The sequence below is a fragment of the Pararge aegeria genome, chromosome 13 (assembly GCF_905163445.1).
Source record: "Pararge aegeria chromosome 13, ilParAegt1.1, whole genome shotgun sequence".
Classification (NCBI taxonomy): domain Eukaryota; kingdom Metazoa; phylum Arthropoda; class Insecta; order Lepidoptera; family Nymphalidae; genus Pararge; species Pararge aegeria.
Window position 1 is genome coordinate 210,529 of NC_053192.1, and position 72,089 is coordinate 282,617.

Consider the following 72,089-nt stretch of genomic DNA (forward strand, 5'->3'; position numbering starts at 1 on the left):
TAAATAATATTCTTTTAAACGACTTTTGAAGATGCTTAATGATTTAGACTGTCTTATGTCTCTTGGCAATCCATTCCAGAGTATAACCACCTTGACTGTAAAAGAATTTCCATACGCATGCGAGTGACTGGCAGGAACATGCAACCTGTTGTCATCCTTAGCCCTCAAATAGCACTGAACATTGCTACCAAGAAAGTTGAATCGCTCTTTTAAATATGGTGGCGTCTGAGGATAAAATAAAATAGAATATAAAAGACAAAGAGCGTGCAAGTTCCTACGTGATCGAATTGGTAGCCAGTTTAACCGAGAACGATACTCGGACACATGATCAAACTTACGTATACCAAAGATAAACCGTATACATACGTTCTGCAGCCTCTCCAGTTTATCGAGCATGGTCTCTGATAAATCCAAGTAGCAAATATCAGCATAGTCTAAAATAGGTAATAGAAGAGAATTAGCTAAGAGAATTTTAGTTTTTAACGGTAGAAACTTCTTCCACCGTCTCAAGTATCCAACAGCGGCAAAAATTTTGCGACTCATTTCAGAAACTTGAGGTACCCAAGACATTGTATTGTCCAAAATTAGCCCAAGGTCTCTGACTGCACTATTCCAAGGTATAACAGTACCTTCAAATAGAACAGGTGGTAACCTGTTATATGATAGAGAGGAAAGGAAATAAGAGCTGCCTATTATAGTTACTTGAGATTTACCTGGATTTACTTGGAGACCAAATGACCGACACCAAGCCGCAATTTTATTTAAATCAGTATTAATATTATCAATGGCAACGGCAAGATTATCAATAGCCGCCGATGCATAAAACTGCAAATCATCAGCGTAAAAATGATAGGACGAAGATAAAACAGATGACACTGAGTTTATAAAAATTGAAAATAGAAGCGGAGAGAGAACACCACCCTGAGGTACTCCGGAAAGAAGTGGAAGAAAGGAAGATAGTTTACTGTCCGAACGAATACATTGCTGACGATTACATAAGTAAGACCGGAACCAGTTGACAACGTGAGGTGAAATGCTGACTGTCTTTAGAACAGCCAAAAGTAGATCAAAGTCTACGTTGTTAAACGCATTACTGAAATCTAAGAGAACTAATACGGTAAGGAGTTTATTGTCGACAGCGAAACGAATATCATCGCAGACCTTGATCAAGGCTGTTGTTGTGCTATGACCACGACGAAAACCGGACTGGAGGGGGCTTAAAATATCATATCTGGTAAGATAGAGGCTAAGTTGCTGATGGACAATACGTTCGAGAACTTTAGACAGAAACGGAAGAATGGAGATAGGCCGAAAGTTTGAAGGATTTACAGGGTTACGAACTTTAGGAATAGGAACTACATATGCTTTACACCACACGGTGGGAAATGCAGCTGAAGTAAGTGATGAGTTCAGTATGTGAGACAATACTGGCAAAACACCGTCAAGCGCTGCAATTATCATTCTCCTACTTATCCCATCAACCCCAGTCGCATCAGATTTAATAGCAAAAATATGCTTCTTAACTTCATCGACGGTTGTATCACTGAACTGGAATTCAGGTCTTTCGTGTGTAGGCAATGAGTAAAGATAATTAAGCGTCCCTTGTTTAATTAGCGCATTGAATGAACATTTGGCTATAAAGTGTTTGTTAAGGCTCTCCAAGTCAATGCTTTGCGAATCTTGCTGACGCTGACGACCGATTCCCAGTGAAGCCAGAAATTTCCAAGCTTTGTCGGCATTTTTTTGATCCACTGATGAGTGAATATATTCACGCTGAGCATCTCGACAAATTCTGCTACACCGATTCCGTAGCTTTTTATATTTTGTCAGGTTGGCATCTGTCGGATTTAACTTATATTTACTTTTTGCTTTATTGCGTTTGGACATAAGCAGCTTGATGTCATTAGTGAGCCATGGTGCAGGAAGATGCTTAATTTTGATTGGCCGGAGCGGAGCGTGTATATCAAAAAGTTGGGTCAAAAGTGAATTAAATATATTAAGCTTATCATCTACAGAAGGCGTGTCAAAAACAATATCCCAGTCAATATTATTAAGATCTTCCATAAATTTATCATTATTAAAATTACGAAAACTACGACGCATAACAATAGTCGGTTTTGCCTTAGGAGGACGAATTCTAAAGGAAACATAGACCAAATCATGATAAGAAAAAGCCTCCGCCGGCAGTTGTCCATGTGCGTCTACAAGATTTGGAGAAGAAACAATCATGAGATCTAATTGGGAAGGAAAACAGTTGGGGAAAAAATGAGTAGCATGCGTAGGTAATATTTCAAGATTAGAGCTGTTAATAATAGACAATAGACGTTTTGAACGATAGTCATTTTTAATAAGGCACGTATTAAAGTCACCCATAATGATAGAGTGGTCCACTGTTGTTAAATACTCTTCAAGTATAGTCTCTAAAGTATCAAAATAATCAATATGAAGCGAGGGACTATAAAAAACCCCAAGTAGAAGTTTTTTTTGACCACTTTGAACCTCAATTAGTATGTGTTCAGATGATTCAGAGTATAAAGATGGGGACTTATTTAAAATACGAAAAGGAATGTGACAACGTAGGTAAATGGCGACACCACCCCCTCCCTTGCCTGTTCGATCATTTCTAATGAGATGGTAGCCAGGCAAAGAATAGGAAGTTGATGGAAGGCAAGGTTTCAAAAACGACTCCGACACCAAGATAGCATGAATTGCTTTGTTATCAAACGTAGATAAAAAATCTGAATAGTGCGAGGGAATGCTCTGCGCATTGATATGAACTACATTAAAATTTTTAGGGAATGGTGTGAACGTATTGTCTAAAACAGAGCCAAGTGGAACATCTGTGCTATGGAAGCTGTCGCTGGATAAAGAGGAGCCTGTACAATAAACACCCTCACTATCTGAGTTATTGTTAGAAGAAGTCATACTTATAATAATTATGCTTAATATAATAATAAATATAATAAAAAAAAAAGAATACGTATATATAAAATAAAATACAATTTTACAATAAATATATATATATACACGAAAAAAAATAAAAAAATATATGAAGTTTACAAGCGAAAAAAAGGAAAAAAAAACAAATAAATACTCTTCCATTCACCAGCAAGTCTAATAGGAAATCGCTTAAATCACATTAAATTATCAAACACTAATAAATGTATGTTCTAATCGGCGGTTCTTATACATATTTGCATATAAATACAGCCACATACGCATCTAATTAAAAAAATATCAAAATACTCATACAGAAAAAAAATAAACAAAAACAAATTAAATAAAATAAAAAAAAAAATAGAATAAAATAAAAGAGAAAAAAGCCCAAAAAATTATTTGTAAATCAAAAAATAAAAAAATTAAACTAAACAAGGAAATCAAAAAAAAAGAAAAACCAAAATCTTAAAAATAAAAAAAAACTAATAGCTACACAATCAATATTTAAATTAATATGAGCGGTTAGTAATGGTACGCGATCGAACAAACCACAACTTAATGCTCTGCGGTAATGTTTATATACTCTTTGCTTTAAACGCAAACTGGATTGCAAAATCAAAACGTTTAGCTCGTCCTTGTCTGTGGTTGGAAATTGACAAAAAGACAAGATTGACATTGAACATTGTTGTGACTTGTGAATACAAAATGAAAATTGAAATAAAATTTATTGAGGGTACAATAGTCGAAAAAGAGGTTATGTCAAGTTTTAACTAAACGAGACTATAATTATTTAAGTACCTACACCAGTGCAAAATCAGCAAAGCAGACTTTCTGCAAAGGGAAGCAATAGTGAACAATACAATGTTTGAAACCAATTGAAGACTCTGGAAATCTCATAAAAGGCAGGCATTACCTTCTAACAGCTCGCCTAGGCTTTTCGACCTGAGGCTTGACTGTTTTAGACGAGGGAACTGCAGCATAAGAATGCACTGGCACAACACTTGCACTCGCTATAGCACTAGCTTGATCCGAAGCGGCAGACGTGGTTGCCATTGGGATATCACCGGACTTTACTCCAATCAATTTCACCTCTGCAACTGAAAAAACTCGATGGCGCTTACCATCAGCGCCAAGAACAATTATGGACCCATCCCGCGTCCAGCATCGAGAAACTCCAAACTTTTGCCTCGCTGCCTGAAAGGCGTCATGTCGTTCCTTCGTCAAAAACTCGGATAAAGTGACCCCAGTGCCTTTAAACTGTTTTTTTGAAAACCAAACTTGGTTACGGATAGACAAGTCACAAAACTTGATCAATACAACACGAGCCTTGCCATCCTTTAATTGGCCCAAACGCTTGCAATAACTGAGTTTGGCTTCGGTCAGTTCTGGCATGCTAAGATTGCTGGACAATGCCTCCGCAACTGTTGCGGGCAAACTCTTCTTTTGCACTTCAGGTACACCATGCAGCAGCAGCATTTTCCTCCTGGTTCGTGTCTCCATATTATCACACTGCTTAGAGAGCACCTGGACTTGTAATTGAAGGCTTTCAAGTGATGTCAAGACAAATACTCTAAATGCACCAAACTGTGCTGCAACATTGGAATTTGGACTGGTTGCTGGGATGGATGTCTGAATGACGCGCTGAAACTCAGCCATTCGTGCATTAAAGTGCTCAGTTAATGCAGAAATAGAGTGTTCAATGGATGCCAAATTCTCCATTTTCTTGTTGTAAATTCCGATTAGTGTTGATTACAATAAAATGTGAAGTTCTTAAGGATTTTTTATTTGGATTGCTTGCTGGTATGTGGAAGATATGTTAATATAACATTTCTAAGTTTAGATTACCTTTAAATTATATTTTAAACAAAATTAAAATCAGAGAACATTAAAAACACATGTGACGTTTTCTACACCTACCCGCTGCGTATATGTTATGTGTGTTTGCATAGTACTTTACTATAATGGTAAGCGGTTCGTGTAACGATCTTGCGCGTCTATATTTACAAGTGTGTGGGCAGTTCGTGTATTGATTATTCGATGACGAGAACTCGTAAGAGTCCCGTATCGTTATTTTTCGTCACTACCTACCAGTACCTCCCCCCCGTGCAGGGAGTGGGTAATTTGCGCGCCTGCTGCCTTCCTTGGAAGCGGTAGCAGTTTCTCAGGCTCCCTCACCGGAATCGAACCCTGATTCCCCGTTACCCGCGACAAACAATGGTAGTCGCAGAAACTCATTCCGATTACGAGACCTCGTAAGAGTCCCGTATCGTTATTTTTCGTCACTACCTACCCGTACCTCCCCCCCGTTCAGGGAGTGGGTAATTTGCGCGCCTGCTGCCTTCCTTGGAAGCGGTAGCAGTTTCTCAGGCTCCCTCACCGGAATCGAACCCTGATTCCCCGTTACCCGCGACAAACAATGGTAGTCGCAGAAACTCATTCCGATTACGAGACCTCGTAAGAGTCCCGTATCGTTATTTTTCGTCACTACCTACCCGTACCTCCCCCCCGTTCAGGGAGTGGGTAATTTGCGCGCCTGCTGCCTTCCTTGGAAGCGGTAGCAGTTTCTCAGGCTCCCTCACCGGAATCGAACCCTGATTCCCCGTTACCCGCGACAAACAATGGTAGTCGCAGAAACTCATTCCGATTACGAGACCTCGTAAGAGTCCCGTATCGTTATTTTTCGTCACTACCTACCCGTACCTCCCCCCCGTGCGGGGTACAATACTGATAGGTACCATTAATAAATAACATAATAAAAGACCACCACTTTTATAGAGACATAACGCCACTGTGTGGCACCGCCATCAGACTCCTTAGACTCGGTACTTTGTCGTCGCCGTCGACTTCGCACCTTCGCCCCATATAGTAGTGGCGCGGCGCGACGGGCCTAATGTGTAAGTGAAAAAAAAAAAAAAAAATTAAATTAATTTTTACAATATCTTCTAATATGAATAAGAGTACTTTGTATTGGTACGTTTTGTTTTTTGTTATTTTTTTTTTAAACAACGGAACTGAACCTATGGTACCGGCCTGTGGCCGGGCACCCGTCTTATTCATGTTCTAACCTAACCTAACCTATCCAAACCTTTTAAAACTAGTTTGGATTCCTTTAGACCTAAGCCCACCGGCAACTACGACTAACTAAACACTGATCTAGCTATCTGGCTTTCATCAGTGCATCAACAGCAGCATAACTAGTATTAAAATAGTAATGAGTTTTTATTAATGCATATATTCATATTAAATCTTGAATCTAAAGTCTAAAGGAATCAAAACTAGATTTAGGTTAGGTTAGGTTAGAACATGTATATGAGGGGTGCCCGGCCGCAGGCCGGGCACTTGGGTTCAGTTCAGTCAAAAATTATATATTATTTACTATTATTTATATTTGAACTAGCGACCCGCCCCGGCTTCGCACGGGTGCAATGCTGATACTAAATTAAATACACTACAGAAAAACTATGAACGTTGTATATAAAAACATAGCGGCCCGCTCCGACTTTGCACGGGCATAAAATATATATGCCTATGTCACTCAATGAAAACATGATTAAAATCGATCCAGTATTTTTGATTCATTCATTACTGCCCTTGGCCTGCACGCATTAAATTTGGAGTAAAACAATTCCTCTTTCCCTATACTTACTATGAAGATTTCCTGCTATCTTTGGAATATCTAAATTCATACAATTTTTATTACATTACAATTTTTATTACATTACATTTTTACCTAGGTAAGGTATTTATTTTATTTTTACAACAATTATTATATATTACAGGATGTCTTTATACACAACGTTCACAGCTTTCTTGTCATTAGACAATACAAACATGTTTTCTCTTGAGGTTACTCTTGAAAGAGCGACATACAGTTGGCCATGTGAAAAACAGTCAACGCTCAAATCTAAGCCTGCAACGTTGAAGGTTTGACCTTGCGATTTATTAATGGTCATTGCAAAAGATGTCTTTACCGGAAACTGTAAACGTTTAAATTGGAAGGGTAAATCCGATGGTATCAGAGGGATTCGGGGAATCAATACATCTTCTCCGGTACCACATCCTGTGAGTATTGTGCACTCTATTATGAAAGTTTTCAGTGATTTTATCAGCAAACGCGTGCCATTGCAAAGTTTAGGTGGATTCAGGTTTCTTAATAAAATAACAGGACAACCTACTTTCAACACCATTTTGTGAGGAGGGAGTCCAGACGGGTTCAAAGAGTTTAGAAACTCTGTAGGAAAATGAACAGCTTCTTCCAAATCGAGAACAGTATCCACCGAGTAGTATATTTTCGTCGGCGCCTCAATCTTTGAAAGAATCAAGTTATTTACCTTATCTACTTGTTCATTAGTTGGTGATAGAATCGCTCTTTGTTTAAACCAAGATATTGTCTTGTAACTTATGTCATCAATGTCAGGATAGACTTTGTTGACTAACTCTTGGATGTTGTCTATCAAAACACAAAGGTTTTCAAGGTTAATCCTTCCCTCACTTTGTGTTAATTCTCCATTGCCAACTTTTAGCAGCATCTCTGGAAATAGCCTGTTCTCACGTGAAGATGACGAAACCCTCATATTAGTTTTAAGCTCTAATTTATTGACATGTGGCCAAAGGTTTGATCTTTTTAGGGAAGCATTTATTTCGTCAGCACGTGTTCCTCGAGTCACAACTGGTAGGATTTGTCGAAAATCTCCTGAAAACAGAATTGTACATCCACCCATAGGTGAATTTTTGTTACGCAAATCGCGCATTGTCCTATCCAGTGCTTCCACAGACGACTTGTTTGACATGGTAGCTTCGTCCCAGACTATTAATGAGCAGTCACGCATCAATTTTCCTGTATTGCTCTGTTTAGAAACACTACAGACGCTGATATTGTCATCGGTGGCGATTTTCAGCGGGAGCTTGAATGTAGAGTGTGCGGTTCGACCTCCTTCTAAAAGCGTAGCGGCAATGCCGGATGACGCAACAGCTAACGCAATTTTTCCGGTAGATCTCACTTTTTTTAAAAGCAGATTGATTAAAAATGTTTTTCCTGTACCTCCTGGGGCATCAAGGAAAAACAATTTCCCTTCATTGTTATCAATTGTTGATAGTAATGCAGTGAATACTTTTTTCTGATCGATGTTTAATCGTGGCTCATCTTGAGCTATATTTTGTAAAAGTCTTGTTTGATCGTATGATATTTCTCTTGTGTATTCGGCACTGTTAGTTAAATCTGAGTTAGTAGTATTAGCTGGCATCGGCAGCCCAAAATCCTTGATCGATTTACCCGAAAGTAATTGCAGTACTTTATTCAATTCAAATAATGCTTCGTCAAATATGTGTTGATCATATTGTATATCATCTGGGTTTAACTCTCGCCGTCGTCGATTCAGAATATCACTGGCCATGTTTTCTTGAAATTTATTCCATAGATTAACAGAATCAGTTACTTGACAAAACGCTACTATGACAGCAAATAAATATCTTAATGATGTAGCTGAACTACAAACAGCTGCTTCTGATAATGTATTTTCCCAGTGAGAATCATCTTCCAAGAGCCCCATAGTTTTGCATGCTGCTTGATAAGTATTGTAAACAACACCTTGTACAGTTCTTAGGCGTGCAAAGGTTGTCGGGCCTTTTACAATATGCAGTAACATTCTCAGATAAAAGCATTCACTGTTGTTGGGATGAATCGTGTAGACTCTGCCAAGAGCATCTGTTTTTTTTACTCCGGGGAAACCATCAACCGCAGTACCTTGTTTTCGCCGTTGAAAAGTTTTAGAACTCTGGTTCCATGTATAGTAACTTGGAACTCTGTCATATGTCAGTGTTTTAGCGAAATCATCTTGAGCACATAACTTGAAAAATGCTGTCAATGTTGTATCCCGCGGATTTTTAACAACTTCTTGTATATTGTTCTCCATGAAATATACCCTTTGTCCATTTTCTAAATGAACTGCAAGGTGGACAATTGTGGGAGCCCGGTCGTGCACTTCGAATGATAATATCCTCCATACAGCTTCAGAGCTGCAGATGTAACGTCCAGACTGATATTTTTCCACTTCATTTGGTGATTGTATGCTGAAAGTAGCTTGATCACTACCTTTATTAATGTACTTAGTAACATATTGGATTGACTTTATCGAATTGCACAACTCTACGTTGATGTGGGCATCAAAAATTTTCAAAAGGAGCCGATTATAGGGGACGATCCATCGGTTATCAATATCACGGTTTCGGACGGTAGAACTTTTCCCGCCTTGTTCTGGCGATCGTCGACGATATTTGGGATATCCGTCATCGCTAGTGATTGTTTGAGTTTGGAATGACTTCGGAAATTTTTTGCTGCATTTAGAATCTCGCATACATGGAGAATTCGGATTTAAAGTCCCGCAAGGGCCGTGTACCATATTTTTCTTTACGATTTCGTACAGGATAGGATCTTCATCTTTATCCGGCAACTCAGCTGAAATGACCTTGTCAATTTGGTTTGGTCTAATTTTGTTCACTAACCACACCAGAAGGTGCACATGTGGCAACCCACGTTTTTGCCATTCTATTGTGTACATATGACAGCGCGGGGGACCGAATATATGAGACTTGTTAATGAGGTGCAGGAGCTTCTGTACTTTTAAATGGAAGACTCTGTTAACTATATCATATCTGTCTTGTGGACTTAAATTAGTGTTAATATTTTCTTTAATTTCCGGCCAATTTGGGTTACATGTTGCAGTTATAAATAAATCAGGTTTGCCGTAATTTCTGACGTAAGTCATGGCGTCTTGCGATTTTTCGTGTAAATATCGAGGTCCACCTGTGAATGATGAAGGTAGTATAACTAACTGACCAATGCCGTTGACATGTTCATTCGCCTGTAACGCATCCTGAAGATGAACGTAATTTTCGGCTCTCAATTTAGTTTGATTATTACGGATGTAGGCCAATCTCTCAGATTCAATTTTCGCATATTGATCAACCAAGTATTGGTTTGTTAACATTCCATATCTAAGCAAAGTGTTGAAATTGTTACGTCTTGTCATTATACGGTAGCAATAGTAGTTCATACATGACACTGTTTTACGCAGAGGTGTTCCACCGATTGGATCAACTTGAGAAATATTAATGGCATAACCATTTTCTCCACGACATAGTATCAAAGGATATTGTAAGCTGTCATAAGATCTGTGTAACTCTGAAATTTTTTGCAAATTATCATCACGACTATGCAATACAATATCTCTTTTGTCAAATTGCTGTCCAGCTATTACCACTGCTACCTCACTCGTAGAAGGCGCGTTATATCGTCCTCTGTGTTCTCCAACAGGAACTTTATTTGCATGGATTACGACATTAAAGTCAGGAGTATCTGCTGGAATACTCTCAATCGCAGTTTTGAAAGACTGTATATAGTAATTATGAGAATGTAACATATCTTGCAGAGATCTAATTAAATCTCTATCAATTGGTTGTGCAACACTTGAACACCGCGTTGATGCTTGTGTGTCTGGATCTGCAATAAAATATATTTGCAGAAATTTGTGATCATCGGTTCGAAGTGGTAGCAAGCTCCCAGCTAAGTGGTACACTTGCCCTTGAATTTTAAATGTAGGCATGAACCCACGCTCAACGACTTGCTTACTCTTAAAAGAGGTCATTTGAAATGCGTTATTATAACGGCGTATATTGCGCATGAATTGTTTGGATTTCTGATGATCACCCGTAAGAAGAGAGTGAAGTGGTTCAGGTGGAGGGAGAATTTCTTCTAATTTGACTTTTCCTTGTAAGCAACACATGCCTTTTGATTCGTCCTTGAATTTCAATGCCAAGCAATATTCACATACTACTGACATAGTACCTATTGATACTATACGATCGTCCTTGTAAGAAATCGAAGGATCGTAATTCATGGCAGAATTTTCTTTATTTACCCATGAATTAGTAACTCGTGCTGATGATTCTCTGGCTCTCTGTATTCGATGTCTATCCCTATCTCGACTGCGGCGAAACTCACGCTCTACTGAAGATTCTCTCTCTCTATCAGCTCTATATCTATCCCTAAGCTGACTGAGTCGAGCCTCACGCTCTACTGACGATTCTCTATCTCTCTGAACCGAATGCCTATCACGATCCCGGCTGCGGCGAAACTCACGCTCTACTGAAGATTCTCTCTCTCTATCAGCTCTATATCTATCCCTAAGCTGACTGAGTCGAGCTTCACGTTCTGTTGACGATTCTTCATCTCTTTGTGAACGTACTCTTTTAGCATTCACTGAACTACGACCTATGTTCGAACGACGACGTCTTCCAGACATGACTTTATAATTTCTGAACAAAGTTGACTCAGTTCTAGACTTATGTATGATTACCTATGAACCTATGAACAAATTGCCATATTATTGGTACCTATGTGCCGCAGTAAAAAACATCTAAATACTTACCATTTAGACACAAATGATAATCAACAATCATAAAAAACAAAAGATATTTATTCTATTCTTTTCTTTTTTTTTACTGAAATAACTTAAACTACGATTTTAATGAAATCAACTTAAAATACGATTTTAATTAAATTTAAACCACCTAAAAAATAATTTGCCATGCGTGTGACTAAAAACAAAAGATAATCTACAATCATCAAGAACAAAAGATAGCTATATTCTATTAAGTTTTTTTTCTGAACTTACTTAAGATTTTTGAAAATAATTTCCTTATTATTAAATTAATTGATTATTATTTATCGTAACTTATAATTATTAACTGATACGTTGTCGCGCTGAAAAGCACGTTTTTATCTAGTACTGTTATTTTCCTCGCTAGAGAGCTCCGATAATAAACGCGTCCGATTGCTGCTAAATTCAAAGTGCTATAGGGAGAACCGCGGCCTCCGACGCGCTATTTATAGGCATGCCTCCCCGCACTGCCCCGTCCGACCGGTACCGCCCGCCGCAAACGCAAATTTTAAATTTGTAATATCTCCGAAAATATTTGTTTAATTTGCATGCTGTAAGGAACCATATTGATCTATATTAATTGCACACTGTATTTAAGGTACTTAATTCGATAAGGATTAATGCCGTATTGCTTAAAATAGCTTCGTAAATAAGCCATTTTTTTCACGTAAAAATTAAACAATAAAAATGGTTAATGTGGGTTATCCCTAAAATATAAACACATACCATCGCGGACTTTTTTGTAGACCTTTTTATGGTGTACAATACTGTAGTACATTAATTTGATCTAACTCGTAGGGTTCAGGCAGCGTTTTTGCTAAATTGCTTAATAAGCCCAAAAAAATAGGTTAATTTACGACATCACGTTAGAAACCTCTAAAATTAGCAATGTTGCCTTAGTATATGATGCATGTATTATACATATAAACCTTCCTCTTGAATCACTCTATCTATTGGAAAAAACCGCATCAAAATCCGTTGCGTAGTTTTAAAGATTTAAGCGCACATAGGGATATAGGGACAGAAAAGGCGACTTTGTTTTATACTATGTAGTGATGAGAATGAAAAATAGCAATTATTTTGAATAGTTTTCAGAATGAGACAGACGGGTGTGGTAGGGTAAAATCTCCAATTTAAAGTTCCCTTATTGCGTATATGTTATGTGTGTTTGCATAGTACTTTACTATAATGGTAAGCGGTTCGTGTAACGATCTTGCGCGTCTATATTTACAAGTGTGTGGGCAGTTCGTGTATTGATTATTCGATGACGAGAACTCGTAAGAGTCCCGTATCGTTATTTTTCGTCACTACCTACCCGTACCTCCCCCCCCGTGCAGGGAGTGGGTAATTTGCGCGCCTGCTGCCTTCCTTGGAAGCGGTAGCAGTTTCTCAGGCTCCCTCACCGGAATCGAACCCTGATTCCCCGTTACCCGCGACAAACAATGGTAGTCGCAGAAACTCATTCCGATTACGAGACCTCGTAAGAGTCCCGTATCGTTATTTTTCGTCACTACCTACCCGTACCTCCCCCCCGTGCGGGGTACAATACTGATAGGTACCATTAATAAATAACATAATAAAAGACCACCACTTTTATAGAGACATAACGCCACTGTGTGGCGCCGCCATCAGACTCCTTAGACTCGGTACTTTGTCGTCGCCGTCGACTTCGCACCTTCGCCCCATATAGTAGTGGCGCGGCGCGACGGGCCTAATGTGTAAGTGAAAAAAAAAAAAAAAAAATTAAATTAATTGTTATTTTACAATATCTTCTAATATGAATAAGAGTACTTTGTATTGGTACGTTTTGTTTTTTGTTATTTTTTTTTTAAACAACGGAACTGAACCTATGGTACCGGCCTGTGGCCGGGCACCCGTCTTATTCATGTTCTAACCTAACCTAACCTATCCAAACCTTTTAAAACTAGTTTGGATTCCTTTAGACCTAAGCCCACCGGCAACTACGACTAACTAAACACTGATCTAGCTATCTGGCTTTCATCAGTGCATCAACAGCAGCATAACTAGTATTAAAATAGTAATGAGTTTTTATTAATGCATATATTCATATTAAATCTTGAATCTAAAGTCTAAAGGAATCAAAACTAGATTTAGGTTAGGTTAGGTTAGAACATGTATATGAGGGGTGCCCGGCCGCAGGCCGGGCACTTGGGTTCAGTTCAGTCAAAAATTATATATTATTTACTATTATTTATATTTGAATGAGAATGAAAAATAGCAATTATTTTGAATAGTTTTCAGAATGAGACAGACGGGTGTGGTAGGGTAAAATCTCCAATTTAAAGTTCCCTTATTGCGTATATGTTATGTGTGTTTGCATAGTACTTTACTTTAATGGTAAGCTGTTCGTGTAACGATCTTGCGCGTCTATATTTAATGATTAAACGAACTTACCTGTACGTGAAGTTCTATCATAATTATACTAGCGCCGAGTCCGAAGAGATTAGTAATGAAGATATTATTTACACATGTAGTTACGCATAGAGGTCACCACTCTGCACTTAGTTGAGAAAAAGTATTAATTTGACTAACCTTTTATGTGTTATTTTTTTTTTTTTTCTATTGCGGGTAGGTATCGTCCAGTTCCGATGTCCGGTGAATATCGCCCGTCATTTAGTTTAGAGTTAGAGGTCCTGCCATTCATTGATGTATTTCCGAGAAACTTGGGGTGTGTGTATACAGCGCTGGGCGGGCGGGATTACTAATCTCTTCGGACTCGGCGCTAGTATAATTATGATAGAACTTCACGTACAGGTAAGTTCGTTTAATCATTAATTATACTAGCGCCTCGTCCTCGAGATTAGTAATGAAGATATTATTTACACATGTAGACATTGAGAGTATTGCGGGAATATCATCAATAAGAAATAACGTTTTTCCAAAATATAATTTTATTATTAAATCTTTTGGTAAACGAAAATCACAACCAGAATCTACTTTATTTATTATAATTCGGATCATATTAACTAAAACCTAAGGATTAATTATTCTTATAATAACTATCATAGGTAGTTGTTAACATTACGTATGTATTTGGTACAATATACAATATACTTTGCGAGTGATTTCGCTATACATAATAGACTGAGCATAATTGTAATCAATTTTGGTTAATTATTGATTCTGCTAAAGTAGTGTCATCCTGAATAACAATATCTCTCTGATAATATTTAGCAAAAGTTGTGGAATTTCTACTCCAGCCTGCTGTTTTACGGATAGTGTCGAGGCTAACTCCGAGTGAGTGCGCGCGCGATGATGCGGCATGTCTTGTGCTGTGAGCACTGAACACGCTCGTGTCAACCCCACACTCACACAGTGTCCGCTTTATCCAGCGGCTAAGGGTTTGCGTTCCTACTGGTTTATGAGGATTCCTAATTCCAACAAATAATTCATCAGATGTCCTTAAAGGTGAGGTACGTTCTATATAACATAGCAGTGTACTGGCTGGACATATGGCTGTTTTTTCCATGAAAAATGGTAAATGAATAGTAGGTTGTTGAGACCCAGGTCTAGAGGTCTTTATAATGTCGGGAATTTTAATTGTGATACGCTGAGAAAGATTTTGGACATTACTAACTTTTATCTTCGATAGAGTTTGGACTCTTTGTGCGGTTGACAGAGCTAGTAAGGTAATGGTTTTACTTGTAAGCTTATCTAAGGTTAATTCCTCATTTGGGTACCATAGACTCAGTTTATCTAATACTAAGTTGGCATCCCAGGTAACGTCATATTTAGGTTTTGGTGGTTTTAGTCGAAATACCCCTTTTAGGAATCTTTTGATGCTATCATCATTAACAAGTTTTGGGCTCAGTATTAATGAAAGAGCGGATTTACACGAATTCAGTGTACCATATTGGCAGCCATCATTAAAAAATTGGGTTAGAAAAGAAATTAATGTGGGTACAGACGTATCATACATATTAATCGAATTTGTTTGACAGAAATACCACCATTTCTTCAAGTAAACGTCGTACTGCTTCACAGAGTTAGGTGCTAATGATGCCAACATTATTTCCAGGGATGATTCTGGTATTCCTTTGCTTGAAAATGCTTCCCTGACAATAAGCCTGCCACCAGGGTAATCGAGTCGTGTATTCGACGGGAGCTGGAATGAGACAATAAGGCATGGCTTTTAGGGGAAAATGTTACAGTATCTGATATGAGGAGGGACCTAAACAAGGGGTACCAAGGCTGTGTAGGCCAAAAGGGTACAACCATAATTCCTCGTGCCTTGTCTGTAATTATTTTCCTAAGCGTTTTTAGTATGACAGAAAAGGGTGGAAATGCGTAGAATTTATAATTTGACCATGAAACCGTAAATGAGTCTATAGCGAATGCGTCTGGGTCTCTGTGCCAGGATATGTATGTGGCGCATTTGTTATTGATCTGACTTGCAAACAAATCAATATTTGGATTACCGAATGTGCTGATCAGACTGTCGAAAGCCCAATCAGCCAGCTCCCATTCTATGTCTGGATGATTTCTTCGTGATTCATAGTCTGCTATTATGTTGTCACTAGATTTTATGTACGAAGCGAAGATGAAAAGTTGTTTGCTTTCGCACCATTCCCATATATCACGAGTAATTTTTGTAAGATGAGGGTACTGTATACCCCCCATTTTATTTATGTATGCTACTGCTGTTGAATTATCCACTCGTAGCAATATCTGACAGTTAAAAAAGTTTTTAGCAAAAATTTTTAAGGCAATAAATGCAGCAAGCAGCTCTAAAAAATTTATGTGTCGTTCTCGTTCGGTATGTGACCACTGCCCACTTGCAGACCTACCATCACATGCGGCCCCCCACCCCGTCGTTGAGGCGTCAGAAAATATCTCAACCTGGTACACATCAATCCTTATTCGATGAACAGAACGTTCTATTTTATTTATCCACCAGTTAAAATCGGGTTGAAGTGATTCCGGTAAATTCATAAAATTGTTATAATCATCATGACCTTTCAAGTTGAGATATTTACATCTTTCCATTTCTTTAGTGTGCAACCATCCGTATTCGATAGCTGGACAAGAAGACACTAATAAGCCTAACAGCTGAGCGAAAACCCTAATTTTGCAACGTTTTAATTTTGAAAACAATTCAACTCGTGTTTTTATTCGTAATCTTTTATCTGTTGGTAAACTAATTTGAAACTTCTGTGAATCTATGATCATGCCCAAGAACTTACATTTAGTTGACGGAAAGAGTACGCTCTTTACTTCATTTATGATGAAACCAAGTGATACTAGAAGTCCTTTAGTTAGACCAATGTTAGTTAGACATTCTGAACGAGAATATCCAAACAATAGCCAATCATCTAAATAGACGGTGGACAACAGATCCGCGGAGCGCAATAGTTTAGCTATAGGTTTACATATTTTTGTAAAAACGTATGGGGCCGTGCTCAGCCCGAAGGGCAAAACCTTAAACTCGAATAATTTATCCTCAAAAAAGAATCTTAAATATTTTCTTGATTCTTTATGTATTTTAATTAAAAAATAAGCGTCTTTTAGGTCAATTGACGCCATATGGCAATCATGTGTTACAATTTTTAGTGCTGTTCTTATATCTTCTAATTTAAAGTGATCCGTTTTAACATATTTATTAAGATTTTTTAAATTTAAAATAAAGCGCTTCTCGCCACCTGGTTTTGGTACCAAGAAAATACTTGATACAAATTGATTTTTACAAGGAAAACATTCTGATATGGCTCCTATATCAAGTAGGTTATTAATAGCTTCTAGGTAATGGGGTTTTTCACTAGCTGAGTAAGTCGGTCGAGCGGGAGGTATCAGTTGTACCACAGTTGATGTAAATGGTATCTTATAACCTTTTACCCAGGATAGTATAGTTTTATCGTTTGTAATCGAAGCCCACTGTTGATAAAATGTGGATAAACGACCTGCGTACTTAACTGCATCTAATGGCGGCGACGGGGATACGACGCCGGATGACCTCGCGATGATGCCCTGGATGCGTGCGCGTGCGGCGGCGGCCGGTAGTGCGGCGGCGGAGGGTATTGCGCCGGCGGCGGGGGAAAACGAACGCGCGGCGCGGCTGGCTCGCGGCTCCACGCTGGCCCCGCAGGCGGCCTGCGCGCCTGGGGGGGAGCCTTGCAGTTTAAAAAATCTCGCGATGCCAGTCGTTTATAATTGGTGTTCGCTGTCCTGTTACTGGATTCGGCTTTCAACTCTATTCCTGATTTATTTAAGGCCTTAGCCGATTTTAATGTATCGGTTAAATTTTCCCCAAACAGAAAAGTATCTATCTTCGTATTTTTAAGATGCTCCTTCATGTCGTTCTTCAGGGCAAATAAAATGAAATTTCTACGCGTGATAGAATCTGCATGTTGTATATCGCATAGCATTCTGCTTATATCCATTAATTTTTGCAACATGTCATTATTAATTGGCTTTGAATTCAATTGAGAATTTATGATATCAGCTAAACAAGCTATTGCACTAGACATTTGTTTTTGTTTGTTTTCGATGCCTTTATCACGCTTGACAGCCGTATCAGCAATTGCGGCTTTAATTTCCAGATTCATCTTAGGGGCATCTAGTTGAACACAATTGTTAGGCAATAGGTATTTTGTAATTAAGTTTTTTCGGATTTCCTTAGTGAGACCGTCTTTAACAATGTGTAATAAACGATTTGCAAGCTCGTTGCGTATCTCTGGCCCATATTTGTCTTTAGAGTTAGGATCATCGCCTAAAATTTCTAGAATTTCTGTATCTAGGTCGTCCATATTTTTATCAAAAACAGTAGGTTCTGCAGGGGCAACATCTGTGTCCGTACTCGGCCCTGGCTGAGGTTCGTGAGGGATATTCAAATTATGACCTGAATCTTCCTCAGTCTGCCATTCTAATAGCCAATCGTCTGGTCGCAGTGCGGGGGTATCTAAAAAATATCATAGATATGATAATTTCAGAATTCGTAAGCTAAATAACTTACATAAAACCTGGACCTTAATAAGTCCCTGACCATGCGATATACTTTTCTTTATACAAAGAATATACACATTTATGGTACATTATTAAGCTAATACGGTTGTAAATTTATCATTGTTATATTAGGTTAGGTTACAATCCCCAGCGGAAGGAACGCCAACCCTATATTTGTAATGCGTTGAAACAGTCCCAATGACTGCTCAGGTTGCATTTGAGTATGGTTAAATTTAGCACGTGGACACGTCCCTATAGGCAACGTAGATATTTCACTTTAAAACAGAAAATTGTAAATACCTGCTCCAATATCGTCGTCTAGTACAGCGACAGTATCTTCCAATTCCGCTGCACTTTCCGAAGTACTAATTTGTCGTTTACGAATTTTACTTTGTAACTTTCTTATTTTATTTTTATAATGGTTTATATCGTCTTCACGAGATCTAGAACCTTTACGTTTCGGCATTTTTTTGTTTTAAAACGAACAGTGCGAAAACGCTTAATAGTTGTATGAGTGGTTGAGCACTAGAATGCGAATGACGGGCGATATTCACCGGACATCGGAACTGGACGATACCTACCCGCAATAGAAAAAAAAAAAAAATAACACATAAAAGGTTAGTCAAATTAATACTTTTTCTCAACTAAGTGCAGAGTGGTGACCTCTATGCGTAACTACATGTGTAAATAATATCTTCATTACTAATCTCGAGGACGAGGCGCTAGTATAATTACAAGTGTGTGGGCAGTTCGTGTATTGATTATTCGATGACGAGAACTCGTAAGAGTCCCGTATCGTTATTTTTCGTCACTACCTACCCGTACCTCCCCCCCCGTGCAGGGAGTGGGTAATTTGCGCGCCTGCTGCCTTCCTTGGAAGCGGTAGCAGTTTCTCAGGCTCCCTCACCGGAATCGAACCCTGATTCCCCGTTACCCGCGACAAACAATGGTAGTCGCAGAAACTCATTCCGATTACGAGACCTCGTAAGAGTCCCGTATCGTTATTTTTCGTCACTACCTACCCGTACCTCCCCCCCGTGCGGGGTACAATACTGATAGGTACCATTAATAAATAACATAATAAAAGACCACCACTTTTATAGAGACATAACGCCACTGTGTGGCGCCGCCATCAGACTCCTTAGACTCGGTACTTTGTCGTCGCCGTCGACTTCGCACCTTCGCCCCATATAGTAGTGGCGCGGCGCGACGGGCCTAATGTGTAAGTGAAAAAAAAAAAAAAAAATTAAATTAATTGTTATTTTACAATATCTTCTAATATGAATAAGAGTACTTTGTATTGGTACGTTTTGTTTTTTGTTATTTTTTTTTTAAACAACGGAATTGAACCTATGGTACCGGCCTGTGGCCGGGCACCCGTCTTATTCATGTTCTAACCTAACCTAACCTATCCAAACCTTTTAAAACTAGTTTGGATTCCTTTAGACCTAAGCCCATCGGCAACTACGACTAACTAAACACTGATCTAGCTATCTGGCTTTCATCAGTGCATCAACAGCAGCATAACTAGTATTAAAATAGTAATGAGTTTTTATTAATGCATATATTCATATTAAATCTTGAATCTAAAGTCTAAAGGAATCAAAACTAGATTTAGGTTAGGTTAGGTTAGAACATGTATATGAGGGGTGCCCGGCCGCAGGCCGGGTACTTGGGTTCAGTTCAGTCAAAAATTATATATTATTTACTATTATTTATATTTGAATGAGAATGAAAAATAGCAATTATTTTGAATAGTTTTCAGAATGAGACAGACGGGTGTGGTAGGGTAAAATCTCCAATTTAAAGTTCCCTTATTGCGTATATGTTATGTGTGTTTGCATAGTACTTTACTATAATGGTAAGCGGTTCGTGTAACGATCTTGCGCGTCTATATTTACAAGTGTGTGGGCAGTTCGTGTATTGATTATTCGATGACGAGAACTCGTAAGAGTCCCGTATCGTTATTTTTCGTCACTACCTACCCGTACCTCCCCCCCGTGCAGGGAGTGGGTAATTTGCGCGCCTGCTGCCTTCCTTGGAAGCGGTAGCAGTTTCTCAGGCTCCCTCACCGGAATCGAACCCTGATTCCCCGTTACCCGCGACAAACAATGGTAGTCGCAGAAACTCATTCCGATTACGAGACCTCGTAAGAGTCCCGTATCGTTATTTTTCGTCACTACCTACCCGTACTTCCCCCCCGTGCGGGGTACAATACTGATAGGTACCATTAATAAATAACATAATAAATGACCACCACTTTTATAGAGACATAACGCCACTGTGTGGCGCCGCCATCAGACTCCTTAGACTCGGTACTTTGTCGTCGCCGTCGACTTCGCACCTTCGCCCCATATAGTAGTGGCGCGGCGCGACGGGCCTAATGTGTAAGTGAAAAAAAAAAAAAAAAATTAAATTAATTGTTATTTTACAATATCTTCTAATATGAATAAGAGTACTTTGTATTGGTACGTTTTGTTTTTTGTTATTTTTTTTTTAAACAACGGAACTGAACCTATGGTACCGGCCTGTGGCCGGGCACCCGTCTTATTCATGTTCTAACCTAACCTAACCTATCCAAACCTTTTAAAACTAGTTTGGATTCCTTTAGACCTAAGCCCACCGGCAACTACGACTAACTAAACACTGATCTAGCTATCTGGCTTTCATCAGTGCATCAACAGCAGCATAACTAGTATTAAAATAGTAATGAGTTTTTATTAATGCATATATTCATATTAAATCTTGAATCTAAAGTCTAAAGGAATCAAAACTAGATTTAGGTTAGGTTAGGTTAGAACATGTATATGAGGGGTGGCCGGCCGCAGGCCGGGCACTTGGGTTCAGTTCAGTCAAAAATTATATATTATTTACTATTATTTATATTTGAATGAGAATGAAAAATAGCAATTATTTTGAATAGTTTTCAGAATGAGACAGACGGGTGTGGTAGGGTAAAATCTCCAATTTAAAGTTCCCTTATTGCGTATATGTTATGTGTGTTTGCATAGTACTTTACTACAATGGTAAGCGGTTCGTGTAACGATCTTGCGCGTCTATATTTACAAGTGTGTGGGCAGTTCGTGTATTGATTATTCGATGACGAGAACTCGTAAGAGTCCCGTATCGTTATTTTTCGTCACTACCTACCCGTACCTCCCCCCCCGTGCAGGGAGTGGGTAATTTGCGCGCCTGCTGCCTTCCTTGGAAGCGGTAGCAGTTTCTCAGGCTCCCTCACCGGAATCGAACCCTGATTCCCCGTTACCCGCGACAAACAATGGTAGTCGCAGAAACTCATTCCGATTACGAGACCTCGTAAGAGTCCCGTATCGTTATTTTTCGTCACTACCTACCCGTACCTCCCCCCTGTGCAGGGAGTGGGTAATTTGCGCGCCTGCTGCCTTCCTTGGAAGCGGTAGCAGTTTCTCAGGCTCCCTCACCGGAATCGAACCCTGATTCCCCGTTACCCGCGACAAACAATGGTAGTCGCAGAAACTCATTCCGATTACGAGACCTCGTAAGAGTCCCGTATCGTTATTTTTCGTCACTACCTACCCGTACCTCCCCCCCGTGCGGGGTACAATACTGATAGGTACCATTAATAAATAACATAATAAAAGACCACCACTTTTATAGAGACATAACGCCACTGTGTGGCGCCGCCATCAGACTCCTTAGACTCGGTACTTTGTCGTCGCCGTCGACTTCGCACCTTCGCCCCATATAGTAGTGGCGCGGCGCGACGGGCCTAATGTGTAAGTGAAAAAAAAAAAAAAAAAATTAAATTAATTGTTATTTTACAATATCTTCTAATATGAATAAGAGTACTTTGTATTGGTACGTTTTGTTTTTTGTTATTTTTTTTTTAAACAACGGAACTGAACCTATGGTACCGGCCTGTGGCCGGGCACCCGTCTTATTCATGTTCTAACCTAACCTAACCTATCCAAACCTTTTAAAACTAGTTTGGATTCCTTTAGACCTAAGCCCACCGGCAACTACGACTAACTAAACACTGATCTAGCTATCTGGCTTTCATCAGTGCATCAACAGCAGCATAACTAGTATTAAAATAGTAATGAGTTTTTATTAATGCATATATTCATATTAAATCTTGAATCTAAAGTCTAAAGGAATCAAAACTAGATTTAGGTTAGGTTAGGTTAGAACATGTATATGAGGGGTGGCCGGCCGCAGGCCGGGCACTTGGGTTCAGTTCAGTCAAAAATTATATATTATTTACTATTATTTATATTTGAATGAGAATGAAAAATAGCAATTATTTTGAATAGTTTTCAGAATGAGACAGACGGGTGTGGTAGGGTAAAATCTCCAATTTAAAGTTCCCTTATTGCGTATATGTTATGTGTGTTTGCATAGTACTTTACTATAATGGTAAGCGGTTCGTGTAACGATCTTGCGCGTCTATATTTACAAGTGTGTGGGCAGTTCGTGTATTGATTATTCGATGACGAGAACTCGTAAGAGTCCCGTATCGTTATTTTTCGTCACTACCTACCCGTACCTCCCCCCCGTGCAGGGAGTGGGTAATTTGCGCGCCTGCTGCCTTCCTTGGAAGCGGTAGCAGTTTCTCAGGCTCCCTCACCGGAATCGAACCCTGATTCCCCGTTACCCGCGACAAACAATGGTAGTCGCAGAAACTCATTCCGATTACGAGACCTCGTAAGAGTCCCGTATCGTTATTTTTCGTCACTACCTACCCGTACCTCCCCCCCGTGCGGGGTACAATACTGATAGGTACCATTAATAAATAACATAATAAAAGACCACCACTTTTATAGAGACATAACGCCACTGTGTGGCGCCGCCATCAGACTCCTTAGACTCGGTACTTTGTCGTCGCCGTCGACTTCGCACCTTCGCCCCATATAGTAGTGGCGCGGCGCGACGGGCCTAATGTGTAAGTGAAAAAAAAAAAAAAAAAATTAAATTAATTGTTATTTTACAATATCTTCTAATATGAATAAGAGTACTTTGTATTGGTACGTTTTGTTTTTTGTTATTTTTTTTTTAAACAACGGAACTGAACCTATGGTACCGGCCTGTGGCCGGGCACCCGTCTTATTCATGTTCTAACCTAACCTAACCTATCCAAACCTTTTAAAACTAGTTTGGATTCCTTTAGACCTAAGCCCACCGGCAACTACGACTAACTAAACACTGATCTAGCTATCTGGCTTTCATCAGTGCATCAACAGCAGCATAACTAGTATTAAAATAGTAATGAGTTTTTATTAATGCATATATTCATATTAAATCTTGAATCTAAAGTCTAAAGGAATCAAAACTAGATTTAGGTTAGGTTAGGTTAGAACATGTATATGAGGGGTGGCCGGCCGCAGGCCGGGCACTTGGGTTCAGTTCAGTAAAAAATTATATATTATTTACTATTATTTATATTTGAATGAGAATGAAAAATAGCAATTATTTTGAATAGTTTTCAGAATGAGACAGACGGGTGTGGTAGGGTAAAATCTCCAATTTAAAGTTCCCTTATTGCGTATATGTTATGTGTGTTTGCATAGTACTTTACTATAATGGTAAGCGGTTCGTGTAACGATCTTGCGCGTCTATATTTACAAGTGTGTGGGCAGTTCGTGTATTGATTATTCGATGACGAGAACTCGTAAGAGTCCCGTATCGTTATTTTTCGTCACTACCTACCCGTACCTCCCCCCCCGTGCAGGGAGTGGGTAATTTGCGCGCCTGCTGCCTTCCTTGGAAGCGGTAGCAGTTTCTCAGGCTCCCTCACCGGAATCGAACCCTGATTCCCCGTTACCCGCGACAAACAATGGTAGTCGCAGAAACTCATTCCGATTACGAGACCTCGTAAGAGTCCCGTATCATTATTTTTCGTCACTACCTACCCGTACCTCCCCCCCGTGCGGGGTACAATACTGATAGGTACCATTTATAAATAACATAATATAAGACCACCACTTTTATAGAGACATAACGCCACTGTGTGGCGCCGCCATCAGACTCCTTAGACTCGGTACTTTGTCGTCGCCGTCGACTTCGCACCTTCGCCCCATATAGTAGTGGCGCGGCGCGACGGGCCTAATGTGTAAGTGAAAAAAAAAAAAAAAAAATTAAATTAATTGTTATTTTACAATATCTTCTAATATGAATAAGAGTACTTTGTATTGGTACGTTTTGTTTTTTGTTATTTTTTTTTTAAACAACGGAACTGAACCTATGGTACCGGCCTGTGGCCGGGCACCCGTCTTATTCATGTTCTAACCTAACCTAACCTATCCAAACCTTTTAAAACTAGTTTGGATTCCTTTAGACCTAAGCCCATCGGCAACTACGACTAACTAAACACTGATCTAGCTATCTGGCTTTCATCAGTGCATCAACAGCAGCATAACTAGTATTAAAATAGTAAAGAGTTTTTATTAATGCATATATTCATATTAAATCTTGAATCTAAAGTCTAAAGGAATCAAAACTAGATTTAGGTTAGGTTAGGTTAGAACATGTATATGAGGGGTGGCCGGCCGCAGGCCGGGCACTTGGGTTCAGTTCAGTCAAAAATTATATATTATTTACTATTATTTATATTTGAATGAGAATGAAAAATAGCAATTATTTTGAATAGTTTTCAGAATGAGACAGACGGGTGTGGTAGGGTAAAATCTCCAATTTAAAGTTCCCTTATTGCGTATATGTTATGTGTGTTTGCATAGTACTTTACTATAATGGTAAGCGGTTCGTGTAACGATCTTGCGCGTCTATATTTACAAGTGTGTGGGCAGTTCGTGTATTGATTATTCGATGACGAGAACTCGTAAGAGTCCCGTATCGTTATTTTTCGTCACTACCTACCCGTACCTCCCCCCCCGTGCAGGGAGTGGGTAATTTGCGCGCCTGCTGCCTTCCTTGGAAGCGGTAGCAGTTTCTCAGGCTCCCTCACCGGAATCGAACCCTGATTCCCCGTTACCCGCGACAAACAATGGTAGTCGCAGAAACTCATTCCGATTACGAGACCTCGTAAGAGTCCCGTATCGTTATTTTTCGTCACTACCTACCCGTACCTCCCCCCCGTTCAGGGAGTGGGTAATTTGCGCGCCTGCTGCCTTCCTTGGAAGCGGTAGCAGTTTCTCAGGCTCCCTCACCGGAATCGAACCCTGATTCCCCGTTACCCGCGACAAACAATGGTAGTCGCAGAAACTCATTCCGATTACGAGACCTCGTAAGAGTCCCGTATCGTTATTTTTCGTCACTACCTACCCGTACCTCCCCCCCGTGCGGGGTACAATACTGATAGGTACCATTTATAAATAACATAATAAAAGACCACCACTTTTATAGAGACATAACGCCACTGTGTGGCGCCGCCATCAGACTCCTTAGACTCGGTACTTTGTCGTCGCCGTCGACTTCGCACCTTCGCCCCATATAGTAGTGGCGCGGCGCGACGGGCCTAATGTGTAAGTGAAAAAAAAAAAAAAAAAATTAAATTAATTGTTATTTTACAATATCTTCTAATATGAATAAGAGTACTTTGTATTGGTACGTTTTGTTTTTTGTTATTTTTTTTTTAAACAACGGAACTGAACCTATGGTACCGGCCTGTGGCCGGGCACCCGTCCTTTTCATGTTCTAACCTAACCTAACCTATCCAAACCTTTTAAAACTAGTTTGGATTCCTTTAGACCTAAGCCCACCGGCAACTACGACTAACTAAACACTGATCTAGCTATCTGGCTTTCATCAGTGCATCAACAGCAGCATAACTAGTATTAAAATAGTAATGAGTTTTTATTAATGCATATATTCATATTAAATCTTGAATCTAAAGTCTAAAGGAATCAAAACTAGATTTAGGTTAGGTTAGGTTAGAACATGTATATGAGGGGTGCCCGGCCGCAGGCCGGGCACTTGGGTTCAGTTCAGTCAAAAATTATATATTATTTACTATTATTTATATTTGAATGAGAATGAAAAATAGCAATTATTTTGAATAGTTTTCAGAATGAGACAGACGGGTGTGGTAGGGTAAAATCTCCAATTTAAAGTTCCCTTATTGCGTATATGTTATGTGTGTTTGCATAGTACTTTACTATAATGGTAAGCGGTTCGTGTAACGATCTTGCGCGTCTATATTTACAAGTGTGTGGGCAGTTCGTGTATTGATTATTCGATGACGAGAACTCGTAAGAGTCCCGTATCGTTATTTTTCGTCACTACCTACCCGTACCTCCCCCCCGTGCAGGGAGTGGGTAATTTGCGCGCCTGCTGCCTTCCTTGGAAGCGGTAGCAGTTTCTCAGGCTCCCTCACCGGAATCGAACCCTGATTCCCCGTTACCCGCGACAAACAATGGTAGTCGCAGAAACTCATTCCGATTACGAGACCTCGTAAGAGTCCCGTATCGTTATTTTTCGTCACTACCTACCCGTACCTCCCCCCCGTGCGGGGTACAATACTGATAGGTACCATTTATAAATAACATAATAAAAGACCACCACTTTTATAGAGACATAACGCCACTGTGTGGCGCCGCCATCAGACTCCTTAGACTCGGTACTTTGTCGTCGCCGTCGACTTCGCACCTTCGCCCCATATAGTAGTGGCGCGGCGCGACGGGCCTAATGTGTAAGTGAAAAAAAAAAAAAAAAATTAAATTAATTGTTATTTTACAATATCTTCTAATATGAATAAGAGTACTTTGTATTGGTACGTTTTGTTTTTTGTTATTTTTTTTTTAAACAACGGAACTGAACCTATGGTACCTGCCTGTGGCCGGGCACCCGTCTTATTCATGTTCTAACCTAACCTAACCTATCCAAACCTTTTAAAACTAGTTTGGATTCCTTTAGACCTAAGCCCACCGGCAACTACGACTAACTAAACACTGATCTAGCTATCTGGCTTTCATCAGTGCATCAACAGCAGCATAACTAGTATTAAAATAGTAATGAGTTTTTATTAATGCATATATTCATATTAAATCTTGAATCTAAAGTCTAAAGGAATCAAAACTAGATTTAGGTTAGGTTAGGTTAGAACATGTATATGAGGGGTGCCCGGCCGCAGGCCGGGCACTTGGGTTCAGTTCAGTCAAAAATTATATATTATTTACTATTATTTATATTTGAATGAGAATGAAAAATAGCAATTATTTTGAATAGTTTTCAGAATGAGACAGACGGGTGTGGTAGGGTAAAATCTCCAATTTAAAGTTCCCTTATTGCGTATATGTTATGTGTGTTTGCATAGTACTTTACTATAATGGTAAGCGGTTCGTGTAACGATCTTGCACGTCTATATTTACAAGTGTGTGGGCAGTTCGTGTATTGATTATTCGATGACGAGAACTCGTAAGAGTCCCGTATCGTTATTTTTCGTCACTACCTACCCGTACCTCCCCCTCCCGTGCAGGGAGTGGTTAATTTGCGCGCCTGCTGCCTTCCTTGGAAGCGGTAGCAGTTTCTCAGGCTCCCTCACCGGAATCGAACCCTGATTCCCCGTTACCCGCGACAAACAATGGTAGTCGCAGAAACTCATTCCGATTACGAGACCTCGTAAGAGTCTCGTATCGTTATTTTTCGTCACTACCTACCCGTACCTCCCCCCCGTTCAGGGAGTGGGTAATTTGCGCGCCTGCTGCCTTCCTTGGAAGCGGTAGCAGTTTCTCAGGCTCCCTCACCGGAATCGAACCCTGATTCCCCGTTACCCGCGACAAACAATGGTAGTCGCAGAAACTCATTCCGATTACGAGACCTCGTAAGAGTCCCGTATCGTTATTTTTCGTCACTACCTACCCGTGCGGGGTACAATACTGATAGGTACCATTAATAAATAACATAATAAAAGACCACCACTTTTATAGAGACATAACGCCACTGTGTGGCGCCGCCATCAGACTCCTTAGACTCGGTACTTTGTCGTCGCCGTCGACTTCGCACCTTCGCCCCATATAGTAGTGGCGCGGCGCGACGGGCCTAATGTGTAAGTGAAAAAAAAAAAAAAACATTAAATTAATTGTTATTTTACAATATCTTCTAATATGAATAAGAGTACTTTGTATTGGTACGTTTTGTTTTTTGTTATTTTTTTTTTAAACAACGGAACTGAACCTATGGTACCGGCCTGTGGCCGGGCACCCGTCTTATTCATGTTCTAACCTAACCTAACCTATCCAAACCTTTTAAAACTAGTTTGGATTCCTTTAGACCTAAGCCCACCGGCAACTACGACTAACTAAACACTGATCTAGCTATCTGGCTTTCATCAGTGCATCAACAGCAGCATAACTAGTATTAAAATAGTAATGAGTTTTTATTAATGCATATATTCATATTAAATCTTGAATCTAAAGTCTAAAGGAATCAAAACTAGATTTAGGTTAGGTTAGGTTAGAACATGTATATGAGGGGTGCCCGGCCTGTAGCCGGGCACTTGGGTTCAGTTCAGTCAAAAATTATATATTATTTACTATTATTTATATTTGAATGAGAATGAAAAATAGCAATTATTTTGAATAGTTTTCAGAATGAGACAGACGGGTGTGGTAGGGTAAAATCTCCAATTTAAAGTTCCCTTATTGCGTATATGTTATGTGTGTTTGCATAGTACTTTACTATAATGGTAAGCGGTTCGTGTAACGATCTTGCGCGTCTATATTTACAAGTGTGTGGGCAGTTCGTGTTTTGATTATTCGATGACGAGAACTCGTAAGAGTCCCGTATCGTTATTTTTCGTCACTACCTACCCGTACCTCCCCCCCGTGCAGGGAGTGGGTAATTTGCGCGCCTGCTGCCTTCCTTGGAAGCGGTAGCAGTTTCTCAGGCTCCCTCACCGGAATCGAACCCTGATTCCCCGTTACCCGCGACAAACAATGGTAGTCGCAGAAACTCATTCCGATTACGAGACCTCGTAAGAGTCCCGTATCGTTATTTTTCGTCACTACCTACCCGTACCTCCCCCCCGTGCGGGGTACAATACTGATAGGTACCATTAATAAATAACATAATAAAAGACCACCACTTTTATAGAGACATAACGCCACTGTGTGGCGCCGCCATCAGACTCCTTAGACTCGGTACTTTGTCGTCGCCGTCGACTTCGCACCTTCGCCCCATATAGTAGTGGCGCGGCGCGACGGGCCTAATGTGTAAGTGAAAAAAAAAAAAAATAAATAAATTAATTGTTATTTTACAATATCTTCTAATATGAATAAGAGTACTTTGTATTGGTACGTTTTGTTTTTTGTTATTTTTTTTTTAAACAACGGAACTGAACCTATGGTACCGGCCTGTGGCCGGGCACCCGTCTTATTCATGTTCTAACCTAACCTAACCTATCCAAACCTTTTAAAACTAGTTTGGATTCCTTTAGACCTAAGCCCACCGGCAACTACGACTAACTAAACACTGATCTAGCTATCTGGCTTTCATCAGTGCATCAACAGCAGCATAACTAGTATTAAAATAGTAATGAGTTTTTATTAATGCATATATTCATATTAAATCTTGAATCTAAAGTCTAAAGGAATCAAAACTAGATTTAGGTTAGGTTAGGTTAGAACATGTATATGAGGGGTGCCCGGCCGCAGGCCGGGCACTTGGGTTCAGTTCAGTCAAAAATTATATATTATTTACTATTATTTATATTTGAATGAGAATGAAAAATAGCAATTATTTTGAATAGTTTTCAGAATGAGACAGACGGGTGTGGTAGGGTAAAATCTCCAATTTAAAGTTCCCTTATTGCGTATATGTTATGTGTGTTTGCATAGTACTTTACTATAATGGTAAGCGGTTCGTGTAACGATCTTGCGCGTCTATATTTACAAGTGTGTGGGCAGTTCGTGTTTTGATTATTCGATGACGAGAACTCGTAAGAGTCCCGTATCGTTATTTTTCGTCACTACCTACCCGTACCTCCCCCCCCGTGCAGGGAGTGGGTAATTTGCGCGCCTGCTGCCTTCCTTGGAAGCGGTAGCAGTTTCTCAGGCTCCCTCACCGGAATCGAACCCTGATTCCCCGTTACCCGCGACAAACAATGGTAGTCGCAGAAACTCATTCCGATTACGAGACCTCGTAAGAGTCCCGTATCGTTATTTTTCGTTACTACCTACCCGTACCTCCCCCCCGTGCGGGGTACAATACTGATAGGTACCATTAATAAATAACATAATAAAAGACCACCACTTTTATAGAGACATAACGCCACTGTGTGGCGCCGCCATCAGACTCCTTAGACTCGGTACTTTGTCGTCGCCGTCGACTTCGCACCTTCGCCCCATATAGTAGTGGCGCGGCGCGACGGGCCTAATGTGTAAGTGAAAAAAAAAAAAAAAAAATTAAATTAATTGTTATTTTACAATATCTTCTAATATGAATAAGAGTACTTTGTATTGGTACGTTTTGTTTTTTGTTATTTTTTTTTTAAACAACGGAACTGAACCTATGGTACCGGCCTGTGGCCGGGCACCCGTCTTATTCATGTTCTAACCTAACCTAACCTATCCAAACCTTTTAAAACTAGTTTGGATTCCTTTAGACCTAAGCCCACCGGCAACTACGACTAACTAAACACTGATCTAGCTATCTGGCTTTCATCAGTGCATCAACAGCAGCATAACTAGTATTAAAATAGTAATGAGTTTTTATTAATGCATATATTCATATTAAATCTTGAATCTAAAGTCTAAAGGAATCAAAACTAGATTTAGGTTAGGTTAGGTTAGAACATGTATATGAGGGGTGCCCGGCCTGTAGCCGGGCACTTGGGTTCAGTTCAGTCAAAAATTATATATTATTTACTATTATTTATATTTGAATGAGAATGAAAAATAGCAATTATTTTGAATAGTTTTCAGAATGAGACAGACGGGTGTGGTAGGGTAAAATCTCCAATTTAAAGTTCCCTTATTGCGTATATGTTATGTGTGTTTGCATAGTACTTTACTATAATGGTAAGCGGTTCGTGTAACGATCTTGCGCGTCTATATTTACAAGTGTGTGGGCAGTTCGTGTTTTGATTATTCGATGACGAGAACTCGTAAGAGTCCCGTATCGTTATTTTTCGTCACTACCTACCCGTACCTCCCCCCCCGTGCAGGGAGTGGGTAATTTGCGCGCCTGCTGCCTTCCTTGGAAGCGGTAGCAGTTTCTCAGGCTCCCTCACCGGAATCGAACCCTGATTCCCCGTTACCCGCGACAAACAATGGTAGTCGCAGAAACTCATTCCGATTACGAGACCTCGTAAGAGTCCCGTATCGTTATTTTTCGTTACTACCTACCCGTACCTCCCCCCCGTGCGGGGTACAATACTGATAGGTACCATTAATAAATAACATAATAAAAGACCACCACTTTTATAGAGACATAACGCCACTGTGTGGCGCCGCCATCAGACTCCTTAGACTCGGTACTTTGTCGTCGCCGTCGACTTCGCACCTTCGCCCCATAAAGTAGTGGCGCGGCGCGACGGGCCTAATGTGTAAGTGAAAAAAAAAAAAAAAAAATTAAATTAATTGTTATTTTACAATATCTTCTAATATGAATAAGAGTACTTTGTATTGGTACGTTTTGTTTTTTGTTATTTTTTTTTTAAACAACGGAACTGAACCTATGGTACCGGCCTGTGGCCGGGCACCCGTCCTTTTCATGTTCTAAGCTAACCTAACCTATCCAAACCTTTTAAAACTAGTTTGGATTCCTTTAGACCTAAGCCCACCGGCAACTACGACTAACTAAACACTGATCTAGCTATCTGGCTTTCATCAGTGCATCAACAGCAGCATAACTAGTATTAAAATAGTAATGAGTTTTTATTAATGCATATATTCATATTAAATCTTGAATCTAAAGTCTAAAGGAATCAAAACTAGATTTAGGTTAGGTTAGGTTAGAACATGTATATGAGGGGTGCCCGGCCGCGGGCCGGGCACTTGGGTTCAGTTCAGTCAAAAATTATATATTATTTACTATTATTTATATTTGAATGAGAATGAAAAATAGCAATTATTTTGAATAGTTTTCAGAATGAGACAGACGGGTGTGGTAGGGTAAAATCTCCAATTTAAAGTTCCCTTATTGCGTATATGTTATGTGTGTTTGCATAGTACTTTACTATAATGGTAAGCGGTTCGTGTAACGATCTTGCGCGTCTATATTTACAAGTGTGTGGGCAGTTCGTGTATTGATTATTCGATGACGAGAACTCGTAAGAGTCCCGTATCGTTATTTTTCGTCACTACCTACCCGTACCTCCCCCCCCGTGCAGGGAGTGGGTAATTTGCGCGCCTGCTGCCTTCCTTGGAAGCGGTAGCAGTTTCTCAGGCTCCCTCACCGGAATCGAACCCTGATTCCCCGTTACCCGCGACAAACAATGGTAGTCGCAGAAACTCATTCCGATTACGAGACCTCGTAAGAGTCCCGTATCGTTATTTTTCGTCACTACCTACCCGTACCTCCCCCCCGTTCAGGGAGTGGGTAATTTGCGCGCCTGCTGCCTTCCTTGGAAGCGGTAGCAGTTTCTCAGGCTCCCTCACCGGAATCGAACCCTGATTCCCCGTTACCCGCGACAAACAATGGTAGTCGCAGAAACTCATTCCGATTACGAGACCTCGTAAGAGTCCCGTATCGTTATTTTTCGTCACTACCTACCCGTACCTCCCCCCCGTTCAGGGAGTGGGTAATTTGCGCGCCTGCTGCCTTCCTTGGAAGCGGTAGCAGTTTCTCAGGCTCCCTCACCGGAATCGAACCCTGATTCCCCGTTACCCGCGACAAACAATGGTAGTCGCAGAAACTCATTCCGATTACGAGACCTCGTAAGAGTCCCGTATCGTTATTTTTCGTCACTACCTACCCGTACCTCCCCCCCGTGCGGGGTACAATACTGATAGGTACCATTAATAAATAACATAATAAAAGACCACCACTTTTATAGAGACATAACGCCACTGTGTGGCGCCGCCATCAGACTCCTTAGCCTCGGTACTTTGTCGTCGCCGTCGACTTCGCACCTTCGCCCCATATAGTAGTGGCGCGGCGCGACGGGCCTAATGTGTAAGTGAAAAAAAAAAAAAAAAATTAAATTAATTGTTATTTTACAATATCTTCTAATATGAATAAGAGTACTTTGTATTGGTACGTTTTGTTTTTTGTTATTTTTTTTTTAAACAACGGAACTGAACCTATGGTACCGGCCTGTGGCCGGGCACCCGTCTTATTCATGTTCTAACCTAACCTAACCTATCCAAACCTTTTAAAACTAGTTTGGATTCCTTTAGACCTAAGCCCACCGGCAACTACGACTAACTAAACACTGATCTAGCTATCTGGCTTTCATCAGTGCATCAACAGCAGCATAACTAGTATTAAAATAGTAATGAGTTTTTATTAATGCATATATTCATATTAAATCTTGAATCTAAAGTCTAAAGGAATCAAAACTAGATTTAGGTTAGGTTAGGTTAGAACATGTATATGAGGGGTGGCCGGCCGCAGGCCGGGCACTTGGGTTCAGTTCCGTTAAAAATTATATATTATTTACTATTATTTATATTTGAATGAGAATGAAAAATAGCAATTATTTTGAATAGTTTTCAGAATGAGACAGACGGGTGTGGTAGGGTAAAATCTCCAATTTAAAGTTCCCTTATTGCGTATATGTTATGTGTGTTTGCATAGTACTTTACTATAATGGTAAGCGGTTCGTGTAACGATCTTGCGCGTCTATATTTACAAGTGTGTGGGCAGTTCGTGTATTGATTATTCGATGACGAGAACTCGTAAGAGTCCCGTATCGTTATTTTTCGTCACTACCTACCCGTACCTCCCCCCCCGTGCAGGGAGTGGGTAATTTGCGCGCCTGCTGCCTTCCTTGGAAGCGGTAGCAGTTTCTCAGGCTCCCTCACCGGAATCGAACCCTGATTCCCCGTTACCCGCGACAAACAATGGTAGTCGCAGAAACTCATTCCGATTACGAGACCTCGTAAGAGTCCCGTATCGTTATTTTTCGTCACTACCTACCCGTACCTCCCCCCCGTTCAGGGAGTGGGTAATTTGCGCGCCTGCTGCCTTCCTTGGAAGCGGTAGCAGTTTCTCAGGCTCCCTCACCGGAATCGAACCCTGATTCCCCGTTACCCGCGACAAACAATGGTAGTCGCAGAAACTCATTCCGATTACGAGACCTCGTAAGAGTCCCGTATCGTTATTTTTCGTCACTACCTACCCGTACCTTTCCCCCCGTGCGGGGTACAATACTGATAGGTACCATTAATAAATAACATAATAAAAGACCACCACTTTTATAGAGACATAACGCCACTGTGTGGCGCCGCCATCAGACTCCTTAGACTCGGTACTTTGTCGTCGCCGTCGACTTCGCACCTTCGCCCCATATAGTAGTGGCGCGGCGCGACGGGCCTAATGTGTAAGTGAAAAAAAAAAAAAAAAATTAAATTAATTGTTATTTTACAATATCTTCTAATATGAATAAGAGTACTTTGTATTGGTACGTTTTGTTTTTTGTTATTTTTTTTTTAAACAACGGAACTGAACCTATGGTACCGGCCTGTGGCCGGGCACCCGTCTTATTCATGTTCTAACCTAACCTAACCTATCCAAACCTTTTAAAACTAGTTTGGATTCCTTTAGACCTAAGCCCACCGGCAACTACGACTAACTAAACACTGATCTAGCTATCTGGCTTTCATCAGTGCATCAACAGCAGCATAACTAGTATTAAAATAGTAATGAGTTTTTATTAATGCATATATTCATATTAAATCTTGAATCTAAAGTCTAAAGGAATCAAAACTAGATTTAGGTTAGGTTAGGTTAGAACATGTATATGAGGGGTGCGCGGCCGCGGGCCGGGCACTTGGGTTCAGTTCAGTCAAAAATTATATATTATTTACTATTATTTATATTTGAATGAGAATGAAAAATAGCAATTATTTTGAATAGTTTTCAGAATGAGACAGACGGGTGTGGTAGGGTAAAATCTCCAATTTAAAGTTCCCTTATTGCGTATATGTTATGTGTGTTTGCATAGTACTTTACTATAATGGTAAGCGGTTCGTGTAACGATCTTGCGCGTCTATATTTACAAGTGTGTGGGCAGTTCGTGTATTGATTATTCGATGACGAGAACTCGTAAGAGTCCCGTATCGTTATTTTTCGTCACTACCTACCCGTACCTCCCCCCCGTTCAGGGAGTGGGTAATTTGCGCGCCTGCTGCCTTCCTTGGAAGCGGTAGCAGTTTCTCAGGCTCCCTCACCGGAATCGAACCCTGATTCCCCGTTACCCGCGACAAACAATGGTAGTCGCAGAAACTCATTCCGATTACGAGACCTCGTAAGAGTCCCGTATCGTTATTTTTCGTCACTACCTACCCGTACCTTTCCCCCCGTGCGGGGTACAATACTGATAGGTACCATTAATAAATAACATAATAAAAGACCACCACTTTTATAGAGACATAACGCCACTGTGTGGCGCCGCCATCAGACTCCTTAGACTCGGTACTTTGTCGTCGCCGTCGACTTCGCACCTTCGCCCCATATAGTAGTGGCGCGGCGCGACGGGCCTAATGTGTAAGTGAAAAAAAAAAAAAAAAATTAAATTAATTGTTATTTTACAATATCTTCTAATATGAATAAGAGTACTTTGTATTGGTACGTTTTGTTTTTTGTTATTTTTTTTTTAAACAACGGAACTGAACCTATGGTACCGGCCTGTGGCCGGGCACCCGTCTTATTCATGTTCTAACCTAACCTAACCTATCCAAACCTTTTAAAACTAGTTTGGATTCCTTTAGACCTAAGCCCACCGGCAACTACGACTAACTAAACACTGATCTAGCTATCTGGCTTTCATCAGTGCATCAACAGCAGCATAACTAGTATTAAAATAGTAATGAGTTTTTATTAATGCATATATTCATATTAAATCTTGAATCTAAAGTCTAAAGGAATCAAAACTAGATTTAGGTTAGGTTAGGTTAGAACATGTATATGAGGGGTGCGCGGCCGCGGGCCGGGCACTTGGGTTCAGTTCAGTCAAAAATTATATATTATTTACTATTATTTATATTTGAATGAGAATGAAAAATAGCAATTATTTTGAATAGTTTTCAGAATGAGACAGACGGGTGTGGTAGGGTAAAATCTCCAATTTAAAGTTCCCTTATTGCGTATATGTTATGTGTGTTTGCATAGTACTTTACTATAATGGTAAGCGGTTCGTGTAACGATCTTGCGCGTCTATATTTACAAGTGTGTGGGCAGTTCGTGTATTGATTATTCGATGACGAGAACTCGTAAGAGTCCCGTATCGTTATTTTTCGTCACTACCTACCCGTACCTCCCCCCCGTTCAGGGAGTGGGTAATTTGCGCGCCTGCTGCCTTCCTTGGAAGCGGTAGCAGTTTCTCAGGCTCCCTCACCGGAATCGAACCCTGATTCCCCGTTACCCGCGACAAACAATGGTAGTCGCAGAAACTCATTCCGATTACGAGACCTCGTAAGAGTCCCGTATCGTTATTTATCGTCACTACCTACCCGTACCTCCCCCCCGTGCGGGGTACAATACTGATAGGTACCATTTATAAATAACATAATAAAAGACCACCACTTTTATAGAGACATAACGCCACTGTGTGGCGCCGCCATCAGACTCCTTAGACTCGGTACTTTGTCGTCGCCGTCGACTTCGCACCTTCGCCACATATAGTAGTGGCGCGGCGCGACGGGCCTAATGTGTAAGTGAAAAAAAAAAAAAAAAAATTAAATTAATTGTTATTTTACAATATCTTCTAATATGAATAAGAGTACTTTGTATTGGTACGTTTTGTTTTTTGTTATTTTTTTTTTAAACAACGGAACTGAACCTATGGTACCGGCCTGTGGCCGGGCACCCGTCCTTTTCATGTTCTAAGCTAACCTAACCTATCCAAACCTTTTAAAACTAGTTTGGATTCCTTTAGACCTAAGCCCACCGGCAACTACGACTAACTAAACACTGATCTAGCTATCTGGCTTTCATCAGTGCATCAACAGCAGCATAACTAGTATTAAAATAGTAATGAGTTTTTATTAATGCATATATTCATATTAAATCTTGAATCTAAAGTCTAAAGGAATCAAAACTAGATTTAGGTTAGGTTAGGTTAGAACATGTATATGAGGGGTGCCCGGCCGCAGGCCGGGCACTTGGGTTCAGTTCAGTCAAAAATTATATATTATTTACTATTATTTATATTTGAATGAGAATGAAAAATAGCAATTATTTTGAATAGTTTTCAGAATGAGACAGACGGGTGTGGTAGGGTAAAATCTCCAATTTAAAGTTCCCTTATTGCGTATATGTTATGTGTGTTTGCATAGTACTTTACTATAATGGTAAGCGGTTCGTGTAACGATCTTGCGCGTCTATATTTACAAGTGTGTGGGCAGTTCGTGTTTTGATTATTCGATGACGAGAACTCGTAAGAGTCCCGTATCGTTATTTTTCGTCACTACCTACCCGTACCTCCCCCCCGTGCAGGGAGTGGGTAATTTGCGCGCCTGCTGCCTTCCTTGGAAGCGGTAGCAGTTTCTCAGGCTCCCTCACCGGAATCGAACCCTGATTCCCCGTTACCCGCGACAAACAATGGTAGTCGCAGAAACTCATTCCGATTACGAGACCTCGTAAGAGTCCCGTATCGTTATTTATCGTCACTACCTACCCGTACCTCCCCCCCGTGCGGGGTACAATACTGATAGGTACCATTTATAAATAACATAATAAAAGACCACCACTTTTATAGAGACATAACGCCACTGTGTGGCGCCGCCATCAGACTCCTTAGACTCGGTACTTTGTCGTCGCCGTCGACTTCGCACCTTCGCCCCATATAGTAGTGGCGCGGCGCGACGGGCCTAATGTGTAAGTGAAAAAAAAAAAAAAAAAATTAAATTAATTGTTATTTTACAATATCTTCTAATATGAATAAGAGTACTTTGTATTGGTACGTTTTGTTTTTTGTTATTTTTTTTTTAAACAACGGAACTGAACCTATGGTACCGGCCTGTGGCCGGGCACCCGTCCTTTTCATGTTCTAAGCTAACCTAACCTATCCAAACCTTTTAAAACTAGTTTGGATTCCTTTAGACCTAAGCCCACCGGCAACTACGACTAACTAAACACTGATCTAGCTATCTGGCTTTCATCAGTGCATCAACAGCAGCATAACTAGTATTAAAATAGTAATGAGTTTTTATTAATGCATATATTCATATTAAATCTTGAATCTAAAGTCTAAAGGAATCAAAACTAGATTTAGGTTAGGTTAGGTTAGAACATGTATATGAGGGGTGCCCGGCCGCAGGCCGGGCACTTCGGTTCAGTTCAGTCAAAAATTATATATTATTTACTATTATTTATATTTGAATGAGAATGAAAAATAGCAATTATTTTGAATAGTTTTCAGAATGAGACAGACGGGTGTGGTAGGGTAAAATCTCCAATTTAAAGTTCCCTTATTGCGTATATGTTATGTGTGTTTGCATAGTACTTTACTATAATGGTAAGCGGTTCGTGTAACGATCTTGCGCGTCTATATTTACAAGTGTGTGGGCAGTTCGTGTTTTGATTATTCGATGACGAGAACTCGTAAGAGTCCCGTATCGTTATTTTTCGTCACTACCTACCCGTACCTCCCCCCCGTGCAGGGAGTGGGTAATTTGCGCGCCTGCTGCCTTCCTTGGAAGCGGTAGCAGTTTCTCAGGCTCCCTCACCGGAATCGAACCCTGATTCCCCGTTACCCGCGACAAACAATGGTAGTCGCAGAAACTCATTCCGATTACGAGACCTCGTAAGAGTCCCGTATCGTTATTTTTCGTCACTACCTACCCGTACCTCCCCCCCGTGCAGGGAGTGGGTAATTTGCGCGCCTGCTGCCTTCCTTGGAAGCGGTAGCAGTTTCTCAGGCTCCCTCACCGGAATCGAACCCTGATTCCCCGTTACCCGCGACAAACAATGGTAGTCGCAGAAACTCATTCCGATTACGAGACCTCGTAAGAGTCCCGTATCGTTATTTTTCGTCACTACCTACCCGTACCTCCCCCCCGTGCGGGGTACAATACTGATAGGTACCATTAATAAATAACATAATAAAAGACCACCACTTTTATAGAGACATAACGCCACTGTGTGGCGCCGCCATCAGACTCCTTAGACTCGGTACTTTGTCGTCGCCGTCGACTTCGCACCTTCGCCCCATATAGTAGTGGCGCGGCGCGACGGGCCTAATGTGTAAGTGAAAAGAAAAAAAAAAAATTAAATTAATTGTTATTTTACAATATCTTCTAATATGAATAAGAGTACTTTGTATTGGTACGTTTTGTTTTTTGTTATTTTTTTTTTAAACAACGGAACTGAACCTATGGTACCGGCCTGTGGCCGGGCACCCGTCTTATTCATGTTCTAACCTAACCTAACCTATCCAAACCTTTTAAAACTAGTTTGGATTCCTTTAGACCTAAGCCCACCGGCAACTACGACTAACTAAACACTGATCTAGCTATCTGGCTTTCATCAGTGCATCAACAGCAGCATAACTAGTATTAAAATAGTAATGAGTTTTTATTAATGCATATATTCATATTAAATCTTGAATCTAAAGTCTAAAGGAATCAAAACTAGATTTAGGTTAGGTTAGGTTAGAACATGTATATGAGGGGTGCCCGGCCGCAGGCCGGGCACTTGGGTTCAGTTCAGTCAAAAATTATATATTATTTACTATTATTTATATTTGAATGAGAATGAAAAATAGCAATTATTTTGAATAGTTTTCAGAATGAGACAGACGGGTGTGGTAGGGTAAAATCTCCAATTTAAAGTTCCCTTATTGCGTATATGTTATGTGTGTTTGCATAGTACTTTACTATAATGGTAAGCGGTTCGTGTAACGATCTTGCGCGTCTATATTTACAAGTGTGTGGGCAGTTCGTGTATTGATTATTCGATGACGAGAACTCGTAAGAGTCCCGTATCGTTATTTTTCGTCACTACCTACCCGTACCTCCCCCCCGTGCAGGGAGTGGGTAATTTGCGCGCCTGCTGCCTTCCTTGGAAGCGGTAGCAGTTTCTCAGGCTCCCTCACCGGAATCGAACCCTGATTCCCCGTTACCCGCGACAAACAATGGTAGTCGCAGAAACTCATTCCGATTACGAGACCTCGTAAGAGTCCCGTATCGTTATTTTTCGTCACTACCTACCCGTACCTCCCCCCCGTGCGGGGTACAATACTGATAGGTACCATTAATAAATAACATAATAAAAGACCACCACTTTTATAGAGACATAACGCCACTGTGTGGCGCCGCCATCAGACTCCTTAGACTCGGTACTTTGTCGTCGCCGTCGACTTCGCACCTTCGCCCCATATAGTAGTGGCGCGGCGCGACGGGCCTAATGTGTAAGTGAAAAAAAAAAAAAAAATATTAAATTAATTGTTATTTTACAATATCTTCTAATATGAATAAGAGTACTTTGTATTGGTACGTTTTGTTTTTTGTTATTTTTTTTTTAAACAACGGAACTGAACCTATGGTACCGGCCTGTGGCCGGGCACCCGTCTTATTCATGTTCTAACCTAACCTAACCTATCCAAACCTTTTAAAACTAGTTTGGATTCCTTTAGACCTAAGCCCATCGGCAACTACGACTAACTAAACACTGATCTAGCTATCTGGCTTTCATCAGTGCATCAACAGCAGCATAACTAGTATTAAAATAGTAAAGAGTTTTTATTAATGCATATATTCATATTAAATCTTGAATCTAAAGTCTAAAGGAATCAAAACTAGATTTAGGTTAGGTTAGGTTAGAACATGTATATGAGGGGTGGCCGGCCGCAGGCCGGGCACTTGGGTTCAGTTCAGTCAAAAATTATATATTATTTACTATTATTTATATTTGAATGAGAATGAAAAATAGCAATTATTTTGAATAGTTTTCAGAATGAGACAGACGGGTGTGGTAGGGTAAAATCTCCAATTTAAAGTTCCCTTATTGCGTATATGTTATGTGTGTTTGCATAGTACTTTACTATAATGGTAAGCGGTTCGTGTAACGATCTTGCGCGTCTATATTTACAAGTGTGTGGGCAGTTCGTGTATTGATTATTCGATGACGAGAACTCGTAAGAGTCCCGTATCGTTATTTTTCGTCACTACCTACCCGTACCTCCCCCCCCGTGCAGGGAGTGGGTAATTTGCGCGCCTGCTGCCTTCCTTGGAAGCGGTAGCAGTTTCTCAGGCTCCCTCACCGGAATCGAACCCTGATTCCCCGTTACCCGCGACAAACAATGGTAGTCGCAGAAACTCATTCCGATTACGAGACCTCGTAAGAGTCCCGTATCGTTATTTTTCGTCACTACCTACCCGTACCTCCCCCCCGTTCAGGGAGTGGGTAATTTGCGCGCCTGCTGCCTTCCTTGGAAGCGGTAGCAGTTTCTCAGGCTCCCTCACCGGAATCGAACCCTGATTCCCCGTTACCCGCGACAAACAATGGTAGTCGCAGAAACTCATTCCGATTACGAGACCTCGTAAGAGTCCCGTATCGTTATTTTTCGTCACTACCTACCCGTACCTCCCCCCCGTGCGGGGTACAATACTGATAGGTACCATTTATAAATAACATAATAAAAGACCACCACTTTTATAGAGACATAACGCCACTGTGTGGCGCCGCCATCAGACTCCTTAGACTCGGTACTTTGTCGTCGCCGTCGACTTCGCACCTTCGCCCCATATAGTAGTGGCGCGGCGCGACGGGCCTAATGTGTAAGTGAAAAAAAAAAAAAAAAATTAAATTAATTGTTATTTTACAATATCTTCTAATATGAATAAGAGTACTTTGTATTGGTACGTTTTGTTTTTTGTTATTTTTTTTTTAAACAACGGAACTGAACCTATGGTACCGGCCTGTGGCCGGGCACCCGTCTTATTCATGTTCTAACCTAACCTAACCTATCCAAACCTTTTAAAACTAGTTTGGATTCCTTTAGACCTAAGCCCACCGGCAACTACGACTAACTAAACACTGATCTAGCTATCTGGCTTTCATCAGTGCATCAACAGCAGCATAACTAGTATTAAAATAGTAATGAGTTTTTATTAATGCATATATTCATATTAAATCTTGAATCTAAAGTCTAAAGGAATCAAAACTAGATTTAGGTTAGGTTAGGTTAGAACATGTATATGAGGGGTGCCCGGCCGCGGGCCGGGCACTTGGGTTCAGTTCAGTCAAAAATTATATATTATTTACTATTATTTATATTTGAATGAGAATGAAAAATAGCAATTATTTTGAATAGTTTTCAGAATGAGACAGACGGGTGTGGTAGGGTAAAATCTCCAATTTAAAGTTCCCTTATTGCGTATATGTTATGTGTGTTTGCATAGTACTTTACTATAATGGTAAGCGGTTCGTGTAACGATCTTGCGCGTCTATATTTACAAGTGTGTGGGCAGTTCGTGTATTGATTATTCGATGACGAGAACTCGTAAGAGTCCCGTATCGTTATTTTTCGTCACTACCTACCCGTACCTCCCCCCCGTTCAGGGAGTGGGTAATTTGCGCGCCTGCTGCCTTCCTTGGAAGCGGTAGCAGTTTCTCAGGCTCCCTCACCGGAATCGAACCCTGATTCCCCGTTACCCGCGACAAACAATGGTAGTCGCAGAAACTCATTCCGATTACGAGACCTCGTAAGAGTCCCGTATCGTTATTTATCGTCACTACCTACCCGTACCTCCCCCCCGTGCGGGGTACAATACTGATAGGTACCATTTATAAATAACATAATAAAAGACCACCACTTTTATAGAGACATAACGCCACTGTGTGGCGCCGCCATCAGACTCCTTAGACTCGGTACTTTGTCGTCGCCGTCGACTTCGCACCTTCGCCCCATATAGTAGTGGCGCGGCGCGACGGGCCTAATGTGTAAGTGAAAAAAAAAAAAAAAAAATTAAATTAATTGTTATTTTACAATATCTTCTAATATGAATAAGAGTACTTTGTATTGGTACGTTTTGTTTTTTGTTATTTTTTTTTTAAACAACGGAACTGAACCTATGGTACCGGCCTGTGGCCGGGCACCCGTCCTTTTCATGTTCTAAGCTAACCTAACCTATCCAAACCTTTTAAAACTAGTTTGGATTCCTTTAGACCTAAGCCCACCGGCAACTACGACTAACTAAACACTGATCTAGCTATCTGGCTTTCATCAGTGCATCAACAGCAGCATAACTAGTATTAAAATAGTAATGAGTTTTTATTAATGCATATATTCATATTAAATCTTGAATCTAAAGTCTAAAGGAATCAAAACTAGATTTAGGTTAGGTTAGGTTAGAACATGTATATGAGGGGTGCCCGGCCGCAGGCCGGGCACTTCGGTTCAGTTCAGTCAAAAATTATATATTATTTACTATTATTTATATTTGAATGAGAATGAAAAATAGCAATTATTTTGAATAGTTTTCAGAATGAGACAGACGGGTGTGGTAGGGTAAAATCTCCAATTTAAAGTTCCCTTATTGCGTATATGTTATGTGTGTTTGCATAGTACTTTACTATAATGGTAAGCGGTTCGTGTAACGATCTTGCGCGTCTATATTTACAAGTGTGTGGGCAGTTCGTGTTTTGATTATTCGATGACGAGAACTCGTAAGAGTCCCGTATCGTTATTTTTCGTCACTACCTACCCGTACCTCCCCCCCGTGCAGGGAGTGGGTAATTTGCGCGCCTGCTGCCTTCCTTGGAAGCGGTAGCAGTTTCTCAGGCTCCCTCACCGGAATCGAACCCTGATTCCCCGTTACCCGCGACAAACAATGGTAGTCGCAGAAACTCATTCCGATTACGAGACCTCGTAAGAGTCCCGTATCGTTATTTTTCGTCACTACCTACCCGTACCTCCCCCCCGTGCAGGGAGTGGGTAATTTGCGCGCCTGCTGCCTTCCTTGGAAGCGGTAGCAGTTTCTCAGGCTCCCTCACCGGAATCGAACCCTGATTCCCCGTTACCCGCGACAAACAATGGTAGTCGCAGAAACTCATTCCGATTACGAGACCTCGTAAGAGTCCCGTATCGTTATTTTTCGTCACTACCTACCCGTACCTCCCCCCCGTGCGGGGTACAATACTGATAGGTACCATTAATAAATAACATAATAAAAGACCACCACTTTTATAGAGACATAACGCCACTGTGTGGCGCCGCCATCAGACTCCTTAGACTCGGTACTTTGTCGTCGCCGTCGACTTCGCACCTTCGCCCCATATAGTAGTGGCGCGGCGCGACGGGCCTAATGTGTAAGTGAAAAGAAAAAAAAAAAATTAAATTAATTGTTATTTTACAATATCTTCTAATATGAATAAGAGTACTTTGTATTGGTACGTTTTGTTTTTTGTTATTTTTTTTTTAAACAACGGAACTGAACCTATGGTACCGGCCTGTGGCCGGGCACCCGTCTTATTCATGTTCTAACCTAACCTAACCTATCCAAACCTTTTAAAACTAGTTTGGATTCCTTTAGACCTAAGCCCACCGGCAACTACGACTAACTAAACACTGATCTAGCTATCTGGCTTTCATCAGTGCATCAACAGCAGCATAACTAGTATTAAAATAGTAATGAGTTTTTATTAATGCATATATTCATATTAAATCTTGAATCTAAAGTCTAAAGGAATCAAAACTAGATTTAGGTTAGGTTAGGTTAGAACATGTATATGAGGGGTGCCCGGCCGCAGGCCGGGCACTTGGGTTCAGTTCAGTCAAAAATTATATATTATTTACTATTATTTATATTTGAATGAGAATGAAAAATAGCAATTATTTTGAATAGTTTTCAGAATGAGACAGACGGGTGTGGTAGGGTAAAATCTCCAATTTAAAGTTCCCTTATTGCGTATATGTTATGTGTGTTTGCATAGTACTTTACTATAATGGTAAGCGGTTCGTGTAACGATCTTGCGCGTCTATATTTACAAGTGTGTGGGCAGTTCGTGTATTGATTATTCGATGACGAGAACTCGTAAGAGTCCCGTATCGTTATTTTTCGTCACTACCTACCCGTACCTCCCCCCCGTTCAGGGAGTGGGTAATTTGCGCGCCTGCTGCCTTCCTTGGAAGCGGTAGCAGTTTCTCAGGCTCCCTCACCGGAATCGAACCCTGATTCCCCGTTACCCGCGACAAACAATGGTAGTCGCAGAAACTCATTCCGATTACGAGACCTCGTAAGAGTCCCGTATCGTTATTTATCGTCACTACCTACCCGTACCTCCCCCCCGTGCGGGGTACAATACTGATAGGTACCATTTATAAATAACATAATAAAAGACCACCACTTTTATAGAGACATAACGCCACTGTGTGGCGCCGCCATCAGACTCCTTAGACTCGGTACTTTGTCGTCGCCGTCGACTTCGCACCTTCGCCCCATATAGTAGTGGCGCGGCGCGACGGGCCTAATGTGTAAGTGAAAAAAAAAAAAAAAAAATTAAATTAATTGTTATTTTACAATATCTTCTAATATGAATAAGAGTACTTTGTATTGGTACGTTTTGTTTTTTGTTATTTTTTTTTTAAACAACGGAACTGAACCTATGGTACCGGCCTGTGGCCGGGCACCCGTCCTTTTCATGTTCTAAGCTAACCTAACCTATCCAAACCTTTTAAAACTAGTTTGGATTCCTTTAGACCTAAGCCCACCGGCAACTACGACTAACTAAACACTGATCTAGCTATCTGGCTTTCATCAGTGCATCAACAGCAGCATAACTAGTATTAAAATAGTAATGAGTTTTTATTAATGCATATATTCATATTAAATCTTGAATCTAAAGTCTAAAGGAATCAAAACTAGATTTAGGTTAGGTTAGGTTAGAACATGTATATGAGGGGTGCCCGGCCGCAGGCCGGGCACTTCGGTTCAGTTCAGTCAAAAATTATATATTATTTACTATTATTTATATTTGAATGAGAATGAAAAATAGCAATTATTTTGAATAGTTTTCAGAATGAGACAGACGGGTGTGGTAGGGTAAAATCTCCAATTTAAAGTTCCCTTATTGCGTATATGTTATGTGTGTTTGCATAGTACTTTACTATAATGGTAAGCGGTTCGTGTAACGATCTTGCGCGTCTATATTTACAAGTGTGTGGGCAGTTCGTGTTTTGATTATTCGATGACGAGAACTCGTAAGAGTCCCGTATCGTTATTTTTCGTCACTACCTACCCGTACCTCCCCCCCGTGCAGGGAGTGGGTAATTTGCGCGCCTGCTGCCTTCCTTGGAAGCGGTAGCAGTTTCTCAGGCTCCCTCACCGGAATCGAACCCTGATTCCCCGTTACCCGCGACAAACAATGGTAGTCGCAGAAACTCATTCCGATTACGAGACCTCGTAAGAGTCCCGTATCGTTATTTTTCGTCACTACCTACCCGTACCTCCCCCCCGTGCAGGGAGTGGGTAATTTGCGCGCCTGCTGCCTTCCTTGGAAGCGGTAGCAGTTTCTCAGGCTCCCTCACCGGAATCGAACCCTGATTCCCCGTTACCCGCGACAAACAATGGTAGTCGCAGAAACTCATTCCGATTACGAGACCTCGTAAGAGTCCCGTATCGTTATTTTTCGTCACTACCTACCCGTACCTCCCCCCCGTGCGGGGTACAATACTGATAGGTACCATTAATAAATAACATAATAAAAGACCACCACTTTTATAGAGACATAACGCCACTGTGTGGCGCCGCCATCAGACTCCTTAGACTCGGTACTTTGTCGTCGCCGTCGACTTCGCACCTTCGCCCCATATAGTAGTGGCGCGGCGCGACGGGCCTAATGTGTAAGTGAAAAGAAAAAAAAAAATTAAATTAATTGTTATTTTACAATATCTTCTAATATGAATAAGAGTACTTTGTATTGGTACGTTTTGTTTTTTGTTATTTTTTTTTTAAACAACGGAACTGAACCTATGGTACCGGCCTGTGGCCGGGCACCCGTCTTATTCATGTTCTAACCTAACCTAACCTATCCAAACCTTTTAAAACTAGTTTGGATTCCTTTAGACCTAAGCCCACCGGCAACTACGACTAACTAAACACTGATCTAGCTATCTGGCTTTCATCAGTGCATCAACAGCAGCATAACTAGTATTAAAATAGTAATGAGTTTTTATTAATGCATATATTCATATTAAATCTTGAATCTAAAGTCTAAAGGAATCAAAACTAGATTTAGGTTAGGTTAGGTTAGAACATGTATATGAGGGGTGCCCGGCCGCAGGCCGGGCACTTGGGTTCAGTTCAGTCAAAAATTATATATTATTTACTATTATTTATATTTGAATGAGAATGAAAAATAGCAATTATTTTGAATAGTTTTCAGAATGAGACAGACGGGTGTGGTAGGGTAAAATCTCCAATTTAAAGTTCCCTTATTGCGTATATGTTATGTGTGTTTGCATAGTACTTTACTATAATGGTAAGCGGTTCGTGTAACGATCTTGCGCGTCTATATTTACAAGTGTGTGGGCAGTTCGTGTATTGATTATTCGATGACGAGAACTCGTAAGAGTCCCGTATCGTTATTTTTCGTCACTACCTACCCGTACCTCCCCCTCCCGTGCAGGGAGTGGGTAATTTGCGCGCCTGCTGCCTTCCTTGGAAGCGGTAGCAGTTTCTCAGGCTCCCTCACCGGAATCGAACCCTGATTCCCCGTTACCCGCGACAAACAATGGTAGTCGCAGAAACTCATTCCGATTACGAGACCTCGTAAGAGTCCCGTATCGTTATTTTTCGTCACTACCTACCCGTACCTCCCCCCCGTTCAGGGAGTGGGTAATTTGCGCGCCTGCTGCCTTCCTTGGAAGCGGTAGCAGTTTCTCAGGCTCCCTCACCGGAATCGAACCCTGATTCCCCGTTACCCGCGACAAACAATGGTAGTCGCAGAAACTCATTCCGATTACGAGACCTCGTAAGAGTCCCGTATCGTTATTTTTCGTCACTACCTACCCGTGCGGGGTACAATACTGATAGGTACCATTTATAAATAACATAATAAAAGACCACCACTTTTATAGAGACATAACGCCACTGTGTGGCGCCGCCATCAGACTCCTTAGACTCGGTACTTTGTTGTCGCCGTCGACTTCGCACCTTCGCCCCATATAGTAGTGGCGCGGCGCGACGGGCCTAATGTGTAAGTGAAAAAAAAAAAAAAAAATTGAATTAATTGTTATTTTACAATATCTTCTAATATGAATAAGAGTACTTTGTATTGGTACGTTTTGTTTTTTGTTATTTTTTTTTTAAACAACGGAACTGAACCTATGGTACCGGCCTGTGGCCGGGCACCCGTCTTATTCATGTTCTAACCTAACCTAACCTATCCAAACCTTTTAAAACTAGTTTGGATTCCTTTAGACCTAAGCCCACCGGCAACTACGACTAACTAAACACTGATCTAGCTATCTGGCTTTCATCAGTGCATCAACAGCAGCATAACTAGTATTAAAATAGTAATGAGTTTTTATTAATGCATATATTCATATTAAATCTTGAATCTAAAGTCTAAAGGAATCAAAACTAGATTTAGGTTAGGTTAGGTTAGAACATGTATATGAGGGGTGCCCGGCCGCAGGCCGGGCACTTGGGTTCAGTTCAGTCAAAAATTATATATTATTTACTATTATTTATATTTGAATGAGAATGAAAAATAGCAATTATTTTGAATAGTTTTCAGAATGAGACAGACGGGTGTGGTAGGGTAAAATCTCCAATTTAAAGTTCCCTTATTGCGTATATGTTATGTGTGTTTGCATAGTACTTTACTATAATGGTAAGCGGTTCGTGTAACGATCTTGCGCGTCTATATTTACAAGTGTGTGGGCAGTTCGTGTATTGATTATTCGATGACGAGAACTCGTAAGAGTCCCGTATCGTTATTTTTCGTCACTACCTACCCGTACCTCCCCCCCGTGCAGGGAGTGGGTAATTTGCGCGCCTGCTGCCTTCCTTGGAAGCGGTAGCAGTTTCTCAGGCTCCCTCACCGGAATCGAACCCTGATTCCCCGTTACCCGCGACAAACAATGGTAGTCGCAGAAACTCATTCCGATTACGAGACCTCGTAAGAGTCCCGTATCGTTATTTTTCGTCACTACCTACCCGTACCTCCCCCCCGTGCGGGGTACAATACTGATAGGTACCATTAATAAATAACATAATAAAAGACCACCACTTTTATAGAGACATAACGCCACTGTGTGGCGCCGCCATCAGACTCCTTAGACTCGGTACTTTGTCGTCGCCGTCGACTTCGCACCTTCGCCCCATATAGTAGTGGCGCGGCGCGACGGGCCTAATGTGTAAGTGAAAAAAAAAAAAAAAAAATTAAATTAATTGTTATTTTACAATATCTTCTAATATGAATAAGAGTACTTTGTATTGATACGTTTTGTTTTTTGTTATTTTTTTTTTAAACAACGGAACTGAACCTATGGTACCGGCCTGTGGCCGGGCACCCGTCTTATTCATGTTCTAACCTAACCTAACCTATCCAAACCTTTTAAAACTAGTTTGGATTCCTTTAGACCTAAGCCCATCGGCAACTACGACTAACTAAACACTGATCTAGCTATCTGGCTTTCATCAGTGCATCAACAGCAGCATAACTAGTATTAAAATAGTAAAGAGTTTTTATTAATGCATATATTCATATTAAATCTTGAATCTAAAGTCTAAAGGAATCAAAACTAGATTTAGGTTAGGTTAGGTTAGAACATGTATATGAGGGGTGGCCGGCCGCAGGCCGGGCACTTGGGTTCAGTTCAGTCAAAAATTATATATTATTTACTATTATTTATATTTGAATGAGAATGAAAAATAGCAATTATTTTGAATAGTTTTCAGAATGAGACAGACGGGTGTGGTAGGGTAAAATCTCCAATTTAAAGTTCCCTTATTGCGTATATGTTATGTGTGTTTGCATAGTACTTTACTATAATGGTAAGCGGTTCGTGTAACGATCTTGCGCGTCTATATTTACAAGTGTGTGGGCAGTTCGTGTATTGATTATTCGATGACGAGAACTCGTAAGAGTCCCGTATCGTTATTTTTCGTCACTACCTACCCGTACCTCCCCCCCCGTGCAGGGAGTGGGTAATTTGCGCGCCTGCTGCCTTCCTTGGAAGCGGTAGCAGTTTCTCAGGCTCCCTCACCGGAATCGAACCCTGATTCCCCGTTACCCGCGACAAACAATGGTAGTCGCAGAAACTCATTCCGATTACGAGACCTCGTAAGAGTCCCGTATCGTTATTTTTCGTCACTACCTACCCGTACCTCCCCCCCGTTCAGGGAGTGGGTAATTTGCGCGCCTGCTGCCTTCCTTGGAAGCGGTAGCAGTTTCTCAGGCTCCCTCACCGGAATCGAACCCTGATTCCCCGTTACCCGCGACAAACAATGGTAGTCGCAGAAACTCATTCCGATTACGAGACCTCGTAAGAGTCCCGTATCGTTATTTTTCGTCACTACCTACCCGTACCTCCCCCCCGTGCGGGGTACAATACTGATAGGTACCATTTATAAATAACATAATAAAAGACCACCACTTTTATAGAGACATAACGCCACTGTGTGGCGCCGCCATCAGACTCCTTAGACTCGGTACTTTGTCGTCGCCGTCGACTTCGCACCTTCGCCCCATATAGTAGGGGCGCGGCGCGACGGGCCTAATGTGTAAGTGAAAAAAAAAAAAAAAAATTAAATTAATTGTTATTTTACAATATCTTCTAATATGAATAAGAGTACTTTGTATTGGTACGTTTTGTTTTTTGTTATTTTTTTTTTAAACAACGGAACTGAACCTATGGTACCTGCCTGTGGCCGGGCACCCGTCTTATTCATGTTCTAACCTAACCTAACCTATCCAAACCTTTTAAAACTAGTTTGGATTCCTTTAGACCTAAGCCCACCGGCAACTACGACTAACTAAACACTGATCTAGCTATCTGGCTTTCATCAGTGCATCAACAGCAGCATAACTAGTATTAAAATAGTAATGAGTTTTTATTAATGCATATATTCATATTAAATCTTGAATCTAAAGTCTAAAGGAATCAAAACTAGATTTAGGTTAGGTTAGGTTAGAACATGTATATGAGGGGTGCCCGGCCGCAGGCCGGGCACTTGGGTTCAGTTCAGTCAAAAATTATATATTATTTACTATTATTTATATTTGAATGAGAATGAAAAATAGCAATTATTTTGAATAGTTTTCAGAATGAGACAGACGGGTGTGGTAGGGTAAAATCTCCAATTTAAAGTTCCCTTATTGCGTATATGTTATGTGTGTTTGCATAGTACTTTACTATAATGGTAAGCGGTTCGTGTAACGATCTTGCGCGTCTATATTTACAAGTGTGTGGGCAGTTCGTGTATTGATTATTCGATGACGAGAACTCGTAAGAGTCCCGTATCGTTATTTTTCGTCACTACCTACCCGTACCTCCCCCCCGTGCAGGGAGTGGGTAATTTGCGCGCCTGCTGCCTTCCTTGGAAGCGGTAGCAGTTTCTCAGGCTCCCTCACCGGAATCGAACCCTGATTCCCCGTTACCCGCGACAAACAATGGTAGTCGCAGAAACTCATTCCGATTACGAGACCTCGTAAGAGTCCCGTATCGTTATTTTTCGTCACTACCTACCCGTACCTCCCCCCCGTGCGGGGTACAATACTGATAGGTACCATTAATAAATAACATAATAAAAGACCACCACTTTTATAGAGACATAACGCCACTGTGTGGCGCCGCCATCAGACTCCTTAGACTCGGTACTTTGTCGTCGCCGTCGACTTCGCACCTTCGCCCCATATAGTAGTGGCGCGGCGCGACGGGCCTAATGTGTTAGTGAAAAAAAAAAAAAAAAATTAAATTAATTGTTATTTTACAATATCTTCTAATATGAATAAGAGTACTTTGTATTGGTACGTTTTGTTTTTTGTTATTTTTTTTTTAAACAACGGAACTGAACCTATGGTACCGGCCTGTGGCCGGGCACCCGTCTTATTCATGTTCTAACCTAACCTAACCTATCCAAACCTTTTAAAACTAGTTTGGATTCCTTTAGACCTAAGCCCACCGGCAACTACGACTAACTAAACACTGATCTAGCTATCTGGCTTTCATCAGTGCATCAACAGCAGCATAACTAGTATTAAAATAGTAATGAGTTTTTATTAATGCATATATTCATATTAAATCTTGAATCTAAAGTCTAAAGGAATCAAAACTAGATTTAGGTTAGGTTAGGTTAGAACATGTATATGAGGGGTGGCCGGCCGCAGGCCGGGCACTTGGGTTCAGTTCAGTCAAAAATTATATATTATTTACTATTATTTATATTTGAATGAGAATGAAAAATAGCAATTATTTTGAATAGTTTTCAGAATGAGACGGACGGGTGTGGTAGGGTAAAATCTCCAATTTAAAGTTCCCTTATTGCGTATATGTTATGTGTGTTTGCATAGTACTTTACTATGATGGTAAGCGGTTCGTGTAACGATCTTGCGCGTCTATATTTACAAGTGTGTGGGCAGTTCGTGTATTGATTATTCGATGACGAGAACTCGTAAGAGTCCCGTATCGTTATTTTTCGTCACTACCTACCCGTACCTCCCCCCCCGTGCAGGGAGTGGGTAATTTGCGCGCCTGCTGCCTTCCTTGGAAGCGGTAGCAGTTTCTCAGGCTCCCTCACCGGAATCGAACCCTGATTCCCCGTTACCCGCGACAAACAATGGTAGTCGCAGAAACTCATTCCGATTACGAGACCTCGTAAGAGTCCCGTATCGTTATTTTTCGTCACTACCTACCCGTACCTCCCCCCCGTGCAGGGAGTGGGTAATTTGCGCGCCTGCTGCCTTCCTTGGAAGCGGTAGCAGTTTCTCAGGCTCCCTCACCGGAATCGAACCCTGATTCCCCGTTACCCGCGACAAACAATGGTAGTCGCAGAAACTCATTCCGATTACGAGACCTCGTAAGAGTCCCGTATCGTTATTTTTCGTCACTACCTACCCGTACCTCCCCCCCGTGCGGGGTACAATACTGATAGGTACCATTTATAAATAACATAATAAAAGACCACCACTTTTATAGAGACATAACGCCACTGTGTGGCGCCGCCATCAGACTCCTTAGACTCGGTACTTTGTCGTCGCCGTCGACTTCGCACCTTCGCCCCATATAGTAGTGGCGCGGCGCGACGGGCCTAATGTGTAAGTGAAAAAAAAAAAATAAAATTAAATTAATTGTTATTTTACAATATCTTCTAATATGAATAAGAGTACTTTGTATTGGTACGTTTTGTTTTTTGTTTTTTTTTTTTTAAACAACGGAACTGAACCTATGGTACCGGCCTGTGGCCGGGCACCCGTCTTATTCATGTTCTAACCTATCCAAACCTTTTAAAACTAGTTTGGATTCCTTTAGACCTAAGCCCACCGGCAACTTCGACTAACTAAACACTGATCTAGCTATCTGGCTTTCATCAGTGCATCAACAGCAGCATAACTAGTATTAAAATAGTAATGAGTTTTTATTAATGCATATATTCATATTAAATCTTGAATCTAAAGTCTAAAGGAATCAAAACTAGATTTAGGTTAGGTTAGGTTAGAACATGTATATGAGGGGTGCCCGGCCGCAGGCCGGGCACTTGGGTTCAGTTCAGTCAAAAATTATATATTATTTACTATTATTTATATTTGAATGAGAATGAAAAATAGCAATTATTTTGAATAGTTTTCAGAATGAGACAGACGGGTGTGGTAGGGTAAAATCTCCAATTTAAAGTTCCCTTATTGCGTATATGTTATGTGTGTTTGCATAGTACTTTACTATAATGGTAAGCGGTTCGTGTAACGAACTTGCGCGTCTATATTTACAAGTGTGTGGGCAGTTCGTGTATTGATTATTCGATGACGAGAACTCGTAAGAGTCCCGTATCGTTATTTTTCGTCACTACCTACCCGTACCTCCCCCCGTGCAGGGAGTGGGTAATTTGCGCGCCTGCTGCCTTCCTTGGAAGCGGTAGCAGTTTCTCAGGCTCCCTCACCGGAATCGAACCCTGATTCCCCGTTACCCGCGACAAACAATGGTAGTCGCAGAAACTCATTCCGATTACGAGACCTCGTAAGAGTCCCGTATCGTTATTTTTCGTCACTACCTACCCGTACCTCCCCCCCGTGCAGGGAGTGGGTAATTTGCGCGCCTGCTGCCTTCCTTGGAAGCGGTAGCAGTTTCTCAGGCTCCCTCACCGGAATCGAACCCTGATTCCCCGTTACCAGCGACAAACAATGGTAGTCGCAGAAACTCATTCCGATTACGAGACCTCGTAAGAGTCCCGTATCGTTATTTTTCGTCACTACCTACCCGTACCTCCCCCCCGTGCGGGGTACAATACTGATAGGTACCATTAATAAATAACATAATAAAAGACCACCACTTTTATAGAGACATAACGCCACTGTGTGGCGCCGCCATCAGACTCCTTAGACTCGGTACTTTGTCGTCGCCGTCGACTTCGCACCTTCGCCCCATATAGTAGTGGCGCGGCGCGACGGGCCTAATGTGTAAGTGAAAAAAAAAAAAAAAAAATTAAATTAATTGTTATTTTACAATATCTTCTAATATGAATAAGAGTACTTTGTATTGGTACGTTTTGTTTTTTGTTATTTTTTTTTTAAACAACGGAACTGAACCTATGGTACCGGCCTGTGGCCGGGCACCCGTCTTATTCATGTTCTAACCTAACCTAACCTATCCAAACCTTTTAAAACTAGTTTGGATTCCTTTAGACCTAAGCCCACCGGCAACTACGACTAACTAAACACTGATCTAGCTATCTGGCTTTCATCAGTGCATCAACAGCAGCATAACTAGTATTAAAATAGTAATGAGTTTTTATTAATGCATATATTCATATTAAATCTTGAATCTAAAGTCTAAAGGAATCAAAACTAGATTTAGGTTAGGTTAGGTTAGAACATGTATATGAGGGGTGGCCGGCCGCAGGCCGGGCACTTGGGTTCAGTTCAGTCAAAAATTATATATTATTTACTATTATTTATATTTGAATGAGAATGAAAAATAGCAATTATTTTGAATAGTTTTCAGAATGAGACAGACGGGTGTGGTAGGGTAAAATCTCCAATTTAAAGTTCCCTTATTGCGTATATGTTATGTGTGTTTGCATAGTACTTTACTATAATGGTAAGCGGTTCGTGTAACGATCTTGCGCGTCTATATTTACAAGTGTGTGGGCAGTTCGTGTTTTGATTATTCGATGACGAGAACTCGTAAGAGTCCCGTATCGTTATTTTTCGTCACTACCTACCCGTACCTCCCCCCCGTGCAGGGAGTGGGTAATTTGCGCGCCTGCTGCCTTCCTTGGAAGCGGTAGCAGTTTCTCAGGCTCCCTCACCGGAATCGAACCCTGATTCCCCGTTACCCGCGACAAACAATGGTAGTCGCAGAAACTCATTCCGATTACGAGACCTCGCAAGAGTCCCGTATCGTTATTTTTCGTCACTACCTACCCGTACCTCCCCCCCGTGCGGGGTACAATACTGATAGGTACCATTAATAAATAACATAATAAAAGACCACCACTTTTATAGAGACATAACGCCACTGTGTGGCGCCGCCATCAGACTCCTTAGACTCGGTACTTTGTCGTCGCCGTCGACTTCGCACCTTCGCCCCATATAGTAGTGGCGCGGCGCGACGGGCCTAATGTGTAAGTGAAAAAAAAAAAAAAAAAATTAAATTAATTGTTATTTTACAATATCTTCTAATATGAATAAGAGTACTTTGTATTGGTACGTTTTGTTTTTTGTTATTTTTTTTTTAAACAACGGAACTGAACCTATGGTACCGGCCTGTGGCCGGGCACCCGTCTTATTCATGTTCTAACCTAACCTAACCTATCCAAACCTTTTAAAACTAGTTTGGATTCCTTTAGACCTAAGCCCATCGGCAACTACGACTAACTAAACACTGATCTAGCTATCTGGCTTTCATCAGTGCATCAACAGCAGCATAACTAGTATTAAAATAGTAATGAGTTTTTATTAATGCATATATTCATATTAAATCTTGAATCTAAAGTCTAAAGGAATCAAAACTAGATTTAGGTTAGGTTAGGTTAGAACATGTATATGAGGGGTGGCCGGCCGCAGGCCGGGCACTTGGGTTCAGTTCAGTTAAAAATTATATATTATTTACTATTATTTATATTTGAATGAGAATGAAAAATAGCAATTATTTTGAATAGTTTTCAGAATGAGACAGACGGGTGTGGTAGGGTAAAATCTCCAATTTAAAGTTCCCTTATTGCGTATATGTTATGTGTGTTTGCATAGTACTTTACTATAATGGTAAGCGGTTCGTGTAACGATCTTGCGCGTCTATATTTACAAGTGTGTGGGCAGTTCGTGTATTGATTATTCGATGACGAGAACTCGTAAGAGTCCCGTATCGTTATTTTTCGTCACTACCTACCCGTACCTCCCCCCCCCGTGCAGGGAGTGGGTAATTTGCGCGCCTGCTGCCTTCCTTGGAAGCGGTAGCAGTTTCTCAGGCTCCCTCACCGGAATCGAACCCTGATTCCCCGTTACCCGCGACAAACAATGGTAGTCGCAGAAACTCATTCCGATTACGAGACCTCGTAAGAGTCCCGTATCGTTATTTTTCGTCACTACCTACCCGTCCCCCCCCCCCGTTCAGGGAGTGGGTAATTTGCGCGCCTGCTGCCTTCCTTGGAAGCGGTAGCAGTTTCTCAGGCTCCCTCACCGGAATCGAACCCTGATTCCCCGTTACCCGCGACAAACAATGGTAGTCGCAGAAACTCATTCCGATTACGAGACCTCGTAAGAGTCCCGTATCGTTATTTTTCGTCACTACCTACCCGTACCTCCCCCCCGTGCGGGGTACAATACTGATAGGTACCATTAATAAATAACATAATAAAAGACCACCACTTTTATAGAGACATAACGCCACTGTGTGGCGCCGCCATCAGACTCCTTAGACTCGGTACTTTGTCGTCGCCGTCGACTTCGCACCTTCGCCCCATATAGTAGTGGCGCGGCGCGACGGGCCTAATGTGTAAGTGAAAAAAAAAAAAAAAAAATTAAATTAATTGTTATTTTACAATATCTTCTAATATGAATAAGAGTACTTTGTATTGGTACGTTTTGTTTTTTGTTATTTTTTTTTTAAACAACGGAACTGAACCTATGGTACCGGCCTGTGGCCGGGCACCCGTCTTATTCATGTTCTAACCTAACCTAACCTATCCAAACCTTTTAAAACTAGTTTGGATTCCTTTAGACCTAAGCCCACCGGCAACTACGACTAACTAAACACTGATCTAGCTATCTGGCTTTCATCAGTGCATCAACAGCAGCATAACTAGTATTAAAATAGTAATGAGTTTTTATTAATGCATATATTCATATTAAATCTTGAATCTAAAGTCTAAAGGAATCAAAACTAGATTTAGGTTAGGTTAGGTTAGAACATGTATATGAGGGGTGGCCGGCCGCAGGCCGGGCACTTGGGTTCAGTTCAGTCAAAAATTATATATTATTTACTATTATTTATATTTGAATGAGAATGAAAAATAGCAATTATTTTGAATAGTTTTCAGAATGAGACAGACGGGTGTGGTAGGGTAAAATCTCCAATTTAAAGTTCCCTTATTGCGTATATGTTATGTGTGTTTGCATAGTACTTTACTATAATGGTAAGCGGTTCGTGTAACGATCTTGCGCGTCTATATTTACAAGTGTGTGGGCAGTTCGTGTTTTGATTATTCGATGACGAGAACTCGTAAGAGTCCCGTATCGTTATTTTTCGTCACTACCTACCCGTACCTCCCCCCCGTGCAGGGAGTGGGTAATTTGCGCGCCTGCTGCCTTCCTTGGAAGCGGTAGCAGTTTCTCAGGCTCCCTCACCGGAATCGAACCCTGATTCCCCGTTACCCGCGACAAACAATGGTAGTCGCAGAAACTCATTCCGATTATGAGACCTCGTAAGAGTCCCGTATCGTTATTTTTCGTCACTACCTACCCGTACCTCCCCCCCGTGCGGGGTACAATACTGATAGGTACCATTAATAAATAACATAATAAAAGACCACCACTTTTATAGAGACATAACGCCACTGTGTGGCGCCGCCATCAGACTCCTTAGACTCGGTACTTTGTCGTCGCCGTCGACTTCGCACCTTCGCCCCATATAGTAGTGGCGCGGCGCGACGGGCCTAATGTGTAAGTGAAAAAAAAAAAAAAAAATTAAATTAATTGTTATTTTACAATATCTTCTAATATGAATAAGAGTACTTTGTATTGGTACGTTTTGTTTTTTGTTATTTTTTTTTTAAACAACGGAACTGAACCTATGGTACCGGCCTGTGGCCGGGCACCCGTCTTATTCATGTTCTAACCTAACCTAACCTATCCAAACCTTTTAAAACTAGTTTGGATTCCTTTAGACCTAAGCCCATCGGCAACTACGACTAACTAAACACTGATCTAGCTATCTGGCTTTCATCAGTGCATCAACAGCAGCATAACTAGTATTAAAATAGTAATGAGTTTTTATTAATGCATATATTCATATTAAATCTTGAATCTAAAGTCTAAAGGAATCAAAACTAGATTTAGGTTAGGTTAGGTTAGAACATGTATATGAGGGGTGGCCGGCCGCAGGCCGGGCACTTGGGTTCAGTTCAGTCAAAAATTATATATTATTTACTATTATTTATATTTGAATGAGAATGAAAAATAGCAATTATTTTGAATAGTTTTCAGAATGAGACAGACGGGTGTGGTAGGGTAAAATCTCCAATTTAAAGTTCCCTTATTGCGTATATGTTATGTGTGTTTGCATAGTACTTTACTATAATGGTAAGCGGTTCGTGTAACGATCTTGCGCGTCTATATTTACAAGTGTGTGGGCAGTTCGTGTATTGATTATTCGATGACGAGAACTCGTAAGAGTCCCGTATCGTTATTTTTCGTCACTACCTACCCGTACCTCCCCCCCCGTGCAGGGAGTGGGTAATTTGCGCGCCTGCTGCCTTCCTTGGAAGCGGTAGCAGTTTCTCAGGCTCCCTCACCGGAATCGAACCCTGATTCCCCGTTACCCGCGACAAACAATGGTAGTCGCAGAAACTCATTCCGATTACGAGACCTCGTAAGAGTCCCGTATCGTTATTTTTCGTCACTACCTACCCGTACCTCCCCCCCGTTCAGGGAGTGGGTAATTTGCGCGCCTGCTGCCTTCCTTGGAAGCGGTAGCAGTTTCTCAGGCTCCCTCACCGGAATCGAACCCTGATTCCCCGTTACCCGCGACAAACAATGGTAGTCGCAGAAACTCATTCCGATTACGAGACCTCGCAAGAGTCCCGTATCGTTATTTTTCGTCACTACCTACCCGTACCTCCCCCCCGTGCGGGGTACAATACTGATAGGTACCATTAATAAATAACATAATAAAAGACCACCACTTTTATAGAGACATAACGCCACTGTGTGGCGCCGCCATCAGACTCCTTAGACTCGGTACTTTGTCGTCGCCGTCGACTTCGCACCTTCGCCCCATATAGTAGTGGCGCGGCGCGACGGGCCTAATGTGTAAGTGAAAAAAAAAAAAAAAAAATTAAATTAATTGTTATTTTACAATATCTTCTAATATGAATAAGAGTACTTTGTATTGGTACGTTTTGTTTTTTGTTATTTTTTTTGTAAACAACGGAACTGAACCTATGGTACCGGCCTGTGGCCGGGCACCCGTCTTATTCATGTTCTAACCTAACCTAACCTATCCAAACCTTTTAAAACTAGTTTGGATTCCTTTAGACCTAAGCCCACCGCCAACTACGACTAACTAAACACTGATCTAGCTATCTGGCTTTCATCAGTGCATCAACAGCAGCATAACTAGTATTAAAATAGTAATGAGTTTTTATTAATGCATATATTCATATTAAATCTTGAATCTAAAGTCTAAAGGAATCAAAACTAGATTTAGGTTAGGTTAGGTTAGAACATGTATATGAGGGGTGCCCGGCCGCAGGCCGGGCACTTGGGTTCAGTTCAGTCAAAAATTATATATTATTTACTATTATTTATATTTGAATGAGAATGAAAAATAGCAATTATTTTGAATAGTTTTCAGAATGAGACAGACGGGTGTGGTAGGGTAAAATCTCCAATTTAAAGTTCCCTTATTGCGTATATGTTATGTGTGTTTGCATAGTACTTTACTATAATGGTAAGCGGTTCGTGTAACGATCTTGCGCGTCTATATTTACAAGTGTGTGGGCAGTTCGTGTATTGATTATTCGATGACGAGAACTCGTAAGAGTCCCGTATCGTTATTTTTCGTCACTACCTACCCGTACCTCCCCCCGTGCAGGGAGTGGGTAATTTGCGCGCCTGCTGCCTTCCTTGGAAGCGGTAGCAGTTTCTCAGGCTCCCTCACCGGAATCGAACCCTGATTCCCCGTTACCCGCGACAAACAATGGTAGTCGCAGAAACTCATTCCGATTACGAGACCTCGTAAGAGTCCCGTATCGTTATTTTTCGTCACTACCTACCCGTACCTCCCCCCCGTGCGGGGTACAATACTGATAGGTACCATTAATAAATAACATAATAAAAGACCACCACTTTTATAGAGACATAACGCCACTGTGTGGCGCCGCCATCAGACTCCTAAGACTCGGTACTTTGTCGTCGCCGTCGACTTCGCACCTTCGCCCCATATAGTAGTGGCGCGGCGCGACGGGCCTAATGTGTATGTGAAAAAAAAAAAAAAAAAATTAAATTAATTGTTATTTTACAATATCTTCTAATATGAATAAGAGTACTTTGTATTGGTACGTTTTGTTTTTTGTTATTTTTTTTTTAAACAACGGAACTGAACCTATGGTACCGGCCTGTGGCCGGGCACCCGTCTTATTCATGTTCTAACCTAACCTAACCTATCCAAACCTTTTAAAACTAGTTTGGATTCCTTTAGACCTAAGCCCACCGGCAACTACGACTAACTAAACACTGATCTAGCTATCTGGCTTTCATCAGTGCATCAACAGCAGCATAACTAGTATTAAAATAGTAATGAGTTTTTATTAATGCATATATTCATATTAAATCTTGAATCTAAAGTCTAAAGGAATCAAAACTAGATTTAGGTTAGGTTAGGTTAGAACATGTATATGAGGGGTGCCCGGCCGCAGGCCGGGCACTTGGGTTCAGTTCAGTCAAAAATTATATATTATTTACTATTATTTATATTTGAATGAGAATGAAAAATAGCAATTATTTTGAATAGTTTTCAGAATGAGACAGACGGGTGTGGTAGGGTAAAATCTCCAATTTAAAGTTCCCTTATTGCGTATATGTTATGTGTGTTTGCATAGTACTTTACTATAATGGTAAGCGGTTCGTGTAACGATCTTGCGCGTCTATATTTACAAGTGTGTGGGCGGTTCGTGTATTGATTATTCGATGACGAGAACTCGTAAGAGTCCCGTATCGTTATTTTTCGTCACTACCTACCCGTACCTCCCCCCCGTGCCGGGAGTGGGTAATTTGCGCGCCTGCTGCCTTCCTTGGAAGCGGTAGCAGTTTCTCAGGCTCCCTCACCGGAATCGAACCCTGATTCCCCGTTACCCGCGACAAACAATGGTAGTCGCAGAAACTCATTCCGATTACGAGACCTCGTAAGAGTCCCGTATCGTTATTTTTCGTCACTACCTACCCGTACCTCCCCCCGTGCGGGGTACAATACTGATAGGTACCATTAATAAATAACATAATAAAAGACCACCACTTTTATAGAGACATAACGCCACTGTGTGGCGCCGCCATCAGACTCCTTAGACTCGGTACTTTGTCGTCGCCGTCGACTTCGCACCTTCGCCCCATATAGTAGTGGCGCGGCGCGACGGGCCTAATGTGTAAGTGAAAAAAAAAAAAAAAAATTAAATTAATTGTTATTTTACAATATCTTCTAATATGAATAAGAGTACTTTGTATTAGTACGTTTTGTTTTTTGTTATTTTTTTTTTAAACAACGGAACTGAACCTATGGTACCGGCCTGTGGCCGGGCACCCGTCTTATTCATGTTCTAACCTAACCTAACCTATCCAAACCTTTTAAAACTAGTTTGGATTCCTTTAGACCTAAGCCCACCGGCAACTACGACTAACTAAACACTGATCTAGCTATCTGGCTTTCATCAGTGCATCAACAGCAGCATAACTAGTATTAAAATAGTAATGAGTTTTTATTAATGCATATATTCATATTAAATCTTGAATCTAAAGTCTAAAGGAATCAAAACTAGATTTAGGTTAGGTTAGGTTAGAACATGTATATGAGGGGTGCCCGGCCGCAGGCCGGGCACTTGGGTTCAGTTCAGTCAAAAATTATATATTATTTACTATTATTTATATTTGAATGAGAATGAAAAATAGCAATTATTTTGAATAGTTTTCAGAATGAGACAGACGGGTGTGGTAGGGTAAAATCTCCAATGTAAAGTTCCCTTATTGCGTATATGTTATGTGTGTTTGCATAGTACTTTACTATAATGGTAAGCGGTTCGTGTAACGATCTTGCGCGTCTATATTTACAAGTGTGTGGGCAGTTCGTGTATTGATTATTCGATGACGAGAACTCGTAAGAGTCCCGTATCGTTATTTTTCGTCACTACCTACCCGTACCTCCCCCCCGTGCGGGGTACAATACTGATAGGTACCATTAATAAATAACATAATAAAAGACCACCACTTTTATAGAGACATAACGCCACTGTGTGGCGCCGCCATCAGACTCCTTAGACTCGGTACTTTGTCGTCGCCGTCGACTTCGCACCTTCGCCCCATATAGTAGTGGCGCGGCGCGACGGGCCTAATGTGTAAGTGAAAAAAAAAAAAAAAAATTAAATTAATTGTTATTTTACAATATCTTCTAATATGAATAAGAGTACTTTGTATTGGTACGTTTTGTTTTTTGTTATTTTTTTTTTAAACAACGGAACTGAACCTATGGTACCGGCCTGTGGCCGGGCACCCGTCTTATTCATGTTCTAACCTAACCTAACCTATCCAAACCTTTTAAAACTAGTTTGGATTCCTTTAGACCTAAGCCCACCGGCAACTACGACTAACTAAACACTGATCTAGCTATCTGGCTTTCATCAGTGCATCAACAGCAGCATAACTAGTATTAAAATAGTAATGAGTTTTTATTAATGCATATATTCATATTAAATCTTGAATCTAAAGTCTAAAGGAATCAAAACTAGATTTAGGTTAGGTTAGGTTAGAACCTGTATATGAGGGGTGCCCGGCCGCAGGCCGGGCACTTGGGTTCAGTTCAGTCAAAAATTATATATTATTTACTATTATTTATATTTGAATGAGAATGAAAAATAGCAATTATTTTGAATAGTTTTCAGAATGAGACAGACGGGTGTGGTAGGGTAAAATCTCCAATTTAAAGTTCCCTTATTGCGTATATGTTATGTATGTTTGCATAGTACTTTACTATAATGGTAAGCGGTTCGTGTAACGATCTTGCACGTCTATATTTACAAGTGTGTGGGCAGTTCGTGTATTGATTATTCGATGACGAGAACTCGTAAGAGTCCCGTATCGTTATTTTTCGTCACTACCTACCCGTACCTCCCCTTCCCGTGCAGGGAGTGGTTAATTTGCGCGCCTGCTGCCTTCCTTGGAAGCGGTAGCAGTTTCTCAGGCTCCCTCACCGGAATCGAACCCTGATTCCCCGTTACCCGCGACAAACAATGGTAGTCGCAGAAACTCATTCCGATTACGAGACCTCGTAAGAGTCTCGTATCGTTATTTTTCGTCACTACCTACCCGTACCTCCCCCCCGTTCAGGGAGTGGGTAATTTGCGCGCCTGCTGCCTTCCTTGGAAGCGGTAGCAGTTTCTCAGGCTCCCTCACCGGAATCGAACCCTGATTCCCCGTTACCCGCGACAAACAATGGTAGTCGCAGAAACTCATTCCGATTACGAGACCTCGTAAGAGTCCCGTATCGTTATTTTTCGTCACTACCTACCCGTGCGGGGTACAATACTGATAGGTACCATTAATAAATAACATAATAAAAGACCACCACTTTTATAGAGACATAACGCCACTGTGTGGCGCCGCCATCAGACTCCTTAGACTCGGTACTTTGTCGTCGCCGTCGACTTCGCACCTTCGCCCCATATAGTAGTGGCGCGGCGCGACGGGCCTAATGTGTAAGTGAAAAAAAAAAAAAAAAAATTAAATTAATTGTTATTTTACAATATCTTCTAATATGAATAAGAGTACTTTGTATTGGTACGTTTTTTTTTTTGTTATTTTTTTTTTAAACAACGGAACTGAACCTATGGTACCGGCCTGTGGCCGGGCACCCGTCTTATTCATGTTCTAACCTAACCTAACCTATCCAAACCTTTTAAAACTAGTTTGGATTCCTTTAGACCTAAGCCCACCGGCAACTACGACTAACTAAACACTGATCTAGCTATCTGGCTTTCATCAGTGCATCAACAGCAGCATAACTAGTATTAAAATAGTAATGAGTTTTTATTAATGCATATATTCATATTAAATCTTGAATCTAAAGTCTAAAGGAATCAAAACTAGATTTAGGTTAGGTTAGGTTAGAACATGTATATGAGGGGTGCCCGGCCGCAGGCCGGGCACTTGGGTTCAGTTCAGTCAAAAATTATATATTATTTACTATTATTTATATTTGAATGAGAATGAAAAATAGCAATTATTTTGAATAGTTTTCAGAATGAGACAGACGGGTGTGGTAGGGTAAAATCTCCAATTTAAAGTTCCCTTATTGCGTATATGTTATGTGTGTTTGCATAGTACTTTACTATAATGGTAAGCGGTTCGTGTAACGATCTTGCGCGTCTATATTTACAAGTGTGTGGGCAGTTCGTGTTTTGATTATTCGATGACGAGAACTCGTAAGAGTCCCGTATCGTTATTTTTCGTCACTACCTACCCGTACCTCCCCCCCCCCGTGCAGGGAGTGGGTAATTTGCGCGCCTGCTGCCTTCCTTGGAAGCGGTAGCAGTTTCTCAGGCTCCCTCACCGGAATCGAACCCTGATTCCCCGTTACCCGCGACAAACAATGGTAGTCGCAGAAACTCATTCCGATTACGAGACCTCGTAAGAGTCCCGTATCGTTATTTTTCGTTACTACCTACCCGTACCTCCCCCCCGTGCGGGGTACAATACTGATAGGTACCATTAATAAATAACATAATAAAAGACCACCACTTTTATAGAGACATAACGCCACTGTGTGGCGCCGCCATCAGACTCCTTAGACTCGGTACTTTGTCGTCGCCGTCGACTTCGCACCTTCGCCCCATATAGTAGTGGCGCGGCGCGACGGGCCTAATGTGTAAGTGAAAAAAAAAAAAAAAAAATTAAATTAATTGTTATTTTACAATATCTTCTAATATGAATAAGAGTACTTTGTATTGGTACGTTTTGTTTTTTGTTATTTTTTTTTTAAACAACGGAACTGAACCTATGGTACCGGCCTGTGGCCGGGCACCCGTCTTATTCATGTTCTAACCTAACCTAACCTATCCAAACCTTTTAAAACTAGTTTGGATTCCTTTAGACCTAAGCCCACCGGCAACTACGACTAACTAAACACTGATCTAGCTATCTGGCTTTCATCAGTGCATCAACAGCAGCATAACTAGTATTAAAATAGTAATGAGTTTTTATTAATGCATATATTCATATTAAATCTTGAATCTAAAGTCTAAAGGAATCAAAACTAGATTTAGGTTAGGTTAGGTTAGAACATGTATATGAGGGGTGCCCGGCCGCAGGCCGGGCACTTGGGTTCAGTTCAGTCAAAAATTATATATTATTTACTATTATTTATATTTGAATGAGAATGAAAAATAGCAATTATTTTGAATAGTTTTCAGAATGAGACAGACGGGTGTGGTAGGGTAAAATCTCCAATTTAAAGTTCCCTTATTGCGTATATGTTATGTGTGTTTGCATAGTACTTTACTATAATGGTAAGCGGTTCGTGTAACGATCTTGCGCGTCTATATTTACAAGTGTGTGGGCAGTTCGTGTTTTGATTATTCGATGACGAGAACTCGTAAGAGTCCCGTATCGTTATTTTTCGTCACTACCTACCCGTACCTCCCCCCCCCGTGCAGGGAGTGGGTAATTTGCGCGCCTGCTGCCTTCCTTGGAAGCGGTAGCAGTTTCTCAGGCTCCCTCACCGGAATCGAACCCTGATTCCCCGTTACCCGCGACAAACAATGGTAGTCGCAGAAACTCATTCCGATTACGAGACCTCGTAAGAGTCCCGTATCGTTATTTTTCGTTACTACCTACCCGTACCTCCCCCCCGTGCGGGGTACAATACTGATAGGTACCATTAATAAATAACATAATAAAAGACCACCACTTTTATAGAGACATAACGCCACTGTGTGGCGCCGCCATCAGACTCCTTAGACTCGGTACTTTGTCGTCGCCGTCGACTTCGCACCTTCGCCCCATATAGTAGTGGCGCGGCGCGACGGGCCTAATGTGTAAGTGAAAAAAAAAAAAAAAAAATTAAATTAATTGTTATTTTACAATATCTTCTAATATGAATAAGAGTACTTTGTATTGGTACGTTTTGTTTTTTGTTATTTTTTTTTTAAACAACGGAACTGAACCTATGGTACCGGCCTGTGGCCGGGCACCCGTCTTATTCATGTTCTAACCTAACCTAACCTATCCAAACCTTTTAAAACTAGTTTGGATTCCTTTAGACCTAAGCCCACCGGCAACTACGACTAACTAAACACTGATCTAGCTATCTGGCTTTCATCAGTGCATCAACAGCAGCATAACTAGTATTAAAATAGTAATGAGTTTTTATTAATGCATATATTCATATTAAATCTTGAATCTAAAGTCTAAAGGAATCAAAACTAGATTTAGGTTAGGTTAGGTTAGAACATGTATATGAGGGGTGCCCGGCCTGTAGCCGGGCACTTGGGTTCAGTTCAGTCAAAAATTATATATTATTTACTATTATTTATATTTGAATGAGAATGAAAAATAGCAATTATTTTGAATAGTTTTCAGAATGAGACAGACGGGTGTGGTAGGGTAAAATCTCCAATTTAAAGTTCCCTTATTGCGTATATGTTATGTGTGTTTGCATAGTACTTTACTATAATGGTAAGCGGTTCGTGTAACGATCTTGCGCGTCTATATTTACAAGTGTGTGGGCAGTTCGTGTTTTGATTATTCGATGACGAGAACTCGTAAGAGTCCCGTATCGTTATTTTTCGTCACTACCTACCCGTACCTCCCCCCCCGTGCAGGGAGTGGGTAATTTGCGCGCCTGCTGCCTTCCTTGGAAGCGGTAGCAGTTTCTCAGGCTCCCTCACCGGAATCGAACCCTGATTCCCCGTTACCCGCGACAAACAATGGTAGTCGCAGAAACTCATTCCGATTACGAGACCTCGTAAGAGTCCCGTATCGTTATTTTTCGTCACTACCTACCCGTACCTCCCCCCCGTGCAGGGAGTGGGTAATTTGCGCGCCTGCTGCCTTCCTTGGAAGCGGTAGCAGTTTCTCAGGCTCCCTCACCGGAATCGAACCCTGATTCCCCGTTACCCGCGACAAACAATGGTAGTCGCAGAAACTCATTCCGATTACGAGACCTCGTAAGAGTCCCGTATCGTTATTTTTCGTCACTACCTACCCGTACCTCCCCCCCGTGCGGGGTACAATACTGATAGGTACCATTAATAAATAACATAATAAAAGACCACCACTTTTATAGAGACATAACGCCACTGTGTGGCGCCGCCATCAGACTCCTTAGACTCGGTACTTTGTCGTCGCCGTCGACTTCGCACCTTCGCCCCATATAGTAGTGGCGCGGCGCGACGGGCCTAATGTGTAAGTGAAAAAAAAAAAAAAAATTAAATTAATTGTTATTTTACAATATCTTCTAATATGAATAAGAGTACTTTGTATTGGTACGTTTTGTTTTTTGTTATTTTTTTTTTAAACAACGGAACTGAACCTATGGTACCGGCCTGTGGCCGGGCACCCGTCTTATTCATGTTCTAACCTAACCTAACCTATCCAAACCTTTTAAAACTAGTTTGGATTCCTTTAGACCTAAGCCCACCGGCAACTACGACTAACTAAACACTGATCTAGCTATCTGGCTTTCATCAGTGCATCAACAGCAGCATAACTAGTATTAAAATAGTAATGAGTTTTTATTAATGCATATATTCATATTAAATCTTGAATCTAAAGTCTAAAGGAATCAAAACTAGATTTAGGTTAGGTTAGGTTAGAACATGTATATGAGGGGTGGCCGGCCGCAGGCCGGGCACTTGGGTTCAGTTCAGTCAAAAATTATATATTATTTACTATTATTTATATTTGAATGAGAATGAAAAATAGCAATTATTTTGAATAGTTTTCAGAATGAGACAGACGGGTGTGGTAGGGTAAAATCTCCAATTTAAAGTTCCCTTATTGCGTATATGTTATGTGTGTTTGCATAGTACTTTACTATAATGGTAAGCGGTTCGTATAACGATCTTGCGCGTCTATATTTACAAGTGTGTGGGCAGTTCGTGTATTGATTATTCGATGACGAGAACTCGTAAGAGTCCCGTATCGTTATTTTTCGTCACTACCTACCCGTACCTCCCCCCCCGTGCAGGGAGTGGGTAATTTGCGCGCCTGCTGCCTTCCTTGGAAGCGGTAGCAGTTTCTCAGGCTCCCTCACCGGAATCGAACCCTGATTCCCCGTTACCCGCGACAAACAATGGTAGTCGCAGAAACTCATTCCGATTACGAGACCTCGTAAGAGTCCCGTATCGTTATTTTTCGTCACTACCTACCCGTACCTCCCCCCCGTTCAGGGAGTAGGTAATTTGCGCGCCTGCTGCCTTCCTTGGAAGCGGTAGCAGTTTCTCAGGCTCCCTCACCGGAATCGAACCCTGATTCCCCGTTACCCGCGACAAACAATGGTAGTCGCAGAAACTCATTCCGATTACGAGACCTCGTAAGAGTCCCGTATCGTTATTTTTCGTCACTACCTACCCGTACCTCCCCCCCGTTCAGGGAGTGGGTAATTTGCGCGCCTGCTGCCTTCCTTGGAAGCGGTAGCAGTTTCTCAGGCTCCCTCACCGGAATCGAACCCTGATTCCCCGTTACCCGCGACAAACAATGGTAGTCGCAGAAACTCATTCCGATTACGAGACCTCGTAAGAGTCCCGTATCGTTATTTTTCGTCACTACCTACCCGTACCTCCCCCCCGTGCGGGGTACAATACTGATAGGTACCATTAATAAATAACATAATAAAAGACCACCACTTTTATAGAGACATAACGCCACTGTGTGGCGCCGCCATCAGACTCCTTAGACTCGGTACTTTGTCGTCGCCGTCGACTTCGCACCTTCGCCCCATATAGTAGTGGCGCGGCGCGACGGGCCTAATGTGTAAGTGAAAAAAAAAAAAAAAAATTAAATTAATTGTTATTTTACAATATCTTCTAATATGAATAAGAGTACTTTGTATTGGTACGTTTTGTTTTTTGTTATTTTTTTTTTAAACAACGGAACTGAACCTATGGTACCGGCCTGTGGCCGGGCACCCGTCTTATTCATGTTCTAACCTAACCTAACCTATCCAAACCTTTTAAAACTAGTTTGGATTCCTTTAGACCTAAGCCCACCGGCAACTACGACTAACTAAACACTGATCTAGCTATCTGGCTTTCATCAGTGCATCAACAGCAGCATAACTAGTATTAAAATAGTAATGAGTTTTTATTAATGCATATATTCATATTAAATCTTGAATCTAAAGTCTAAAGGAATCAAAACTAGATTTAGGTTAGGTTAGGTTAGAACATGTATATGAGGGGTGCGCGGCCGCGGGCCGGGCACTTGGGTTCAGTTCAGTCAAAAATTATATATTATTTACTATTATTTATATTTGAATGAGAATGAAAAATAGCAATTATTTTGAATAGTTTTCAGAATGAGACAGACGGGTGTGGTAGGGTAAAATCTCCAATTTAAAGTTCCCTTATTGCGTATATGTTATGTGTGTTTGCATAGTACTTTACTATAATGGTAAGCGGTTCGTGTAACGATCTTGCGCGTCTATATTTACAAGTGTGTGGGCAGTTCGTGTTTTGATTATTCGATGACGAGAACTCGTAAGAGTCCCGTATCGTTATTTTTCGTCACTACCTACCCGTACCTCCCCCCCGTTCAGGGAGTGGGTAATTTGCGCGCCTGCTGCCTTCCTTGGAAGCGGTAGCAGTTTCTCAGGCTCCCTCACCGGAATCGAACCCTGATTCCCCGTTACCCGCGACAAACAATGGTAGTCGCAGAAACTCATTCCGATTACGAGACCTCGTAAGAGTCCCGTATCGTTATTTTTCGTCACTACCTACCCGTACCTCCCCCCCGTTCAGGGAGTGGGTAATTTGCGCGCCTGCTGCCTTCCTTGGAAGCGGTAGCAGTTTCTCAGGCTCCCTCACCGGAATCGAACCCTGATTCCCCGTTACCCGCGACAAACAATGGTAGTCGCAGAAACTCATTCCGATTACGAGACCTCGTAAGAGTCCCGTATCGTTATTTTTCGTCACTACCTACCCGTACCTCCCCCCCCGTGCGGGGTACAATACTGATAGGTACCATTAATAAATAACATAATAAAAGACCACCACTTTTATAGAGACATAACGCCACTGTGTGGCGCCGCCATCAGACTCCTTAGACTCGGTACTTTGTCGTCGTCGTCGTCGTCGTCGTCGTCGTCGTCGTCGTCGTCGTCGTCGTCGTCGTCGTCGTCGTCGTCGTCGTCGTCGTCGTCGACTTCGCACCTTCGCCCCATATAGTAGTGGCGCGGCGCGACGGGCCTAATGTGTAAGTGAAAAAAAAAAAAAAAAAATTAAATTAATTGTTATTTTACAATATCTTCTAATATGAATAAGAGTACTTTGTATTGGTACGTTTTGTTTTTTGTTATTTTTTTTTTAAACAACGGAACTGAACCTATGGTACCGGCCTGTGGCCGGGCACCCGTCTTATTCATGTTCTAACCTAACCTAACCTATCCAAACCTTTTAAAACTAGTTTGGATTCCTTTAGACCTAAGCCCACCGGCAACTACGACTAACTAAACACTGATCTAGCTATCTGGCTTTCATCAGTGCATCAACAGCAGCATAACTAGTATTAAAATAGTAATGAGTTTTTATTAATGCATATATTCATATTAAATCTTGAATCTAAAGTCTAAAGGAATCAAAACTAGATTTAGGTTAGGTTAGGTTAGAACATGTATATGAGGGGTGGCCGGCCGCAGGCCGGGCACTTGGGTTCAGTTCAGTCAAAAATTATATATTATTTACTATTATTTATATTTGAATGAGAATGAAAAATAGCAATTATTTTGAATAGTTTTCAGAATGAGACAGACGGGTGTGGTAGGGTAAAATCTCCAATTTAAAGTTCCCTTATTGCGTATATGTTATGTGTGTTTGCATAGTACTTTACTATAATGGTAAGCGGTTCGTGTAACGA

The 72,089-nt window shown here is 41.1% G+C and overlaps 2 protein-coding genes across 2 annotated transcripts; both read right to left on the reverse strand.

Moving 5' to 3' along the window:
• Positions 1–3,846: 3,846 nt before the first annotated feature.
• LOC120628733 lies at positions 3,847–4,656 on the reverse strand. Its single transcript, XM_039897323.1, has one exon. The coding sequence runs from the start codon at positions 4,654–4,656 to the stop codon at positions 3,847–3,849; it is 810 nt and encodes a 269-aa protein (XP_039753257.1).
• Positions 4,657–6,710: 2,054 nt separating this feature from the next.
• On the reverse strand, positions 6,711–11,237 carry LOC120628772. Its single transcript, XM_039897390.1, has one exon. The coding sequence runs from the start codon at positions 11,235–11,237 to the stop codon at positions 6,711–6,713; it is 4,527 nt and encodes a 1,508-aa protein (XP_039753324.1).
• Positions 11,238–72,089: the final 60,852 nt, after the last annotated feature.

Coding starts and splice junctions, on each gene's coding strand:
- LOC120628772 (XM_039897390.1), bottom strand. CDS start 11,237: ATGTCTGGAAGACGTCGTCGTTCGAACATAGGTCGTAGTTCAGTGAAT.
- LOC120628733 (XM_039897323.1), bottom strand. CDS start 4,656: ATGGAGAATTTGGCATCCATTGAACACTCTATTTCTGCATTAACTGAG.